The following is a 71,193-nucleotide window of genomic DNA, read 5'->3' on the forward strand; positions in this document are numbered from 1 at the left end:
TAAATTGTATCTCCATGGCCTTTTCATGTTTCCGCACCGTGATGCTTTGGTATGTCTTGCGTGGTTGCGTATGCTGCTTCCACTGCTTCATTTTTAGTACGGCTCCAAATGTGATCCTTTGCGTGCACTGTAAATGAAAACCCACCGGTTACGCCGACGGCAACGCAGCTCAAGCCAAGAACGGACGCATAAGAGCTGCGTTCCAAAAGTAAGCAAAACCTAACAATGGCCTAACAAGTGGCCGTAAAATAAAGCGCTGTCACAAGTTCTTTTTTTTTTTTTCAGCAGCCGTTTTAATCCCTACCCGCCGTCTTTGGCCGTGACTCCGTTAAGGCCACGCGGAGAGTCAGACGCCCGCAGTGGAGAGGGTTGCAAGAATTGATTCCTTTTGCGACTCCTTTCGTACAGAAAAGAGTCGCAAAGTGGCAGAAAGGAGTCAAATTGCTGTGACTCCCCACACTCGACTCTCTTTTTTTTAAGAGTGCGCGGAAAGGACTTCGCTCGCTGTTTTGGCGCGTGTTTTAGTTGTTGCTGCTCAGTATGCCCGCGTGGTTCTGCTAGTTCTGCGTGCATGTCATCGGTGCCTGTGTCAACAGCGTCCTAAACGCATGCATCACTATGCCACGCAACTGCTGTGTGCCGCTATGCACCACGAACTCAAGGAAAGATCCGAAGATCGGTTACCACGAGTTCCCGTGCAATTTACAACGTCGAGCAGCATGGCTGAAAAACATATCTCGGGAGGGCTCGGCCGGAAAAGGAAGCCAGTGGGAGCCGATCGTGACAGGTCACTGGTATGCTCACTGCACTTCACAGACGACGACTACAGGAAGAACACAAAACTGAAGATCCTGCTTCCATCAGCCGTCCCCTCCGTATTCGCGAACTACCCACATTACATGCAACCAGCAAGTTCGCAAAGAACAAAGAGACCTCGAGTTGACCGGTCTGCTGATGGCACAGTTCGGAGAACTCCAGCTGAGCGTGACGGTTCCAGAGAGGATCCAAATGTGAGTGGGTCTCGTCTTTCTGATTGCTACCACGATGTTGCTCCTGAAGTAAGCACGCAAGTGAGCATCAAAAATAACGTGTTGGTGGATGATGCATGCCAGTCTGCGTTGGAAATCTGTAGCAAAAATGCTTTGCTGATTGATGAGGCTTGTCAGACTGCATTCGATCTCGCGAGCGTGTTGCAAAGAAGGCCGAGAACAGGCTGAAATCAAAAATCGCTCGCCAAGCAAAAGCGCTGCAAAAACTGCAAGCCGAGCACGACAAATTGAAAGAGCGCTTGCAAGGTTATGAAGAAAACAAGGCGGTTCAGGACTTCATGAAGTTACTAAAATCAGCCGAAGCAGGTGAAAAAACAGCTCTCTTCATCAGAAATCAAGTGACCAACTGTTGCATGAAAAAAAACTGTGTACAGTGAGCATGTTCTGAGAGAGTGCATACTTTGGAAAGCATGCTCAAGCAAAGGCTACGAGCATGTCCGATCAAGAGGTCTTTTTAAGCTGCCGTGCCGTACCACTCTGCAGAAATATGTTGGTCAGTCAACAGGAGAAGTTGGTGTGACATCTCTCATCAAAGAACGCCTTCGTGTGGAATACGAAAACTTGAGTGTGCCGCAAGAGGCCTACTGTTCATTAATTGTTGATGAGATGTCTATAGCTCAAAAGGTCATATATGACCGGCAAGTCGACAAAGTGTTCGGCCTCGTAGACATCGGCTCTGCAGAGCTCTCAACAACAATCCCTCAGGTGGCAAACCGCCTGTTGTGTTTTGTTTTGAGAGGCTTATCAACATCTTACATCATACCAGTGGGTTATTTTTTCACCCGCTGCCTTAAGAATGATAAGCTTCATTCAATGGCCATGGAAGTCATGCAGTCAGTCGAAGAGGTTGGCTTTCGCATCGCAAGAATTGTTGCGGACAACCATCAAACTAACGTTGCCTTTTTCAAGAGCCTTTCAGAGGAAGGTGCACTTGTACATGCGGTACCTCACCCTTTCAGAAGTGACCCCCTTTTTTTGGCGTTTGGCCCAAACCACTTGATAAAAAATCTCCGCACGAACTTTCTGGAAAGAGAAATGATGGTTGAGGGACAGGCCATTCGAGGTGGATATTACTTGAAGAAGATTTTTGACATACAATCCCAACTTCTAGTTAAACCTGTAAAGTTCCTCACGCGGGCTCATGTTGAGCCAAGCAACCTTGAAAAAATGAAGGTGCGCAGGGCAGTAGATATATTTTCCCCACCTGTGATAGCCACACTTCAGTTCCTCCAGAGCAACCCTCAGTGCGACCCTGAAGCGTGTGAGTTTCAAGATAGTTCCGCCACAATCACGTTTATGCAAATGATATCGAAATGGTATGCCTTGCACAACATTGCATCAGTGAAGGCATGGAAGCACCAAGAGGAGCCATTCTATCTGTCAGATGACGATCGGCTCTCTTGGTTAGAGTTGGACTTTGTTTGCTATATCGAAGACATTCAGGTCCAAGGAGGCACGTCGAAGCAAAGACTAACCAAGGAAACGTACGAAGCAACAATCATGACAACTAGATCAACAGTGGCGCTAATTGAGTACCTGCTTGATCACGTCAAGTAAGTATCTTTACAATAATGTCTTCTGTGCGCCTTACTAGTGCATTGCATCTGACCGAATCTCCTATATTCAGCTTCCGATACGTCCTAACGCAGGCCCTGAACAGCGATCCTGTAGAATCGCTTTTTAGCAGCCTAAGGCAATTCAATGGCGGGAACGACAGAGTTGACGCAAGGGCTGCAGTTTTCACTTCAGAGAAAATACTGAAGGTACCATTAGCGACAAACGAAAATCAACGGAGATGATACAAATTTTGCCATGCTTTGTGCAGGTTGGCATCTTGCAAGCATCAAAGTCCGCAAATGCACCTATTAACTCTGAGGCGAAGGCAGCTATGAAATTTGGCATTAAAGATTACGAAAGTCGTACCTTGCCCGCTGCCATCACCTCTGCTGCGAGAGAGTTTTCTAGAGAGCTTGGATACATTCATGTGTGGTGTGAACCAGCAGCAGACATAGAGTCAGCACCGATCGCATACTTGGCTGGTTACCTTGCACGTGCATGGGAAGAGAAGGTATGAACATTTTTACAAAATTGCATGAAACATTCTTTTTTTTTTTTAATTTGGTTGTTGATTTCAGTGCTTGCCCTGGGGGGGGGGGGGGGGTCTTTATTATTTATATTTAACAAAAGTTTAAAAGTATTCGAGTGCTTACTTTAGAGTGTCATTATTTTTTTATTTGTCCCAATCCTTTGATAACGGTTTGTACTCGTTTTCAGGTGCCTTGTGATTCCTGCAAAACCCTGCTGCAGGTAGCAAAGCCAACTGAAGCAATTTATGGAATTATCAAGAATCTTGACGATGGACACCTAAGGTATCCAAAAATGGAGGTAGTTGCCTTGTGCAAGCTTACATGCACCTTTGTTAGCAAAGTGATGAAGTGCCCAGAGGTCAGAAGAAGCAGCAAGTTATGCAACATGTTGGTTTTATCCCTTCTTCCCTATGTTGTGCAATGTCCGGAGTTGATTTGCGAGAGAGGAGACCTCAGTCACACCAAGGACCTCTGCAAAACGTTTTTAACGAAACTAATGCGACCCCTGCTGACCAACTGGGCAGGAAATATAAACCTGACAGTGGAAAAAATAATACTTGCACATAAACCTCTTTCTAGGAAAGTTCTTCGTTTGTAATAGGCTTGGGTGTCCTCTGTGCGTCATGTGGCTTCAAAATAAAAAAGAAAAAAATTGCCTAACCTTCGGGCGTCTGGTTGAACTGGTTGTCTCGTGTTGTTTCTTTTGTAAGTTTGTGTCAGCTAGTACATTCAGGTGGTGCTTCTCACTTCAATTATTTCCAGCGAAAATGGAGGAACACGCTGAACAATAATGCTGAACGCTACGTCCTGAATTGTGAGTTTCCACAAAGTGCAGGCTGAATAAATGGCCCCAAACTTTGTCATGAGTTCAAGATTGTAATATGTTATATTTTATTACATCGGTTTAAACGCCCGTAACTAAATGGGTGCCCACTCGGCGAGGCGCACTGCTTCTTCGATTCTCGTTGTAAACGGGTCCACGTCTAACTTGGAAAAGCGCTTTCATGGTGACATGCCGCTGTCACCTTATCAATAACAAATTTGCACGTGGCATCACCATAATGTGTGAAACGCAGCTCATAAATCCTAAAATGATCCAGCGCCGCTCGCGCGGACGCCTAAACGAAAGCACAGGCACGGCCGCTGCTCGCAGCTCTCCGCCTGGACTTGCCCCGGAGCGGTGGCGCCGCGGCGGTGGCGATGAGAACTAGGCGCAATACGGCTCTTTCGGGAGACGCGACGGGCCGCACCCAAGTGCGCCTCCATTGAGCGGCCGTGTCACAATAGGTAAATATTGTGTTTCTATTTTATCACAAATTTTCGTAATTAGCGTATACTGCGAAAAAAAAAAAAAAAGCTTCGCAGGAGCACACTAACACTACGCAGACGAGCTAGGCAGGGAAGCAATTAGCATTGCAGTCCAGAAAGCACAGGTGCGCATCTAACATTACTATTGCAGTATTGACGCTTAAAAAACACATTGGTGCTGTCACTATTTTTTACAAGCCTCAAAGCAGCTGAATACTACGCAGCGATCGCCGCAAGGACAAAGCAAAGGTGGCACTTACCAGTTGGTGCAATGCTGTTTTCCTGCAGCACCCGAAGGCAGAGAAAAGTAGAAGCATGAACTTGCACGCAGCAGAACAGTCCACGAAACAGCGAGACAGCGGCAGCGCGTGGCTATCCGGACCGCTTTGCAACACGGCGCACCTGGCACACTCATAGAGAAAGAGATTGGTATCTCTTTCTCTATGGCACACTCACGGCGCACCCGGCACTCGCCTGGCGAAGGTGACCCTACGTCGCTGTCGCCATCTCTCGGCAGCCAGCGGCGTAACTTGTCAACGGAGGAGGAGCGGCGGCGACGGCCGCAGAGCGCGGAGTTGACAGGCACAGAGTGTATAAAGGAGGCTATGGTAGTGCATGTAGGTCTTTTGCAGTATCTGTCTTCCGGTCGATGTTGCGGTCAACCGTTCGTACTGCGCCGTGAGGTGTGCTTCGATCATTTCTTCTAGTGTGTTATGCATCCTCAGTTGCATGAGTTTCTCGGTAGCCGTGCAAATGGGAAGACCGAGTGCTGTTTTGTAGGACTGCCGAATAATGGAATCGATCGCTTCTCTTTCCTTGGCCTGTAGGAATAAGTAGGGCGTGGAATATATAATGCGGCTGAGAACGAATTGAACGGCGGCGCAACACGGAAACGGACACAGACAAGAAGGGGACACCACATGCGCACATGCGCAAGGGGACACCACATGGCTGAGAACGAATGCTTGCACAAGTTTTAGTGTCTCTTTTTCTTTCATCCCTCTTTCTTTGTTTGATATCCTCCGAATAAGGCGAGATGCTTGATTACTTATCGTTCGGAGTTTTTGGATTAAATCCGTGTTTTTGCCATTTGATTGGACTGAATGTACATACCCAGTATGCGTACCATGAAGCAGGTTCTTGAATTTAATTTCCCGCTCGACGGCCGCTCGATGGCGATTTGTTTGCATGGTTGATGCAGTGAAATGCAATAAAAGCAACGACTAACTTTATTAAGAGTAATCTCCATGAAGATTATAGAACATAAGGGCTGCCTACATATTAAGCTAAGGCACTTGCGGATAAATATCGTAGAGACCACCGATACATCGATACCACCGGCTACATAAGAACGATCGCATTGACCGCATAGCCAAATCCATATCCATATGTTCCACGCTGCCCACGCTATGGTGCCCACGCTTCGCACGCGGTATTGTTGTCCTTCGCATTGAGCGTCTGTTTACGTTTTTAGCTCGGGCTTTGTGCAGTTTTTCTGCATATTTTACTCTCCTAGTACGCCGTACCACCAAGGTATAAAATGCTTTTGATGTACTATTTGGACGAGAGTGGCAACCGTGTTTACACTTTGAAGAACGTCTCCCCAGACGGAAAGCCTACAATTTCGGCGCATCCTTCGCGATTCTCGCCTGCTGATACCTACTCAAAGTACAGGATTCTCATCAAGCGGCGCTTCAACCTCCTGCCGACGCAACAGCCAAAGCAAGCCTGCTGAACGTCTAGGACGAAAAGGCGTGTGGTGACCGAGACAGGAGCAGCAAACAGTGCCCTCGAAGAAGTTTGTATTCCGCGTCAGGAGTTTCCCGATGGACGGTCTGGGCAAGCAGGAGGGCCACGAGAAAGAGAAAAGGCTCAAGGAGATGCTGAAAAAAAAAAAAAAAAAAAAAAAGTTGTCCACTCATCAAGGTGCGGGTCCAGCATGTTTGATTTGTGCCATTAAGCCCACGTGGATGAAGCCTTGTCCATTTGTCATGAATAAAGATAAAGCATTATAGGAAAGATCTAAACCTTTGCAGCAAGCACTCCCTGGGTGTCGTCACATTGTTTGCATGACTGCTGTGTGGAAGCGGTCACGTTACGTCGTTGAGTAGTGGGAGCACACTCAACCAGTTTGCAACAACCCGAAGGGCAGGCGTTTTGACATCTGCATGTATATATAATATGGCGATGTTGTGCAGCTGTGAGGCTTATGACTAATTTTATGCAGAGGTAAGTGAAATGAAAAATGTTGTGCCATGTTCTGCGACACAGTGGAAGCAACAATTGTTCTTATTAAGTGAGCCTGCCCAACCTTAAGCCGAGTGTTAATAAAAACTGCCATATGTATGGGAAGCGAAATAATGTGAACTCATTGCTAGTTAATGTGAAGCCAAGAAACTATGTCGCACATTTATCGTCTTTGATGAATTTATAAGGGCACCGAGCAGCACTTGCGGTGTTAGCAGCTGTGGAGTGCTGTCTGCAGTGATTGTTGTAGACAACTGGTTAGTGGCAACAGGGAACATGTACAGTGTGCATCCAAATTTGCTAGGTCTATTTCAGCCATGCAATGAAGCACTTATGACACCTCTGAAAACCTTCAGGAATGGAAGCGTCATTCTCGCCTTCGAGAACTTGGAAGCATAGCAGGCTTAAGTGCCAGAATATACTGCTGAAAAGCAAACCCTGCGGATGTGTTTGCTGTTGTAGAGTAGTAGTCTTTATTTTGGTCTTGTCTCAAGTCAAATGTGGTTTCTCCGGTACCATCGAATTATTAATGATCAAATTTTTCACAGGTAACATTTTGAGCTCTTCGTATCGTAGCTTATCCAGTGTTGGTACTTTACTGCTTCGTGTGGTAGAAATAAAGAATACCAATGCTTATTGGCTGGCCTTTCCAGTTAGTGGGTTCATGTTGCGAACAAAAATAAAGCTGCGCTACCAAGACAAGAACTAAGTAGAGCCAAGGCGCACATGATCCTTGTCTCGGTAGCACGGCTTTTCTTTCTTTCGAACCACGAACCAACTAGCCTGATAAGTCCTATTGTATTATTCATGTTGCTATGTACCAAAAAGAAGGAAGACTTAAGAAGAGGCCACAAGCAGGTGCACTTTGTTTCCTTTTTTGGGCAGGTCATAATGGGAGAACAAAGTTTGTCCACAATAGTAGCTTTCAGTTTCTGCATCAATCAAACATATGCATTCACACAGAATGCATTACTGCACTGAGCAGGGCTCGATATATGATCTCTGTGTGGAATACAGGCATGAAAAAGCCAAGGTGTCGCTCAAATCCTGATTGGTCGACAGGTTCATGGCATTGCAACCAGATGACCTCGCGCAGGAATTTCAAGCGCCCCAGAAGCTCTTATGAAATTTGATGTCATGTGTGATACAAAAGTGGTTGAACATGTGTAATCTGAATTTAAAGTCGCTGCATGTCTTCCATAATTTACCTTATAAAAAAATTATTTTCACCTAGAGGAAAAGGTTAAGGGTTTTTGAGGCGGTATTCCAATCCAAGACATTTGGTTTGCGAGCCAGAGCTTGGCAACAAGTGAGGGTTTATACGCATGTTATGTGGTCTTTCACATGAAGTCGTGTCTTACAACATTATGTTAAGGAAGCACGTGCTTCATTAAAGAAGGCCACAGGCTGCTATCATGTGATGCTCTTACGGCATCATTCTAAATTTTTTTTATGGGCATTGAAATAAAGATGCAGGTTGTGGTAGCCTATGAGGATTGCCCTTGTCTTCTAGGACAGAAGGGCAATCCTCAACCTCAAAACTACTGTTTGTTAATGAGAAAACCTCTTGTGTTTGTAGGTTCAAGTGCTTCGTCCTGCAATCATGTGCATACTAAAAATACAGACCACGTGGAGGAAAAATATCCCATGCAGCTGGTCAGTGATAAAACCCTTCACAAAGAATGTGATGTCCTGGTAAGTAAGCCTAGTATTTATAGTTTAATGTCGATACATTTAGAAGCGCACATTTCAGTTTGATATTTTGCTGTGTGCTTGTCCAGCATGCTGCTTCCACTGAAACTTCTCTGTATTTCTCATTTATGTAGTATAGAGTTCCTTATTACCTTTTATAAAGTTCCAGTAAGAATTGCCTTTGTGACCGTAAATAAGTGCCCCCAGAAGCTGTCTGTAGCTCGGGCACTGCAGTTAGTAAAATGGTCATGCAGTTACTTGAAGTGGAGGTTCATGGCAATATTACGCAACTGGGAAATCGCCATGAAGTGCCAGAATACTATTGAAGGCTGTAAGGGCCATTGAGATGCTCCTTTTGTTGTACACTTCAAAGCATACACCTTATGTATTTCTGCAAAATCTGATGAAATGTTGCTTTGTGGCTTTCTATAGCCTTGATGTTGCATGTGTAATCTGGCCGGTTGTCCGGTCCCATTGTGTATTCGGTGCACTCGCAAAGTGCTTAATCTGGCTTCATCGAAATGGGGCTTCCGGTAATTCGAGAACAAACAGAGAAAAATACAGCAGGGAGAGAAAAAGTGGCTGGAGGTCTCCTTGACACATTGCTTCATACTAAAGGGAGAAGCAATTTATATATATATATTTTTTTTGCCTACTTTACGACACGCAGCTGAAAAAAAAAAGCAATCCCAATGCGCTCCTAGCGTGCTTGACGATACCTGACAGCTCGCAATGAAACGAAATGCCGGCTGTTGCAGCATATATATTATTTTCAAAATGACTATCTTAAACGGCTCTTGATATCGAGGACAAAGGTAGCGTTTATGAATGGACCAGATGAGCTGGTGCAACATAGATTGGCTTTCTATAAGTAAATAAATGTCATTATAACTTTTTGAAAAAATGTACAGTCAGGAGCAAAAGTGGTATACAACACTCAGGCAGTGACAGAGCTCGGAAACACTGCGCCGAAATGCCATCTAGCTACAGCGTAAGGGACAGCGACACCGACACATGGGGCACCGCCACTATTGTCTTGATCTTAGATAGCTGTTGCTAGATAAAGTTGGAATTCAGTTTTCTCGAGCTCTGCCACTGGCTGAGTGTTGTATACCACTTTTCCTCATGACTGTACTTTCAGTACACTTTTTAAAGAAAGCGTGTTTTGAATACACTTTGAAAAATTAATGAAACAAACGGGAAAAATATTAAGCAATACGATTGCTCTGCAAGCAAACTAAATGACAATTAACATACTATTTTCATTATAGCTCTAGTACAGGCACGAGAAAGTGATATCAAATACAGCACGAATAAGACACCCCTACATCTCTTGCTGAATGTGCTAAACACTCACAGAGTGCTGTCACTCTTTGCGACACCTTTTCATTGGGGCGTCCAGGATGTGCTGAAATCTCGGAAGACATATCTACTAGCAGTAAACAGCAGCACTTAGCGATTTTTTACAATGAGTGACAATACAATACACAGTAGGTGTTCAAACCATACGGTGCACAGCGTGGTATGCACTCCTAAAGTGCTATGTTAATGGAAGTGCAAGTTTATGCTTACCTGTTTTGATGAGTTGTAAAGCTTCAGCTAGAGTAACTGCTGAAATTATCTGTTTGTGAATCTTAAATTTAAGCTATCTCAGTTTCTCAGGCCGTCACTTTGATAACTGACATTCTTTCATGCGCATGTGTGTTGCCAGGAAGTATGGTGTCATACCATACCTCTCGGCCTTCCTTTGCCGTCAGCTATGGTAAAGTGAAGTATGTATATTAACTTTGACCCTGAAGGCACATAATGGGTCATTGGCTAGTGGGTGTGTAATAGGTGGCATCTGTTGTCATATTCAACATTCCCCTAAAATGTGCACACGTGAAATGCTTCGTCTTGTTCCTGTCGTTGTCCAAGCTTTTTTACAACCATCATCGAGCGAAATACTGCAGCGTTGTCTGCTTGTGGCATCTGCTAGTGCACGCTGCGTGATGGAGCTGCACCACACTGCACTATCAACCTCCATGGTGCTGTGCACTCGCATTGTGCTTATTTCAGGATAATGCATGGAGCACATGTGGCAGCACATGCATGCGGTCAGTTGAATTCACCTTAAAAAAAAATACTATGAGAACAGCAAGGGCTGGTTTGTGTGACAGGCAACAAGTGCAGCCTCCAAATTGGTTATTTATCAACAATAGGTTCAGCCAGCACCTTAACATGGCGTGTACCAGCAATATCGGCAAGAGTTGGCACGAGCGCAGAGTACACCAGTTCCATCCGTAGTGTGGCCGAATTGTTATTTTTCTCTGTCTTGTACTTTAGTATCTAAACATGTTAATGATTCTTACCAAAACTCCCCCAAAATTTTCGAAACGATGCAGGATGTTTCAACTGCTGCAGAGAAAATAAAAAATGTTACCTGCTTCAGATTTGTGCAGTCTTTACTTTCAGGCATGGGGGTCTCAGTTCCCTTTTTATTACTGGTGGGGTGTCCAGACCTCCCGACACCCTCTGACTTCAAGCCCTGCATTCACAGATCTGTCCCATGCGCAGGTGAAGTGTCAGATCTGGCCAGAACACCAGAGCTACTTCAGAGATAAGGTGGCACCTCTGCTTTCCCAGGAATGCATTAGGGAGAAAGAGGAGGCCCTCTCTGGAGCTTGACATCACCGGCTGCAACTGGGACGACATTTTTGGCACATCACCGAAGCCATACCGCCAAGGGGCCATCCCACAGTGCCTGCTCGTCATGGTGGAGCGCAATGTTGTCCCCGGATTATTTCTGGCATGTGATAGGCAATGACAAGGTAATCAATTAATGAATGAATGAAGCCTTTATTTGATTGAAGGGATGGCTCTCAGCTGCAAAGAAATCATTGTGATTATTAATTCATTGATATATTAAAGAATTAAAAAAAATACAAAAGTGGGGGGTTCAAAGGTATCAAAATGCTCAGAATGAAAATTCAATGCTTGATGGTGCTAATCAAGGAAATTTAGAGTGCATAATTGTTCAATTAATTAATTGAAATTATTGAAATAAAATGAAAAATGCGCTGTGTCAAACTGCTCAGTATGAGAAGCCAATGTTTGCTAATGCTGAGTATCAGTGTATAAAATTAGAAATGAAATAAAAATTAAAAAGTGAAACAAAAAATCGCCCTTGTGTGTGAAATGCTATCGTGTTGTACCTTTAGCGGCAGAGCTTAAGTGTCCCCCTAATTTTGAGTTTGGTTTACTGATTCTTTCACTACTTTTACTGGTCTTTGCTTGACTGGCTTGTCTGCTCTCCTTTTTGTTAGTTTTATGCATGCAATTGTGCTCCCATCCATACTTCACTGAAAACCCCTTCTTTGTTTTGCGTGCGCATGCTTTTTTGTTAGTAGTAGTAGCTGCCTTCAGAGGCACTTTCATAGCTTCCTGTGCTTATGCACAGCTTTGTCTTTAATATCCACTCTGTTTCTCTGTCCAGGTGAGGAGCCTGAGCTCCCGACTGCCTAAGGATGACCAAGAATCTGCCATCACAACCATTGAGCATTTGGGACCACCTTGCCATGCATATCAGGGTTATGTTCAAGAGAATGGTGTTACCATCCTGCTGGCTGTTCACTATACTTTCCAAACTGGTCAGCATTTTTTTCTCTTTGCTTGGTTTGTCAGTGCCTTTATTTTCTGAAGTGGACTGGACATGCTATTTTACATGTGAAAATATCTTTTGTGAATGCAACGTAATGGTTGGTTTGGGACTACATATCTGCTGAGAAAATTGCCTTTAGTCTTGTGATGTCTTTGGAACCCTTAGTTGCTTTCTCACCTTTGTGTGCTGCTTAGGGGCGGTGCCACAACAAAACTTCAAATAGCGTTTGCCAGTCAATTCCCACTGCACTTTCGCTGTTTAGAGTAGTCGGACCTCCTAAGTGTTTAGAATATGCAAATTTCTCATTTGCCTAAGCTAGTGGTGATATTTCAATACAGTGGCATCTAACACTCGCAACGCGCTTTCTTTGTTGAGCCGACCATCAACAAGCACATGGCCTGCGTGCAGTAATGCGCTGATGGCCATTAAAAGCCACTGCATGCTCGCGTATAGAAAAACAAAGTGCAGCACAACGCGGTTCATACCCTGTCGTATCACACTGTCGTCGACAGCTGGCTGTGAACCGACAAGGCAGCAATCCTGTCATTTTAAAGCAACATGACAGGAAACACAGTGCACGCAGAGTGGGACGGAGTGAGAGTGCAGCATGCACGTGGGCACTGCAGTTGCATCGCTGCGATCACTCTCAGTTAAGGCATTTAGAATCTAGATACCACAGTTCTTTGTCCACAGTAGGCGAGAAAAAGCGTGCGACATAAACATTATGCAACTGCAAACACGCTCAGTGCTATGTGTGTACCGGGGAATCTTGTGGAATGGTTTCGTTTTCACACCTTTGGATCATGACAGCATTTAGGCCCATCACGGAGCTTGCAGTCTGATGAAACCAGACTATATGCGAGAGATACGCATTGTCGCAAACCACAGATATTCTTTCACTGTATAATGACTGCGTTTGGGGCAATGTTCCACAGCTGGCACTTTGTCTTAGGGTGTCGCGATAGGGTGTGAAAGGGATAGTCCCGTTCACATTGCAGCTCTTGTCTCTATTTCGCAAGCTGTCTTGTTGTGTTTTGCCAGCTGCTATGCTTTGCGTCTTGACCCTCTAACGATCAGTCGCAGACAACACTTGTGCTGTAACAATATGCCTCATTGCGGTGGCTCAGCATTTAGGCACTCAACTGTTGGTCGATGACGTGGGTTCAATCCTGGCTGTAGCAGTTTCCTTTCAATGAAGGCGACATGTAAGGTGCACGTGCTGCGCGGTGTCAGTGCACCGGTGACTGGTGACCAGCACTAGTGACCCGAATTTCCAGAGGCCTTCACTATGGCGTCCATCATAGCGTGTGTCACTTTGGGATGTTACACTCTTTAAACCAAGCTAAACCATTGCCTAGGTATCTGCATGGGCACCTTGCAATGCTTCATGACAGCGTTTTGTAAGCTCGGTATTCCTGTGAGCTTGTCAGACTGTGATAGCAGACCTTTTTCCCTGAGTGCAAGTGTTAAAGGGACAGTCTTCTGCCAAAGGAGAGTATAAAAATATTTGCATATTCTGGTAGATCTGACCACTCGTCAGTACGAGGAAAGAACTCGCGGTTTAACCCAAGAATTTGTATTTTAAATTGATCAGGAAAGTCAGATTTTAGTAGATGGTGGTGCCATACTGAGTCCTTTTACTGCTACTAGCATTTCATCTGTTTTTAGAGTACAAAGTGAATATACTAACATTTTATGACTATGCCTCAGCATCATGCAGGCAGGTATTTTTGTTCATATCACTTTAAGGCAGCCTACTTTTTTCTCTTTCAATAAAGTACAGTTACTTTTATTCTTTATACTTCTTTGATTTGCTAAAAAATGTGTTCAAAACTGAAAACCACACAACCAAAGATGCCGCTATACTTCTAGCAGTGCTGCTGTAAGCAAAAATGGTTGTTATTATCTGCGCTAGATGTCACCAGGCTTATTTAGTTTATTTACTCATTTCATTCTGTTTCAAGCTATTTTGGTAGTCTAATTTATAGCTTTAACAAAATCTATGCATTGTAGTTAATTACACATTCTGCAAGTGACTTAAGCGACGCAGCAGTCGTGTTCATAGAGCTGCATAGTGTTACTATACTAACTGTATGTCATGTCTACAGCGTCAGTGTTTGCAGACAGCTACCGCTGAGAAAGTGATACTGCCATATGCAAAACTTAAGTCTTAAGTGGTTCTGCTATGTTTTTTAGCTCCACAGCCAGGTATTTGTTAAATTGGCTATGGAGCTTTTCAATGAAGCAAGAAAAAATTTGTTGAAAATGTCAGTAGACTGTTCCTTTAAGCATTGCAATGAAAATATTATTCTACAAAATAAAGTTTACTGCTACTAGTACTACTACATGATTCCCCTTTTTTTACTTCTCCGTCATAGTGGTTCAGTTGTTGTGGTGCTCGACTGCTGTGTCCTAAGGTGGCGGATCGAACACCCACCACGGCAGCCGCTTTTCGATGGAGGCGAAAAGCAAGGCGCTTGTGTAATGTGCGATGTCAGTGCATGTTAAAGAACCCCAAAGGATCGAAATTTACGGAGTCCTCCACTACGGTGTCTCTCATTGCCTGAGTCGCTTTGGGACGCTAAACCCCATGAACCAACCAACCTTCTTTTACTATTCTGATGATGGGTAAAAACAAAATTTGCTTGCTGTATCTTTGTTTATTTTAATACTTGTGCTTTAAGAAAAATTGTTTTTGAGTTTGAACTGTGTGCACTAATATTTGAAATCATTTAGAGGTGTTTGTAACTGTTTGAAAATATTCAATTTACACCCAGCTTTTATTGTTGTTATTTACATTTCACCAAAAAATTTGTATTTTTTTGCACCTCTAGGGCTGCTACATAAAGCTTCCATTGCTCACACAGGTGAGCCTTGCTAGCTCTTGGCTCATATTGCTTCGTTACATGGCTACGGCTGCAACACTGCTGACAAGGAGCACCTATAAAAGTATAAAGAACATATGAAGAATGACAATGAGGGATTTAGTTCCCAATGAGTTCCATATGCCAATTAGAACACACACCACAAGACTCTGCACGAATGGCCGAATAGTCTATGGTGACTTGCGTCAGTGTCGTGTTTAATCCGCCTGGGGCACTGTGATGGAAAAGTTTTTTCTCCAGCATACCACGTGGACAGAAAATTTGTCAAGTTAACATTCTCTAGGGTTTTCTAAACATGAGAGCTAAGAACATTTCGTTCTACACACAAAAAAAGATGCAGTGCAAAAGCCTTGACACAGATGACACTGTCTCACGGCATGGTAATGTTGCTTTTGTTGTAGCTGTTGACTTCTTACAAAATGCTACACTCAGCAGCAGCGTTTGTTAGCAGTGAAAAAAGTGAAGAGAAGGCTGTGGAAGCAGGACATCCATAACTGTGCCTGGCTGCCTGGCACGTTGCTCTCCCTGCTATAATCTCATTCTGTTGCTAAAGCAGCTGGTGCTATCTAATGAAGTTTCTTGTTACTAGATATGCCTGGCAAATTAATTTGTTGTCATCAAGAAAACTGTTTTTTCTTGACTTTGAATATTGGTAATATATGTTATGGTTTAAGACGTAACTAACAACTGCAAGTCCATCATGAAGCTTGCAGTAAACAGCTGCAATATCAGTCCTTTGCGGGAGGATGTGACGCCATTATGCAGAAGTGGCGAGAAACACATTGGACGGCAGTGTAGCAGACGACACGAAAGCGCACCATGCGAAATGGCCATGCCAACACAGATAGAGAAAGCTCCCCACTGTTTTGCCTTCAGGGTGGAGAGTAGTCACACTGACTGCAGTATGGCGTTGACGCAGTATGGGGGAATGGTTCAGCGTTTTCACAATCCACTTGTAATGCACGCTGCAGCCGGTTTCTGCCCCCGGAACGGATGTGGTCGCAGTGGTGAAAAGTTCTCAATGCACAGAGAAGGGTCAGTCTGTTGTGAAAAGATCCACAACCTTTCTGCCTCTGCAGCGATTTCTGTGGAATCAACGACCTGGTGACACATGCGCATCTCCTACATATCGGATGCGCATGTCGGTCAGGAACCAACATCCAGAGCGCTCCATCCCGCTTGTGAACGAGCATCAGCCCTCCACGAGACTCATTTTTGCTGGGCGGTTTCCTTGCCATTGCAGACGGTTGGACGAAAATTATGACTTTCAAGCTCCCTAACAAAGTGCAGCTGATTGCGTACACTGAAGAAACAAACTCCGAAAGCTTTGTCAAGAACGAAGGCAAGCTTGTAAGGTAAAAAAAAAAAAGCACTGAGCATCCTGCAAGAGTGTCAAGTGCGTCATATGCTCCGAGCAAACACAGATACCACAGGTATGTATGCGTCTAAAGAAAATGTGCATGATGAAATGTACCTACTGGAGTTTGCACCAAGTTTTTAACCCACCAATGATAACCACAATGAGTATTTGTTCGATGCGGTTTGCTTCATGTGCGACGGGGCCTGATCGCAATGTATTTTGTCATTTGCTGTCTTTATGTGCAAAGAGGCTGGGTAGCGCAGATATCACAGGCGGTTATGTGCGCTAGATCGTAATATTTAGCATGTTTTATCGTGACTGCCGCCTGACTAACAAGAAAAAATAATGCGCGAGCCTCATGACCAGCTCAACCGCTCGGCTCGCGCACAGCACTGTATCAAAACAAACGGCGTATTATTATTTTTTTTCTTGTTAGTCAGGCGGCAGTAAGAATCAAACATGCTAAATATAACGGTCTATTGCACATAGCCACCTGTGATATCTGCGCTACCCGGCTCCTTCGCACATAAAGAAAACAAACGGAAATATATCACGATCTGGCTCCTTTGCACATAAAGTAAACATGCACCGAACAAATCCTCATTGCGGCTATCACTGCTGGTTTACAGGCTTGGTGCAAACTCCAATAGGTACTTTTCATCATGAACATTTCCTTTAGATGCATACATACCTGTAACGAAGTGTTTTTCGCATAATTGAGAGTACGCAGTCGGTTGCCAAGGTTGCTCATTCACATGTTGACGCTTGGTAGCCCTAATTCAAGCTTCACGTCGTTGTTGGTTGCAACTCGTCGAAGGGAACCTGAAAAACCGCGTCTTGCATCCCAGCTCGCCTTGAGAGTGGCAACCGTACACGGTACATGTGGTTGGCATCGTTTTGTCAAGCCTGTTACGGTCACCGTGCTGCCAGCCCCCATGCACTGGCGGCGACGAGAAACACCGTCCAGTGTGTTTCCATCAGTCGCCGCTAGGACTTCGTGCATGCGCAGAAAACTCGCTCAAAAGGCAGATTCCACTGCGTGGGGAAAGGAATGATGTTTGAACTGGGTAGCGTCTGCTTCAGTGCCAAAAATAGTTGTCACAGAATATAGGAGCATGTTGTTGCTGAAAATAGAGCTGTGGACGTTGATATGCTGCATGCCTCCATTGCCCTCTTATGCAGCTAATGCTTTAAGGGTTGAAAATTAATTGGAGCAAATGTGCCATGTGCAGCAAAACCAGTGCTGTTAACTCCTTTAGGCTTCAAGGTATTCAGATTTTTATGTCTTGAAAATAGTGTGCACTTTGTAAGTTTGTAGGTTCTTTTAAAATTTAGCTAGTTTATTATTGCGACAGTGAAAAGGCTTTTTTGGTCTTTGTTATTTTTAGTTGGAAAAGCATTTCATGGTATCAGCTTGCATTCATTTGAATTGAATGGAAGCCTTTACTTTTTCCACCATGCCTGATGTAGATAGGAAACCATGCTGATAAGCAACAGTTCAATTTTCGTGACCTCGAAGGGATTCTTTGAAGTGCACTCAAAGGCAGTAGCTAATCAGCCTCCCAAAGCAGATACTTGGCAGATTTTTTTTCAGGTTCACACTGCTATTAGGGGTTTCTGTTTAGAAGCGCTGAATTTCAAAATATGAATTTAGTATTGCTTTATGGACTTCCTTCGCTTCCAGCTGATGGTGTCTCAGCTTAGCTATTACGAACTAAAGCTGAAATTTAAGCAGACATGAAATGCATGGCAGTTGCATCAGCGCAACGGTTTGATGATACAGTTTTTAAATCAAAGCTCTGCTTTTTATGTGTTAATGTATCTGTGGCGTAATTCGCTCTTGCCTGCCGGATAGAAATAGGAGTAGAAAATGACAGACTGAAAATGAGTTAGGAACTGCTTTATCAGTGCAGAACACATTTAAGTAGAGCTAGTCTGACTTCAAGCATTTTTTTTTATACCTTTCTTGAACGTTCAGGCACGTGCAGTAGAGCAGCAGAGGTAGGCAGAATATGTTGAAGGTAAAGTGTGTGTACTTGTGGCTGTTCATGGCTTTGATGTACCAGCTACATTACCTGGAGCGGAAGTATATGTTGACGTCCCCCTGACCTTCTTTTCCCGTGTACAGCTTCCTCAACTACCTGGCTTCTTTTGTTATTGTTTAAGTCATGTACTTTAAGGATTTTTCCCATCTTTATCCCACTCTTCATCATTGGCTGAAACGATTGCACGCCTGTGGCATTGCTAGGCTTGAGCCAATAACAAAAGAAGGCAGGAAATGTTGTCGCTTCAGCCAGTGTTTAGAGTTAAATACAAGAATGAAATACATAGAATCATTCTATTATGCAGGCCTCGGTAGAGGCAGGGGAGCTGAGAGGTGGCTTGGGGACAAACTGTTCAAATACTTGTTCATTCTGACTACAACAGTTTGCACTTGCAGTGTGTAGGCACAAAAAGAAGACGTGGCTTGATGCAGCTGATTAAAATACTCCAGTTTCATCTTGCCTGGCTGTACAGTCTGGAAAAGAGATCTTCGCTAAGGAAGCTGCCTCCAGTACCCAGGAAAGGAAATTTTTTTGTTTTTATTAACTACAGGCTCAACATTTAGTCGAAAAATTGGGCATGCATAGGTCAGTAAATGCGCAGATTTTTTTTTTTTTCATTTTTTTTTTTTCAGACTGAGTCAAATCCAAAAGCTAAAAATAAGTCAAATTATAGTGTAATGGCAAGCACATGCATCTGCTTTTCTTTTGTTTCAGTTGAAATTATGCTTATAAGTGAAAGTTATCCTGCACTGTTTAGAAAATCTGTGTGAAAATTTTATGTCAAATCAGAAATGAGCCAGATCCACTCGTAAGAGCCTTCGTTGTCAACTTTGGCCTCATAGCTTGCACTGAGGTGTCAGTTGTGCCTTCTGCAGCTATAATTTATAATTAACTGCTTAGGATGCATATAACAGGCAGAAGATCAGAACCCATAAAATGACAATAATGAAGAGATTAGCCAGGGACTGGGAAATTTGTTCTTCTTATCTGGAGTTTGCCTTAAAGGAAATGCCCCTAAAATCAAAATGATATGTGTGCACGCTGCAATGTGTCTAAATATATGCTACACAAAAACAATCAATAAAATAGAGAGAGGATAATCGCAGATAAAGTATTTATTGCACTGCGCATGAAGTGAGCTGAAGACTGAGGCCATGAAACCAGCTCATGGTATTTTACTTGAAAATGGGGTTGGTCTAGTTTTCTTCTTTTCATCGTCTCTCATCTTTCTCAATGTATCCCAAATTGGCTGCTTTTTTGTGTGCATGTTTGTTTGTTTTTTCGGATTTTTGCTGTCCGCCCTGTTCTGAGCACTTCAAAGGTGTAAAGTGTAGCCCTTTCTCTCTCTCTTATCACACTTCATCTGCAGCCAACTGCAGACGTCATCTGCAGCACTTTGTCTATGGCCACGTGTCTTTCTTACCACACTTCATCTGCAGCTGTTAGCCGCTCCACGAGTAGGCACCCCATGCGCCTTTCCATATGCTGCCAGCAATACACATAGCGCTAATATCTGGCCATCTGCACCACAGTAATGCACCTGTCGCAACACCGTGTCAGTTGAAAATGTGGTCCTGGAGCTTTTATGCCACAGGTCAATGACAGGCTGCACTTTGCGCATATTTGCCTTTTAGTCTGTGGGAAGCAGCACGTGGCACGGGACACGCATGCGATGGCGCAGTCCGACCGTGTCGGCACATATGCGATGGTACCCTGCCTTTTCCAAACTGGCAAAAGAGCTTCCCCTCAAGGAAGTGTGCTTCTGCAAGACAGCTTTACAGTGTGCAATAGCCGTCTTATAGGCGTACGCTTTCTTACACAAAAGCATATTGCATTATATTTCTTTCCTTGACAGTGCCGCATGCAGACATCCCATGAGTGTCATTAGGCAAGGTGCACCTTGTTTCACTGTCACTACAACTGGAGGATGCATGAAACAGGTCATCTTAAAAGGCTTGTAGTCTGGTATGTTTGTGTGCAAAGGCTAAGTGGGCTACGTGTCATTGTAAACGCTGCGTTTTGGGCAGCATTTCTTGACACTTTGTTAGCGGGTGTTGTGAGGGTGTGTGGAAAGGACGGTCCTCCCCATGGGCGTGTGCAGTGCAGGGGCTGGTGGGGGCAGCCACCCCCCCTAATCCTCTTTAAGAGTGCAGGGTTATGGCCATGGAGGTTACTTTACTACACTGGCAGCCAAGAGCTCATGCTGTTACGTTCAAAGCTACCTTTACCTCCGGAAAGCCGTTGTGAGAAGCGCTTCGTTGAGTAATTTTCAATTCTGTATCGACGGCGAAGCTTGTTTTGTTTATTAAGCACATATTATTTTGTATGTGTTGCTATTCCACCACATCAAAATCAAAATAAATGTTTTATATAACCATTCCTCATCTTTGCGCTGTGTTTTGGCTGTAGGGGCCTTGAAGGGGGGGGGGGGGCTAAAGTGAAACTTTGCTCCCTCTAATGCAGAACCCTGTGCATGCCTATGGTCCTGCTAGCAATGCTGCTCAGGTTGCTGCTGTTCTGTTCAGTTCACAAGTTGTCTTGCTTCGTTTTTCCAGTTTCCTGCCTTGCCGTTAATCACCTGCTGATGTCGCTGCTCCAACAAGGACATATCCACCTCATCATGCTTCATGACATCATTTCCTTTTTCACGTGAGCAGTAAGTCAAGCAGTGATATTAGACTTTTTTTTTCTTACCAGTAGCAATCACTTATCACATAATTGCAAACAAGGTATTTTGTAGTTGAGAATGTGGTGTGGCTATGGGGGGAGAGGAGGGGGTACAGTTCGGCGAAATAAGAATTGCCGACCAGTGAAGAAAGCATTTTTTTTTACTAATAGACGACTCTTATTTCATCTAAGGTATTATGTACTACATGATTCTATTTTTTTATTTATGGTGGCTCATTTGATAAGGCACACGACTGCCAAAAGTGGGTTGAATCTCAGTCACGGCAGTCGTGTTTCAGTGAAGGCAAGACACAAGGTACCCGTGTACGATGGTATGCCAGTGGTGCACATTAAGGTACACCAGATGATCTAAATTATTCCAAAGCCCTCCTTGATGCCACCCTTCATAGCCTGTGTTGCTTTTGGATAGCAGATCCCACTGAGGCTTCAAATGTGTGATTATAATTGAGGTTGTAACCTTAGTTATTACTACAGATTTGAACCCTCAGTTTGCACTAGCAGTATCATTTTACTCCTTAGTGCTGGAACATATATGTTATATAGTATATTTTGTGATGAAAACTTCTATTTTCTGGTGGTTTGTGCTCAGACCACTGCTAAACTGTTTGCTAGTACAGGACAGTGTAAAGCCAAATTTGAAGCTGTTGAGCTTCACGTGGATATGAAGATGAAGCAGAATAGCATATTAAAGCCAAGCAAACCAAGTACTTTTAGCTTATCTCATTGCTTTGCAAGTTGTGTTGAAGAGATAGGATTTGCAGTAGAAAGTATAGACAGATGGCTTGGACTCTGCTTGAGTTTTTATCCAAAACAAAGAGCGCATAAAAATGCATTGCACCAAATGTTCTATACCACATCCTTACAGGAAAATTTCTTCATGCCAATATTCTCTCTGCTTTTTGTGTATTTCTTAGCCCAGGGTGCCAGTAATGCTGCGAGGCACGCACTGTGCTTGCTGTGGCATGTGTATGCCAAGCTGCTTGCTTCCGGGTTGCAGGGCCCCATGAATACTCCTGAAACCTCTTGTTCAGGTGAGCAGTGATCCTCTGCAGTTAGGGTCTCGGAAGTCATGAAAATATATAAAGTATGAACTGCTGGGTGCGGGAAGTATAGAATGCTCATTAAAGATGACACATCATTTTGTAACCCATAGTTACAAATCTCATTCAGTTGCACTACACTTGTATTGTATTGGGTTTTATGGTACATAAGCAGCTAAGGCTATCATACACACAGTTACGCTTGCATAGTAGAGCTAGTCTCTAATAGGCTTTAACGATAAGCTGCTTTGCACTTTTTTGTTTATTAAAGTTCGTAGTGATTGGACTGCTTGTAGTACAGTCTCAGTCAAATGTTTAGAGCCCAGCAGGTTTGCTTGTAAGCTGTGTAGTGAGGCTCCTCTAGCATTCGTGAGAGTGCTACCCACTGGAGAGGGTAGGACCATAAATCTTGCATTCAGAAATTTTTAAGCAATGAAAATTCATTGCAAGCCACATCATGTGGGCCAGAAGCAAACCTCCTGGGCTCTAAACGTTTGACAAGGACTGTACATACATTGAAGTCTCCATTTCTATGAACAATTGATATGGGGACATAAAAAGTGAACTCTGTCTTGTTGGTTGAACAGGGCAGGAGCATTCAGACGGTTTCGCGTAGGCACACTTACCTTAAGAACTCACATATAATACAAGGTTTTTTCCTGATTTTACCATATAAGATTTTTGCCTCGTATTATATATGGATTTGAACAAATTTTAGCCTAAATTTGCAGTTCCGGCCTTGTTGTTAATCAGTGTTATTAGCATTGGGCTTCCAGCTAGAGGAGGCGCTATCTAGTGGTGGCGTCGGCCAACTGTTTTGATGGTTTCGGTTTCACCACGCTGACTCCACGATCCTTGTGACCACAATGCCCGTGACGCTCAGGCAACCTGAAGGCGGTCATTCGCACTCGCATGATGTAGTGGTAGTGAAAGGATCACTCGGCACGTTGCATGGGTCTCTCACAGACCTCTCCAGCCATGATGGCCACTTCTTACAGCCGAATGACAGACGCTTGACCAGCATTTCCCAGGAGTGCCTGCGAGGTGTGGGATACCGAACGTGTTTGGAGGTACTGAAGAGAAAAAAATGTCTTTAGCAAGGAGTTCTCAGCAAATTGGTACAGTGAACAGCGACGATCGCGGAAACTCCGAGTTCGAGAACACTTCCTGGGCACATGTACCATGCGCCTGCGTTGCGGTGCTAGAGGCGAAGAGGTACAAGCGCGACGCATGCTTGTGGAATCTGGGGACCATGTGGCTTCTGCATTTCCTGGGCAAACATGGGCTGCTCTTCTTATGATGCGTGAAATTCTTCGATCAATTGTATCGGCGCGAGAATGGGAGCAAACTAGCACTGGCATATGACGGTTTGTGGCACTATTCAGCGCCTGGTGCGGGGTGACATTGGACACGAAAGCACGGAGCGCAACCACAAAATGTAGTGCAAATAAATACTTTTACTGATCTTTCCCCGCTCGCATTATACGTGAATGAAAACTTTTTTTCCTGTTTTTGCTATCCCAAAATTACACCTCATATTATACGCAGGTTCGTAGTATATGTGGGTTTTTATAGCAATTGAAATACCATCTTTGTTTCATAGCCCTTATTTTGTACCATTCTCCACATAGAGGCTTCATTTTCAGTGCAATCTTGTTGAAAAGTGAAGCCTTGCTGGGGTCCTCATCATTTTGCGTGATATAGCATACTGTTTTTCATTTACCACACTGTCCATTTTGAAAGAGGCTGGAGGGTTTGCTGGCCAAAACTTCTACAGCAGTGCCCCTTTTTGGTACGTTTGAGCCTTTCTTGGGGGTACTTCTCTCTAACATCTAACAGAGGGTACCTCCTTTGTCATAAGGTGATGCAAAGATTCGTTCATGTCTGTTTTCTCCTAGTCCTGCAAATTTTCAGACAAAGGAATGTTGTGGTGCATTCAGCTAAACTTAACGGCTTTTCATTGGCCAGTTTTTCTCCTCATGAGCTCTTCTTGTAGCCTGTTTACACTGCACAACGATGCTGAGCAGACAAACCCACCACTGCGTTCCTCATGCATTGCTAGTTTGGCTAAATCTGAACCCTTACTATTGGTTGGTATGTGCACTAATCCAAGCTTTTACAATGCTGTCATGTTGCAGACAGCCTACTGCAGTGATGGTTAATCTACTGCACAACGGTATCCCTTCAGTAGGGCCATCCAGTGACTTGGGTGAATTCTTAATGTAGTTCAGCTATAGATACAGAAAGGGCTGCAGGAATAACCACACACAAGCAGGAGCTATTTTGTAAAGTTAATTCAACATACAGTAGCTTGAAGTGACAAAAATATTTGTCTTAAAAAAAAAGATATACCACATATGAGCATACTTTTGGAGGGAAGCTGAGCACCAGGGCCGGCCTTACCTCATTCGGCGCCCTGTGCCATCTTCTGCCAAGAAGCCCTCTTCTCCTTGGCTTTGGCTGTCAAACTCATATTTTCTTTATATTTACCTTTTCACGATTCATCTTTTTTTTGGAGGGGGGACACCTGATATTAAAACAAAATTGTTTTGACAGTTTATTAACGTGATTTGTGTATTTCAATGGCTGAAGCCTGAAGAAAGACCGAAGGCCACGAATTAATAGCGCCAGCCAGAAGTCGTCGTCATAATTTCGCCCTAGGTTATACCTAGGTCCTAGTGGTCGACAGGCCGCTAAAATTACAAGCGGCTGATACGGTTTTAAAAAATGCGCACAAAGAGGCTTATCAGTGAAAAATAAGTTTATTTGCATTTCCAGACAACTTCAGTTATTCTTCAAGAAGGTTACGTACACAAACAAAGCACAAATATTGGCTGGCTGATTGTTTTAAATCTTTATGAGAAACCAATCTTTAAATGCAGATTTTTCTTTTTTTTTTCTCCTTTAAAACTCACTCCACACCTGTACATTTAGCATTTTGGCCATCCTTTTGTTTGACAAATCGTCTTGGTGCTTAAGAGGAAATATATGCAGCCATGGGTTGTCATAAGAAATATTAGTGCAGGACGATGTGTGAGCACATATATAATAGAGATGGGTCTTATTCATAAACTGTTCGCAAACTCTTACCGTAAATATGCCACCAGTCATCTACAGTGTTGTGAATTTATCCAGGAAGATGAATTGAAACTCACCTAAGGCAGTGTTTCTACAGAAACTGCGGTATTGTGTTCTATGTGCTGGCTTAAAAAGTTCAGAAAACTATGTTTATTCCTCCAAACGTAGTCAATAGTATGGTAAGCTAGATCTTTTCGAAATGGTTGCACTTGTATGAAGTGACTTCTTTGCAAGATTAAATTTTTAATGCACTCAGATAATCATTAATAGATATTTTAATTTTATACAAAGTGTCCACATTTAAAAGACGGTATATTTGCATTTGGTGCATACGTTCTACTTTTGAAACAGGAGGAAGCACTTTTGCATCTGTCACACTCATTTTCAGTTTGCAGAATAAATTTACGTCTTATGAGATAGCATATGCAGCTCATTCTGTTGCCCCTGTAGGTGGCGATTGGAAAAAATAGGGGGGGAAATAGGGAAATAAGCCGTGCTATTGCATATGCCCATAATGTGAAGCTTAAGAGTCCTTTTAGTTTTTTTACAGAAACATTACACATTTACACAACAAGGAAATATAACTTTAAATATTTCACAGGAGTTCAGCTTTTAAATGGAGCGAGTATTCGTATTACATGTCTGGCTTTTCATTAAACTTTTAAGCAATTAGTGAAGAAAGGTAATTACATTCCTTTAAGCTTTATTCATCCTTTTACCGAGAAAGTTTCTTATCCAGAAACTTTTTAGTAAAAGGCTGAATAATGCCTTTTACTGGGAAGTTTCTGGATAAGACCTTCATCCTGTGAATCGTCTCCCGAGAATCTCCATCTCCTCTCTCAGTGGCCATAAATTGCTGATGCGGCTGTCAGATATGAGCAGCCATAATCCCTAATATAATTTATTGTTTATATTATTACAGCTTTAACTGCTTATGCTCAAATTAAGAAAAAGCAGAACTCACCTCAACAGCAGTAATGAAAGAGGTCAATTAGTTTGTTAGGTGGTATGAGCTGACTCCCAACTCAATTCCAGCTAGAATCTGGTGATTCCATTTGACCACCAATTAACATGGTCCAGGTGGTAGGCACCTGGTACCAGCTGATGCCATTTAAGTACCAGTGGGGACCAAAAGAAACCAACTGAAAGGAGTTGAGAACCAGCTGAAACTGTCTACCTGTTTTTTCATTTATGATCTCTGTGGGTGTGTATACAAAGTATTACAATTTGACTGGCGAATTCGTAAGCTGGCTTTGGGATTAAGCATACGATTTTATAGACGAAGGAAGACAAAACACCGGGCCCCCTCTGAGTGCTTTTAATTTCCAGCTGTCCCCACACTATCGATGTGCCAACATGGCGCTCAATCTGTACCGTGCACCCTTCTTTCAACACTTCTTCTTCCTCCTTCTTCTGATTGTAGATTCCCGCGCGAATCTGGAACATGCTCCGTGCCCTGAGTTGAGACGTAGATCGAAGATCACCAACAGTGCGGAACAAGATGGATCCGTAGGGGCGTGGCAGCACAGATTCGAATCACATACTGTAGCCCACCTTCTGTCAAATTCTTTTGAGCATTCTTCTGTTATACGCTCTGCAACAGACTGCAATGATTCGTCCACAGAGTGACCACAGTACACAACCCAACATCAATCCCTTGGTTCGTGTAGGACTCAAGTATGTTACTATGCCATTACTTGGTAGTTTTCCTGCAGTCTGTGGCATCCCTTATGATGACAACCTGCGACTGACCAATGGCATCAAAGATGCCGTTATAGAGTTGTACATCAGAAGTTGCTGGCACTCGTCGAGCATCTACTTCAGTTTCGTGTCATGGTCCGCATGGTGTTTGCAACTGTTCAAGATATTATCGCTTATCTGCTTGAGCGTGATCATAGCCATGGGTCCTCATCAATGTTGCATGATGTACACGGGGTCTGGTTCTTTTGGGCGAGGACCGGAGCTCCACCTCTCCAGTTATCAGCTGTGACACCACTTGCTCTGCTTTCAGGTGACTTGGTATGCTGACGGGAAAGGGTTCGCTCAGCTGCTTGGATGACATCACTCGTTCGAGCCCTGCTCCCCGGCACGAAAGTCCTCTTGTGGCTTCGTCCCACTTCACTGTAAACATAATCGCAGTTGATCTTGGTCATCTGCATAAACTGGTGAGTTCAACGCTGAAAGGTCACAGTTCCATCTCGAAGTTCTAAATGCATAGCCTTGACGTCACCACTCTGATACAACTCACACACAGTACAACCACACACTCCACCTCAAAGTTATTAGCACAATGCCACTCATGTGTTCAAAAGAAAAACACAACGCGGAGTCATTCTTGCTGTCTAAAACCAGTTCATATCCCTCAAGAGCACTTTCGCACGAGCGTTTCAAAACCCATTGAAGGATAACCAATGAGATGACCTATTGCTACACAACTCCCTCAGTTCTGTGTAAGAGTCTCTAAACTTGAACACTATTACTATTAGTTCATGCTCTGTACCGATTCGCACCTTGTCCATCCGTGCGTACTGAGCCTAAATTCCGGCACATGTTAAACACTCTTCTTCAGAAATATAAAAATCTCTTCTAAGGACTCTCTAGCGTTGACTGTCTCTACATAATAAGGCCGTCAAGGAAAGTGCACAGTCAACGTGGCCAACAAATCGGTGCGTCCACCAGGATCAAATACTTGCACCTCCCACGTGAGAAATTCATCACCTGCGGCACAAGCCATTTGTGCGGAAGAAGCGTCCCGATCACACCGTGCACTCTCTGATTGCAAGCCCTTGCAAGTTGTTAGTGCAGTCCGAGAGCACAATGCCGCAGGTAGCACAAACTTCACATCGACGAGTATCCTCCTGCGTGGCGCAGTCAACTTGAACAGCTTAGTTGTTGCTACCCATTGGTCGGGCCTATTCTCATGCACATACGTGCTGGGATCACGGAATGTTTCCTCGTGCGCCTTCAACTGTGCCGGTATTTTTTGGTTCTCTTTGGGGCGATAGACAAAACCCCTGTCCACGCCATCATTAATGCAAACCTGCCCCACTGTTTCCGTGCCAGTGGGCTTTGAGTATTCGTACTGGGCTTTCACAACTATCAAATCACCCGTTTCTTCATGCGCACGAGATTCATCACGAGCAACTTCCATGCCATCTTGCGCAGCGTCAACCTCAATCGCCCTGACGTCCTGAATATCAACTCCTACGCTAGCGGGGCTCACCTGCATACTGGGACCTAGATATTACTCTTTGCTTTCTGCCACAGCTGTGTACACGTCAGGCTCCTCACCGCTAGAAATCTCTGCAGTGTTCGCTGGGACCTGCACTTCTTTTGTAACGCTCTGAATATCATCCGGATTCACGCCGTCCGACTTTAGCTGCACCTCTGACTCGCTGCATAGTGCTTCGCTGGCATCTTTTCCTTCGGGAGGAAGCGAGTGACAATGTTCCTGCTCTGGCACTATTCCTGTCATTTCTTGTTCAGCTGCTGTCTTCATAAAACGATGGCTGTCGACAGCAGGAGTAGACGCCTGAAGGCTCTCGAGGTGGTGGCAGAGGAGCGTCATCATTCGTGTGGCAGTTTCTTCATACTCTTGTACAGCTGTTATGTCTTCTGCACAGATGTGACTGACTGTAAAATCCTGGATCTTCTCATTTAATACACGTTAGTCATTGTAAGTTTTTAGTCTGGTGTGAATAAGCTTTAGCGCAAGAATATCTCCTGTTCGCTTGCCTCATAGAAGAGCCAGGTCAGAAAAGCTCGTTGAATGATGCGCTTCCTTTGGATGTGGTCCATGGTGTATCCATGAAGCCCTCTTCTCACTCTCTGGTGGGGTTCATTGGTGGAGCTCCTGGTATCTTCCTAGAGGGTCGTTGGACTCCCTGGTGGAACCTCCAGGAAAGATTGATGAGCTCACATTACGCTCCCAGGTTTCGGCAGCAAAATTATATAGACGAAAGAGGACAGAACACCAGGCTGCCTCTGAGTTCTTTTAATCCTCAGCTGACCCTACACTATCGATGTGCCAACATGGCGCTCAACCTGTACCGTGCGCCCTTCGTCCAACACCTCTTTTTTCTCTTTCTTCTGATTGCAGATTCTTGCGCGAGTCTGCAACAGATTTGACGAACAGCCTTTGAATCTTATTAGACATTGCAAAGCACAAGCTCAAATTTTAATCATGGGAATTCAGGAAGAAGATGATTTGACTAGGTATTTTTCCGACCAAACATCCACTTCCTTTCTTTTCCACCTCCTTGGAGGGGGAAGGGGGTTGGCTGAGAACGGAGGCCCAGTTTATTTGCATCCTTTGAACCCTGGATAATCTGGCCCTGGTGGTGGCTTCTAGCAGGTTCCTTGGCGTGCGGAGCACCTTTCTACTTTGTTCTTTACGCCTGCAGTCATCCTCGGCCAGTGTACTGTTTTCCTGGCTCTCTTGAGGCTACTGTTTATGCCGACATGTTCTGCACGTACTTGCCTAAGGATCTTGTTCTTCCACAGTTTCGGAATCTCGAACTGATCACCTCTGAACAGCATTCCTTTATACACGGATAGTTCATTTCTAAATGAAGAGTACAGCTTTACTACTTCTGCTGAGGCCTTGACATTGTTTTTCCACCCTTATATGACCCTTCTGATTACTTCTTTTAATTCGTTATCCATTTCAGTGTCTTTCTTTGATGCTTTCCAGGTCTTGGGAGCCATTGGGACAATCGTCATGACCTGAAGATCTTTCGTGCATTCTTCAGCTGTCTCTTTGATGCTACAGTCTTGGCCTAAAAATTCCTCTATAATTAATTCTCGACCTCTCTTATATAAACGATTGTAGCTGCATACTGCTGCACATTTAGCAGTAGCCTTTTCAGTCTTGGACGTTTCTTACTTCGTGGTTTTTTGGTGATGATCTTAATCAGTTTGTGGTCAATGTCTAAAGTCACTGGTCTGCCATATATATATACTAGTACCGGTGAAATTTCTGCATCCATATTCGATTGCCAATACTTCTTTTCCAATTTGCAGATGCTTCCCCTGTGTATCATTCATTACGGCTGAGCCATAAGCAATTGGTTTTTCTTCTTGCAGTTGAAACTGGCATCAACTGAAAGTGTCACAACCCCATTGACGTTGTAGTATGCCAGTGTTAGTGCACAGTGTTAGTGCTCTTTCTTGGGGCCTTATTGATTTCACTCAGTGCCTTTGCCTGCTCATGTGTCCAAAGCTATTCAGCATCCTTGGTTAGGAGTTTTCTTAGGGGGCGCTGTCTTCTCTGATAAGTTTGGCACAAATGTCTACAGACACTAGATAATGCCTAGCAGCATCTGCGGCTCATTTTTGTTGCTGGGCTTCCCAAGCTATTCGATTGCAGCTACTTTCTCTTGGTCAACCTTGATTCTTCAGCAGTTATTTTATGCCCTAGAAACATGATCTCTGGTTTGTCGAAAATACATTTGTCTTTGGGCTTAAAACCTGCTTCGTGCAATGTGTCTGTGACCTCTTCAGTGTATTGCAGAAGTTGTTCACTGGTTTCTGCATACCCGAGAATGTCATGCATTGAGTTGACAATATTTGGTATGCCTTCGAGGATTCTTGTGATTACTTTTTTGAACAGCTCAGGTGCTGTGGCAATTCCAAATGATGCTCTTTTGGAGCAGTACCTGCCCCATGTTGTACTAAAGGCTAGATACTTTTTTGTGCGCTCTGTTACTTTGAGCTGCCAGAATCCTTTAAGTCCAGCAGGATTAACCACTTGCCTTCTTAGGCTTGTGCAACGATTTCTTCCAAAGTCTTTATGAGGATAGTTTCTTTTTAGTAGCACTTTGTTCGGATCAACTGGATCAATGCAAATCTGCAGCTTTCTTTGCTGTTTTATCACAACCATTTCTCTGCACTGTAGATTGACTCTGTAATCCTTTCGATGATTCCTTTCTGTTCCATGGTTGTCAGCTTTTTCTTGGCTTCTTCGATGAGGGCTTATGGAGCCCTTCTTGGGGGTTTGTTTTTTTTATCTATTGCTGGCTTCTTCTCTGCTGTCCACATCATACTCCAAATCTCTGATGCATTTTATGCCTTAGAAGATATCTTCTTTTGAACATTCTTGGACTGCAGGAGCTCTCTCCACCATGTTGAGTAACTTGCAGGTGGCATTACAGTCGAGCCCGCTTATAACGAACCTGAGCGTCACGCGGCGTCCGTTCGTTATATCCCGAAGTTCGTAGTAACTGGACCACAAACTAAAAAAGAGAAAAAAAAAAAAGTTGGCGGTCAAAACACGAAATTTATTTCTTAGCAAAAAAGTCTGTGATGCTCGTCTGTTTCTGCAGTGCAAATGCGATGAGGGCGGTCTCCAGTTTATTTAAAGCACTAGCGTGCTCTTCGCCGAGTCCCTTGGAATAGACAAGTTGTCTGAGGCCCTCTGTATAGCCCATTGCTACAGATGTGCTTACGGGTGCTGGCTCAGACGTTTCATCTTCATCTGATTCTTCCGCGTCGCTCTCGGCCCGCACTTCAGAAACGATGCCTTCGTCCGTGCACGGTTCCGCAATATCCGCGTCTTCATCCGCAGAAATAAAATCCTGCCAACCAATGCCAGGGCCTCCCATGTCGGAGTCGACGACGCACTGCCACAAATCGCCGCCGGAATCATCATCATCGGAGGCATCAGGCCCGAAGTCCGGTACTGTGTCGACGAAGCCGGCCTTACGGAAACAGTTTCGCACGCAAGCGGTCGTCACCTCCGCCCAGGCCGCCTTCACCATCTCAAGGGCTGAATACAATGAAACTCGGAGCGGGAAGTTAGCGGCCGGACGGTCAACGGCGATGAGCAAGCGCTGCACAATGCGGCGCCTATACAATGCCTTAAAGGAGCGTATTATGCCCAAATCAAGAGGCTGCACTTTAGAAGTGGTATTGGGCGGCAGGAAAAGTACAGTCACTGCTGTCAGAGACGTTTGCACGTGGTGCGCTGAGCAATTGTCGAGCAACAGCAGCATGTGCCTGCTTTGCCTCTGCATGTCGCGGTAAAACTCGCCCAGCCACTCTGCGAATAAAGCCCGTGTCATCCAGGACTTAGTATTGTGCCTGTAGCGCACGGGTACATGGTTCCGAAAGCAACGTGGCTTCTTGGATTTTCCGATTACAAACGGCATGCGCTGGTCGCTGCCATTCATATTAGTGCACAGAAGAACTGTAACGCGCACTTTACTGTGTTTACCGCCAGCGCATGACTCCCCTTTCATGGAGTGCGTCTTGTCTGGAAGCATCTGATAAAATAATGCAGTTTCATCTGCGTTATACACATCCTGCTCCGCGTAGCTTGCAATAATGGCTCGGTTTGTTGCAAGCCAATTGGCAACGTCCTGGTCACTTACCGAACGCGCCTCACCGACAATCGATTTAAAAACAATCCCATGCCGCACTTTGAACCGATGTAGCCAGCCATTGCCTGGGCAGAAGTCGGGAAAATCTAGTAGGAATGGAAGTCTTTGGCTTTGCCCAGCATCATTGGTCCACTTATCGGAATGTTGCGAGCCCATGCGTCGACAAACCACTTCAGCAGCGCATCCTCTACGTCCGCATAGGTGGCCTTCTGCAGGCGCTTTCTGTCCGCTGTGTTGGCGTCAAAGCTGGCGATCTTTTCCTTATTCTTCAGAATTGTCGAGATGGTTGATTTCGACACGTTGTACTTCTTCACCAGCTCGTAATTTTTAGCACCTTGAGACAGTTCCGTCACAATTGCTCGCTTCATTGCCATGTCCAGCGCTTTTCGTTTCATGACCGCTGGAGGCAGGCAATTCCCGTCCGCCATCCCGAATTATACGACTCAGGCCCGACAGACGAAGCGCTCGCACCACACACACGAAAATGACAACAAAGCGCCGCAACTGACGGAGCACGTGCGCACGTGCGACAATCACGCGAGGCAAGTGAGGAAGTGCCTAAGGAATGGGACTAGGGTCTCTAGAAATATTGCTAGTCTGTCGTCCGCCGGCCGCGGCGGGGGCTGCCGCTGAATGATCGCCGCGGTGCCGCTGCGGTGAACCGGAGTGCGCCACTGCTGACGGAGCAGACGACACGCGCGCCCGTGCGCTTCGAAATGCATTTGCTGCATGCTCATTGTCAGGTGCCTTGTACATGCGATGCCGCTCTTTAGTCTTTGATTTCAGGTTAGTCGTAATATTGAATTCGCAGCCGAGTTGTTGGCATAACCACGGATGCGACTTTTTTTTTTAGTGAGCGAAGTTTTGCGCGCATGCCCCTGAGCCGACGTAGAAACGAAGCTGCTTTTTATACCCTGTTATCCTGCTGAAGCTACCGCCGTGCTGTGTTGTAATGAAGACTTCTGAGGATTTTGTGCAAACAATTGCGCTTGCATGGAGAACTATATTAGACGCACATTCTAGGCTCCAAGGACCATGTGTGCGAGCAACAGAGCGCTGTCGCCGGCGTATTCATTCATGCTATAGTTTCATCTTAACTTCTTCGGACATTTAGCTAAGTTATAACACGTATGTAGAACTAGAAACTTTCGGATGCATGCACAATTAAAGCACGAAAGATGGGAACCCGAGCCCTTCAAATCGCACCGCGCTTCAGGCAAACTGCTGATAGGCATTCTTTGGTACTTAGGAAGCCTAGTAGCCACTCATCAGAATATGCCATCACTTTTGTTGACTTCCGTTTTGCAACCTCTAAAACATATTTTAACAGCCAGCTGTTAGTTGAGAGGAAGGGCACTAACACTTCTTTCAAATTCTGTCCTTGAAGGTGTTCATTTTCATTTTTCATTTCACTGAGAGTGTTTACCAGCTTTGCCACCTTGTCCTTCGTACGACAAACTGCTCGAGACATAGAAGTCTGTTTCTTAATTTTTTCTTCTTTTTGACAGGGTGTTCTGAGTTAACTCTCGCAAGTATTTGCAGGCTATATGCATGTTGCATCAGAAATAATGGTACAGTTCGTCGCAAATTAAGCAACGCCCATTGTAGGTGGGAAAGGTCGTGGTAATAGGCTTCAATCCGCTGCCAGGACACAAGCTGAGTTTCACAATGTCCTGAATAAGATTAATTATCCCTTCTGTCGACTTTACAGCTATCTTCTTGACTGTTTCCTCGAATGCACACAGCAGCATTCATGGCAGCTTCACCACTGCGATGGAACAGAACTCGCCGATGGCAATTGCCTCCGGAGATTCATCCTCGCTTGAGTGGCACTATGCGAATGTTCATTGTTCAACATCAGAAAGATCGACATTTGTCCCCAGTGGCGGTGGCATGCAGCTTTCTGCATTCCTGGAACAGGCTCACGTCACACGATCCACCACCGCTGTATTCTTCAACTGGCTCCACTGATGCTTCAGGATCAGTGCACTTTTTTTCGTTCTCTGCAGGTCTCCCTGCTGGCTGTTTTTGCTCGTACAAGTTGCGCTCCTTTCTCTTGAGAGGCAGGGGTTTCAACAAGTATTTTGGAGTGTCAGGAAACAGCGTTGAGATGGCATCCTTCGTGAGTTGCGTAACATCCCGTGGAATCTCAATTACCTTTACCTGTCTTAAAACTTCGCTCAATAAAGCAGGGTTTGAAGTGTCGCTCACAAACGTCGACACTAGCTTATTCGTGTTACAGTAATGTGAGGGCAACCCCGATCCGGATCATCCGATATTTATATATACCGATATTTATATCAACGTCCAGGATTTCCTGTCTGCAACTCACAAAATAATGAGGAAGATATTCACCACTTGTGGGTTTGCCCGCCACTGAAGCCGACAATATCGGCACCTGACGGCAGTGGGCCTTTCACCGAGCAACCCATCTTCGTACATTGCTTGCAAGCAATAAGGGCCTTATCATCGTTCTCTCTTGAATTTTAGTAGAACACTGCCAGTCTATTTTCTTTCATTTATTACGCCTTTTAATTTTCGTTTTGCATATTCCTTTATGCCCTAGCTGAGACAATAAACAATGTTATTGCCTTTGCCGCCGCGCTTGATGTTGCGCTCCCACTCTTGCCTCTTCCCTGCGTCTTTCGGTGTCCTGAAGAGAGAACATTTCACCTTGCACGAGCGCTACCCGGTCTTGCATCCGGGCAAGAAACACGTGCTATCACGCTTACCCCGTTTTCTGGACATGACGCGATCACATATCCATAAAAAAGGCACACTTGCACACATGCTAGCTAATTTGCGCGCATTCCGGCTCGCGAGCGAAAAAAAGTGCACGGGGTGCACGAGCCTTGTCACGGCACCAACGGATCAGTGCGGCGGAGATTCGCAGTACGGCACAACCGCCACAGCACCACGTACACAATGCGACCACGCTCCGAATGCGTACAGCGCCCCCTGCGCTTTCATCCGGGAAGCGGCCAACCGGTTCCATAGGGAACCCCGCTCGGACGGCAGACTAGCAAATACTTCTAGGGACTCTAATGGAACGGAACGGAACAGACACACAGCGGGGCATGGTATGCAGCGGGGAGACCAATGAGAGGCATCCCTGAGCGTCAGTGCTGCCACCTGTTGGCTCCTACCGTAGTTGCTTTCAACCGCCCATGGCCTCCGAGATTACCTCCGCAAATCTCGGAGGCCATGAACCGTCACCGCCGTACTGCTGCGCATTCAGTCCGCCCGTGCAAACAGTACAACCGCTAGCGTATGGAGAGGCCTGCCTCCTGGCGCCCCGCGCCCCTGGCACGGCCGCTCAATGTAACAGCCAGGAAACGAAACGACGAAACTTCGAAGACTATGCCGGCGGCCGGCGCCGTGGAGACAGGCGAAGACGAGGGAATGGCGAGAGGAGAGGGGAGCGGAGTTGCGAGGAGGGGCGGCAGCGTGGCCTTGGAGGCCACACCACGCGCCGACACTCGTAGGCAGCGCGCTTCGGCGAGCAAAGGGTAGCTCACTTGCGAGGAGGATTGCGAAAACAGACCAAAAGGGATGGGAGCCCATCGTTATCTCGTATCGGGGCGCCGGGTTTACGCCGTCCGTTTGCTGTAACTGATCGGCAGCACTCATGGACGTTCGTTATACGTGCGATCTTGTGCCATTGAAGTAATGTATATTTTGGCGGTCGCTCCGGTCTCGTTCGTTATAAGCGAAAGTTTGTCTTAAGTGGGGCCGTTATAAGTGGGCTCGACTGTACTAATAATTTCAGCTTTGCAGGTTGACATCTTACTGCATAGGTTTCTCTGACTTCACCTTCTTCTGAGAGATGAATATATTTGCAGTCCCATTTTTCGCACTTTCTTCAGGAGTAATATGCTGCGCTGTGCACCTGTGGCCAGCTTCATGGTGACCATGTCACCAATGCTGATCTGAGTTTCTTTTTTTGCCCTACTGTCTTGCTTTCTTTCATCTTCAGTTCTGATACATACAGTTCTGAATCTTCTTGACCCCCAACAGAGTGCACTTCGTGCTGCGCTTTTATCTTTTCATGTTCCTCTTTTGACATTTATGGCACTGCTTGCCATAAACTAGGTCATTCTCTAGGCTTGCGGCAACCGCTGCAGAATTTGCACATGCTCTGTAGTCATTCTTATTTGTCTGTGGCATTTTCAGCTTTGTGACGGTGCTCCTTGTGCTCACAGTTTTGCTTTTGACTGAGTCAAACTGCATCGACCATTGTGATGTCCTTGCCTGCATTTTCTTTCAGCTGCATCAATGCTTGCTCACTTACCTTGCACAAGTTGATGGCTTTCTGAAGATTGATGTTGGAATCACTTAGCAGCCTTATCACTCAGCAGCTTTTCTCACATATTGTTTTTCATTAGTATGCCGATTATGGTGCAGTCTCTTATCAGCTCGTCGGTAAGTCTCCGAACTGCCTGCAGCTTCACTGCCATCAGATCTTGGCAAAGGGCTTGCTTTCCTTTTGCTTCATTTGGCTGAACTTGTAACATTCATAGGCGTGGTTTATTTTTGAAATGAAGTGCTCTTTTCACTTTTTTCTTCACAACGTTGAGGTTTTTCTTGCCACCCTCGCTCAGCAAGACTGTTTGAAGTGCTACTTGTGCATCCGCGGTCCAGTGACAGTCATGAAATTTGCCACTTGTGTTTCTGGTGGCTTCTTTGGGAGTTGCATCGCTGCGGCATACGACTCATAGCTTTGTAGGCAGCCCTCCCACGCACTTGGCAATAGTGATAAAATTTTGAGTGGTTTCAGAGCTTTCAATCCACTGTCTGCCATGGTTCCAAAATTTGTGCTGGCCTACTTCACGCTTTTTGCCTTTCCTGTTCCTTCTTTGCTTATTTCTTGTTATTTCGCCCTTCATTCTTTCTTCAGTTTGTAAGATTGCACTCCTGACACTATCTAACAAAGGTCAATTTATTCTGAGATACTGAGACTACATAATGGAGTACTGGCATAACCAGAGATCGCCATCGTCTCTCGGCTAAGCTTGGCTGGCTTGGCTATGGTCGACTGTGGCTACCTTGACAAAAGTTATTATGCTAAAATTGCTTTTCAGGAAGAGGACAGTTCCAGATAAAAGCATGCGCTGCTTTATGCATGAAGCAAGCTGAAGGCTGAAAGCAAAATAAGCTGCCCCGCCGGGGTGGCACAGTGGTTATGACGCTCGACTACTGTTCCCAAGGATGCAGGATCGAATCCCAGCCTCGGCGGCAGCTTTTCGATAGAGGCAAAAAGGAAGACGCCCGTGTGCTGTGTGATGTCAGTGCAAGTTAAAGAACCCCAGGTGGTCGAAATTTCCGGAGTCCTCCACTACAGCGTTTCTCATAGCCTGAGTTGCTTTCGGACGTTAAACCCCACAAAACCAACAAAACCAACCGCAAAACAAGCTCCTTTCAAGTTATTTTGCTTAAAAATTGCTTGGTCTAGTTTTCTTTTATTTTTAATTGTCTATTTTTCTTGCTGTATTTCACAGCAGCTGCCATTTTGTGCGCATTTTTTTTACTGATTTTACTCATTTTTACATTTATTGTTGGAGCAAACATTCATCATAATGGAAGTACCTGTAGAAAGTCCGTTTCAAGCGGGTCCTTTGGGAAATCAACCCAATGGTCTCACATTTTTCATTTTATTTGAGAATGTGTGAGAATCGAGTTTGTCTTATTGAGCGTAAACTGTAAGGTGAACAAAATATCTTCAGGTCTGTATTTGAAAGGCTTCCCATTTCGCACTGAAATTGATATGAGCATGTGGAGCAGTTTGAAACAGCCTATCTCTGCACACATAGCAAGACTTCTTAAGTGATTTTCTGCTCGCTGCAGCTCGTTTGCGTACAAGTTTGTTTGGTTGTTTCAGTAGTTGCAGAGTATGCATGAGCCATGCTGGGACTGGGACACTTTGCTATCATGATCATAGAATTTGTCATACTTGGTGCATAGTGTCCTTTGAAGTAACGATGCCCTCTCTCTGTGTGATTGGCTGGGGGATATGTCAAGAAATACAAAGAACCCTCATTGCTCGAAGTGTCATAACTGTAAACATCGATCAAGCTGAAAGTTGTTTCATTTCATTTAGTATGCACGATGTATTTCTCACAGCTGACCTTTTGATGCCTGTGTACACAGCGAGTGCTGTGGGCCCAGGTTTTAAAGAACCACTCATTGTTAATGGCTAGCTCAGTGATTTCAGGCAGAAGCACTGTAGCAGCGAACCAATTTCCCCTGTCACACGACATGGTTACATGACATGGTCAAGATGGCTGGGGCTGCCAAGCTGGGCATTGTCTTTGAGATGGAAGGTTGAAAGTGAAATCCAGCCTTCCAGGCCCCTTGGATCCAGAGTACGACAAGGCTGTGTTTTGGTCATGCAGCCACATCCGTACGGCTTGATTAAAGCGGGGATTTATATCTATATCAGGTGGCCTTTTATATAATGTGGTATCCTAAGACTGTATGATAATGAATAGGTGTGGAATAATAGAGGCACTAATGAAAAGATTACTGATTAAGTAAGTAGCAGGTGCAGGTACACAAACGAGGGTCGGCAAGAGGAGCAGATGAATGGGAGCCATTATGCTGTCATCATCATCAGCATTTTCTTGGAGGTGGAGCTTAAGTTACTCCCCTAGTTTATTCAAAGTACGCCATAATTTAATTACTATTGTTTTCTTCTTTTACTTGAAGTACGACAAAGTCGACAATTTCGCAAGAAAGACAGACGATTATGCATCATTAGTATGTAAACAGGCTCTGAAATGCTGCATACATGTTTTTGGGATCTGAAATGCTGCATGCCATTTACATGTTTTTGGGATCTTTCCAAAGGAGGGTGCTAGCACATAGGATGGTTATGCACTCCTTGCATGAGGTTATCTGTGCTATATTAAAACCCAATTTATCTGACACATATTTAATTTGTCTTTAAAGGAGTGCCAATTTCACATCGCTAGCAATGAGGTTTTTACAGAAACTGCATAATTAAGAATCTGGGAAAATGAAAATTTTTTCTGTGCAGCCATGGCATGCTCCTCAGCAGAGCCTAAAGATTTAAACTTTTCTTTGGACAATATGTTGTGCCTGAAGAGATTAGCTTTCTGTCACTGCAGTTTTCATGCTGCAGGTGTTTTTTCTTTCCTTTTTCACGCCATTCATCTGTCAACCCTTTACATCGCTTGCATGGTTACATTAAATTATTGAAAAAGCAGCGCATCACTATCAGTGCTGTAATGGTCCAGCTGTAAAGGAGGCCTTTCCTCCCGCTCTGTGTAGGTCAGGCTTGACTGCAAAAAAATGTTGCTGCAGAGTCTCATGTCCATCTCAGTGGACGACCACAGCCTGCGTTGTCACCAAATCAATTGACTAATGTGAGCGGTTTCTGGTAATTCTTAGGAGGTTGTTCGTTTATTTGCACCTTGATATAGTTAGGATACTTTTGCTGGCCCTTCAAAGTTCGAATTTACGAGGTGCTACTCTAATTGCCTGTTAAGGCACTTATGAAGCTAACTTTCCCTGTAACCTTGCTTGCCCTGAAATTGTGCTGTGACATTTAACAGTTTTTGTCTAAGGGTTAAATAAATATTCATGCTTGACTATGTGCTAACTGTTAAAAAGAATGAAATGTGCCATTCTGGCGTACAATATTTGGTGCTTTATTCAGTATAGTAGTTTGTAATGTATTTTTGCCATTACAGGCACATGAGCGTTAAAACCAGCAGTCTGCAAGGCAAGGTGAAAGACTCAATCCACCAGCTGCTCCTCCAGACGCCCTCTGTTGGATGTACCCCTGCAGACAAAAGTAAATGGAGCACGCTTTTTCTTTCTATTATTTTTCACACATTGCATAATTGAAAGTGGCAGTCGTAGTATGAGCGATGCGGTACTGGACGCCAGTGCCTTTTCACTACGACAGATATTGTTTTCTTATCCCCAGTGTAGAAGGTGTGATTTTAATCTGAATAGAAAAGTGTGCTCCGTTTACTTATGTCCGCACCTGTACCAGTGCCGGCACCTGTGTGATTATGACCGCATCACAGACAACTACGCTGCTTGTTGAGTGAATAGAATTTTTCGATTGGTACTTTCTGGTGTTTCTCGCTTTTTGTAGCTTCCATAATGTAACCAAATTTTGTTGAATCACAAAATTTTAGAATACGGTGGGCTTGATGTGCACATGGTTGTTTAATGCCTGTCTAAAGAATAGGATGTCTGAATGCACTGAGAACTTCTTTTACGTAGGGATTACCGATGTTTTATTACAATCTGGCTCTGTGATTACAAGAAATACAATTGGATGGGTCTGCTGCGTAGCAGCTCAAGTCCTCGTAGTGGTGTGTTTCAGAAGTCCAGTCCAGGAATGCCAGTTGCAGTTCTGACTTGCTTTCTTTTGCCTTTTTCAGTAGTATTTGTCATTTTTACAGCTCATCCGGGCATTCCATTCAAATGTGGATAACCAGGACTAGATGTTTTGTGCTTGAAGTCCCATCTTTTTGCAAACTTCTTCAATTCTTAGCTCGCAAATCGAGGCCCGTTGTCACTCACTAGCATTCTTGGGATCCCGTTCTAGCAAAGTGAGCTTTCAGCCTGAGGATCACTTGGTTTGACATTGTCACCTTCATTTGATCCACTTCCTAAAATGTGCTGAAGTAATCAACTGCAACAAGAAAGTTCTCTCCTTTATGCTCGAAGATGTCGCACCCAACTCACTTCCACGGATAACTCTGTTCTGGATGAGGGATGAGTCTCTCGCTGCTGGGAATGCACATGCTTTTGACACTCTTCACATCTTGCAATGTAATCCTCCAGTTTTGCATTCACCCTCAGCCAGAAAACACACTCGCAAGCGTGCCGAAGACAGCTCTCTATTTCGATGTTCGATGAGAGAAGTTTGTGTGTAATTTCATGATGCCGAGACATTGGGACAAGCAGCCACAATCCCTTGTAAATGAGCTCCTTGTCCACTGTGAGTTCATCTTAGAATGTAGAGTACACATGCATGTCTTGCAACATTTGATGCTTTTCTCACGGCCATCCTAACAAGATGACTGATTTTATCTTTTGCAGGAAGTCATTTTTCTTTTCTGCTTCACAAATTTTTTCCAAGGTTCCCTTGTGCACTGGCACGTAGTTGACGATGTTGATGCTTTCTAGTTCACTTTCACAGTCTTTGTTAAGAAGGAACGCCCTTGATATCAAGTCAGCTAGAAGTCGTTCTTTCTCTGGTAGGTGCTCAACGGTGATGTTGTGCCTTTGCTTTTGGAGTATCATAACTTGCAGCCATCTTGACACTTGATCTAGTCAAAAATCATGATGGACTGAAGAGGTTTGTGGTCACATGATCGTTGTTGCTGTTCCGAAAGTTTACCAACGAAATTTTCTGCAATGCAGAAACGATCGCTAGCATTTCCTTTTCATTTGGGCATAGCGGCCTGTCGGCGTTAGTGCTTTGCTGATGAAAGATATAGGTTTGTTTTTTTGAATGAGAGACACTCCAAGCCTGAGGTCACTAGCATCACATTCTATTTCAGCCGGCTCTCGGGTGTAGAATTATGCTAGATTAGGAGCTCTTTTGAATCTTTTGCCTTATGGAACGCCTGTTCTTGCTCTTCTCTCCAAATGCACAGTGTGCCTTTCACTATAAGCTTTCTCAGTTGTTCCAACACTAGTGAAATTGTGGGCAGGAATCCGGAGAGGTAGTTAATTATTCCACAAAAACGCTGCACGCCTTGGACATCAGTTGATTGAAGTATTTCTTTTTGAATTGCCTTTGTCTTATCTGGATCCACTTTCAGTCCTTTTGCCAGTACGTGTCCCAGGAAAACTGTTACGGTTGTACGAAGTCATGCCTTGTTCTTGTTGAAACATAGACCCATCTGTCTGCATTGCTGAAGAAGCGCCCTTTTCAATGTCACCTACTCCAGAGACAAGTATGTCGTCTACTATGCACAAAATTCCATTGAGGCCTTCAAGTGCCATTTGCAGTTTTTTCTGGAAGGTTTCACTACTGACTGCTAGTCTAAATAGCATGCGAAGCCATTGATGTCGACCGTTCGGCATTTGAAATGTGGTCTTGAGGAGGTTTGATTCTGTCGAACCTCGCTATAACGAACACAGATATAGCCAATTATTAGATAAAACAAACTAAAATCAAAGTTTGGTTGGTCTATGGGTTTATTTCTATGGGAGTTCTTTCTGTACAACGAAAGAAAATTTTCAAAATTTGGCTCTAGATCAGTTATAAAGAAGCAGTTTTTTTTTGCATTAAAACGGCGAAAAATGCGTAATGGAGCCGGAAAAACATCAAGAAATGCAATTTTTTAATAAATCCAATCGCCCGCCGCAGAAGTGTTTTAAATCGCCCGCATGTTCGCATGCCGTGTCATCTAGCGACAGCGGCAAAAACTAGCGCCAACGGCCCATGGCCTCCGAGATCACACCTCTGCGCGCGGTGACCTTGGAGGTGATGAACACGGCCGGGCTCTAGCGTTGCCGCCACCGCCGCTGCTCGAGTCCGGCAATGCAACGTCTGACAGGCATGTGGCTGGCATGTCATCACCATTGCCTCGTCATGGCTGCTGTGCCTCTGCCACTGCGACCGACCCGTGCTCGTCCGCTACACTCCCAGAGTTCGTTGGCTCCGTTGCGCAAAATGTGCGCGGAGTTAACGTCCCTTCTTAGTATTCATTTTTGCCCTCCAGCGTGGAACGAAAAGCGAGATTTCATGCTTTTACCAAGCTTTTAATTTTTCAAAAATGTGCATTTTCGCACCTTTGTGTTGTCTATATAAGTGCACATTTTTTTTTCATTTCATTAGTAAACTTATTTACAGAAATTTGGGCGCTCACTTTTGTAACAAATATCAGATATAACGAACAAATTTTCGTGCCCTGTACTACTTCGTTTCAACAAGGTTCAACTGTACCGCCTGTATGCCTCTTGTAGGTCCAATTTTGAAAACCTCTTTACTTTCACAAGCTCTGGCAAGGCGTCATTGAGAATGGGCAGTGTGTGGCATTCTCATACCAATGCTTCATTTAGCGTTTGTGGATTAACACACTCTCGTCACCATTTTTCTTTTTTACCATTACCATATTTTACCATTTTATCACCGTTACCATTCAGCTCACCCACTCTGTTGGCTCAGTAGTCATTTTTATTAATCCTCTTGTCTTCTTGCTTTACACAGTTTCTTCCAATTGTGGTTTTGGACTGACAGGCACCCTGTAACTTGTTACAGCTATTGGGGTTGTGTCTTGTTTAATTACCTGATGCACTTTTTCCCCCTATGTCCCTTAGTGTCCCTAGTGCTTCCCCAAAGATGTCTGGATATTTTTCCACTTATATGCCTTCTGAAGTCTTGTGGAGCGTCAACTGTAGCTACCACGTCATAGTCTATTGTTGCAAGACTTAGCACCTTCTGCTGTTTTCCTTCCAATTAGAGATGTGAGCTCATCACTAACAACTACAAATTCCAGGACATGTTCCTCACCATTTCTAGCAGTGACCTCAAGTTTGGCTTTGCCTTTCGAGCAAACTTTGCTTCCGTTCCGTGTCCGCAGCGTTGTTGAGCTCGCTCACAGCGACTGTGGTTGGGTGTGTTTGGCTGTAATCACATCAACTGCTTCTCCACTGTCTGCTTGAAACTTCTTTTTCTTCCCTTTTTGTTACTGTTTGCTTCTGGGAGCATGTAGGTTGAGTTGGGCTTTTCACTGTTTAATGCTTAAGGTACTCTTTATCAGTGGCATCGATAGCACCACCCACACCCAGTGTGGAGGCGCGGTACCTCCCCACCCCCTCTTCCCGCATTTTAAGCACCGAATCACAGCCTCCTTTCTACCTCCTCTGTCTTCGTGGTTTACTTTGAAGTCAAGTTTGCTCTGCACCCAACTACGCAGTGCAAGTGAAGTGGTATTTTTTTTTTTCCTTTTTAGTACTATGACTCAGAGATTGTGCCCAACGACTGAAAAATCACCAAAATATCACATCAAAGCACATATTTCCGTAAAAAGCAGTGAGCATCTCTAGGCTCATTTTTTTTTTAACCCTTTCTAATTTCCAATTTTAACAATGACTGCTTTTTTCAGAAAAAAAAAAGAAGTAAAAACCGCATAATGCACTGCTTGAGCACCCTCGGGTACATTCACTCACAATTACCGTTTTAAAGCACCTGGCCTTGCTAAAGGTGCCACCCTTCTCATTATTTTTTTTCCTAGTCTGCATGTTGTGATCAGACTTGCCATTCCACTGAGCAACAGGCATTCCGTGCCTTTCGGCATTTTGAAAGTGTGAGGTGGATGTGTGATTGGGCTGAAGAGTGAGAAAGACAGGAGATAAATAAACAAGACAAAAGTCTGCCGGAGAGATGCTGCCAGCTATCCTCGCTTGGGAAATGAGAGTGAACTGCACATACACAAAAAGGCGATGCGGTGGCGCGGCCGCCGCCGGGTGTCGTCTAGCACGTTCCCGCGCAGGGGTTTGCGATGGGTATCGGGTTAATGCTAGTGTTTCCAGGGTACACGTATGTACACAGGCCTGGTCCAACGTAAAATGGCATAGACTCTCTGGCCTAAACTAAGGCATGTGTTTTCAAGCACTCACAACAGAATAATTCGTTCTACGACAAGATCACATTTGTCAGTCAGTGTCTCAGTGGCACCAATGCGCGCCTTTTTGCATCTTTACACAGTAATTCGTTCCGCCCCCCGCTCCTTCCTCCCTCTCACTGCCAAGCTGCACCACCCTGAGCAGTCTGCACCCGGTGCAGACAGCTTCCCCTGCACCCCCCTCGCGACACCACTGCTCTTCATCACTATCAACCTCCAGACTAGCTATTACCCTTGCTACCTTTGCATTTGCTGCGAAGTGGTTCTGCTATTTGCACTTCTTGTACTCTTGCTTCCAAGCTAAGCAGACTATTACTTTTTTTTTGCATTCATGTTTCCTTTCGTACTACTTTCACTTTGGAAGGCTCATCACCGATGCAGATTTGCCTTCTTCTTTCAGGCTTTTACTGTCATTGTTGTGACGGTTATGCTTCTTTACAGCATGGACTTCGATGTTGCTTGCAGCTAGCTAAGCCTCCTGAGCAAGACACACTTTGATAACTTTCTCAAGGTCTGGGTCATTGAGCTTTAGGATGTTCGCTTGTGCTGTCCTGTCATTAATTCCACAAATGGTCTGGTCGTGGATCAGTTTTGTCTTGTTCATTCTCGGACCAGCAGTCGTGCGCTTTCAGTTTCAGGCTACTGAGAAAATTATTGGATTGCTCTTCCCGGTGCTGCATTTGTGAGTGGAAGACATATCGCGAGTGCATTTCATTTTGCTTCAATAGAATGTGCGCATCGAGAAGGCGTATAACGTGTGTAGTCAAATCTTGGGTGGGGTGATGCTTCTATTGCTACTTGCCAGTCGGGTGCTGCTTTCAGATACAGCGTGGAGCTCTGCTTGAAGGCTTACCGTTATCCCACTGCATTGCCAGTAGAGTCGAATTTCGCAGGTTGTGGAATCTTCTCTATATTCGTGGCACTGATGGTAGTTTTACACTTCTGACACCATGTTTTGTGCCTGTCTAATTTAGGGTGGCTGAATAAACTGGGGATTTCTTTTATGTGGGGATTACAGCAGTTTTATTCGTGTCTAGGCTACATGGGGTGTGGTTGCAATTAAGGAATACCAGGATGGGTCTGCTGTATAGCATCTCAAGAGGCAGCACCATGCAAAACAAGTCATCTGCTCTGTGTTCATGAGGTTGAAGAGGAAGAATGTGGCCGGTGGGCCGGTGCGTTCAGTGCACTGTTTGCAGGGCTCGCAACTGGCTGCTTTGACTGCAGAAAGATGTGTCACTGTATAGTTCCATATAGGCTTTGCCAGATTTCCGCGTTTTGTTTTTGCCACCAAGCAACCATGTACCACTGTGAAGCCAACCTGACAGGCACTTCGGCTGTATTGCACCATCCCTCGTGAGGACGCCGTGCCACGATGCGTACGAGCTGTAGCGATGGTGGCAATAGGACAGCCAAAGTAATCACATCTCGTCTGCTTTCCAGTCTTGCTGCTCGACTCCTACAAAGACGACGTGTGGCTTTGCTGCACAACTTGCCTTCTTCGTGGCACCTTCGCACAACTCTGGCAATGTCTATATAATTACTCAATGTTGCTGGTGCATCTGGCGCCATCTATGGGAGCTTCTTGTAGCAATAGGTACCATGTAGAGCTTAATTGAATTCATTTAACCTTGAAACATAATTTCTTTTTGAGCACTTTGTGATTCTGTATAGAATACTTTGTTTTCCTACATTTTTCGTACCCAAGTACTAGGAGCCCTGGATGCAGAAAATAACATTAATGAGTTGAACAGGTGGCAGAGTGGTATCATTTCTCTTCTGGTTTAAACAGTATAGGCTTGGTCGAATGCAAGAAGATACATTCAAGCCCTCTTACTTCATTATATCTTAGTGCTTGTAGTGGGCAGACCTCCTGTATTATAGTATCCCGTTTTTTGAGAGACATCATGTATGGGTGACATTGGTAACTTAGGATAAAATATCTTTGAACTTTGATCAAGAAACCCACTTATAAAAGACATTATATGTTAACTTGTGGGTCTCCTTGTGCATTCCTTGCACCGTGCCACAATGCGCAACCCTTGCCGCCCCTCTGCAGTTGCTATTGTTTTGGCACTGTACTTATAGCTGACACATATCACCTCCATGGCTTCGATGCTCAGAAAATTTACAGTGAAGACCTTGGAGAATGTACAGCTGAACCTGAGACGAGTTTATTTCTCCCAAAGGCAGCGATGAACAATGGGCATATCTAGCATATATATATAATATGCTAATTCAAGAAGAGAACATGCGTAAAGAAGCTCACCTCCAGTCCACTCCTCAGGCACTCTAAGTAGGTGCGCTCTTCATTGGTGGTGTGAGGTGCACTGTTTGCTGCTATATGGGGCTCATTTTGTTTTGATTAGGTGTCCAATTTTTATGACGAGTTTACTTAACAGAGTGACACAGGACAGAAGGCTTAAAGTTTTGTGATTGACAATCCGTAAATAACAAGATTTAGGTACCTTGCTTATCTCGCAGGTGATTTTTCTCAAAATATTTTGCTTGTTCTTATGACTTCAAGTTACCAAGGTCAGAGTGCAGAAAAAACTTGCCAACATATGCAGCTGCATTGCAAAAGAAACCATATGGCATTTTGATGTTATGTAAAGCTTATATAAACTGCTACTTTTGCCGCTAATAAGCTTTGACAGCAAGCTATAGACTTCTTTTCTGAAACTTGTAATCACTGATTGAGTACATAAACACAGCAAGAGATTGGTAAGTAGTGGAAACATGAAATCATGCTTAAAAGACACTCCTTCTTATAGACAAAAACTCATCTTAAGTACTTGTCTGTTACAAAAAAATTCTACAGCCTCCTGCCACATTTTTTAAAGTGTTGGAAAGAGACTCATCAGCAAGGGCTGTGCAACTGCAATGTTAGCGATAACAGTTCAAATGCGATCATTAGCGATGCCTCACAACTTTTCCCACTTTATTGTTTTGTAATCCTTGAACTTCATCCATGGTGCCTTTATTGACCCATACTTCTGCAGTGTGTGCCATCATTTGCACAGGCAGTCATTTCTTGAAATGCCACAAGTTGGAAGAAAATCGGCATTCTTTGAGCATTGTTTCACCGTTATCACCACTGGATTAATATACGTCGCTAATGAATCCTCTTCATCTTCGAAACAGCGTTCATCCAGGACTCAAAATCCTCTTTTTTTTTTTTATAGATTTGTGGGCTTGCTGATACACTATTTTTATGACAGATCAGGTGTCCTGCAAGGTCGCTTATACGGCTGCTCTTACTATGAACTACTGTCTTTCTTTTTTTTTTTATACCAGTTGATGGTAACGTACCTTGTGTGCTCACCACAAGTCAGAACTTCAAGTGCATTTGAAAGGTAGGCAATCTGGTGCACAGTTGGTCAAACAGCGGTACATTTGGCTAGTTAAGCTAGCAAAGTGTTGAGGTCAAGTACTTTTGAAGGCTCTTAAATTGTTGCAAAGGCCACAGTTGGTATCACAGGCTTGGGACAGCTGCACCAATTGCACCATTTTGATAAAAATACTGTCTCCTGCACTATGCTGTGCCAAGAGCATTAAATTGACCGAATTTGCACTAGCTAGCACGAAAAAGGCCAGGCAAGTACAACACAACTTTTTCCCTTTATATTGCGGCTTCCAGAGGAGTGAACATTCAAAATGGTTTGTGATACTATTGCTATTCTATTTGCACCGCATTTTAGTTTTTGATCAATGTGAATATTAGTGAAATTAGAGAATTTTTCATGTCTGAAATTGAAGCCAGTCGTCATGGGTACCAAACGACGCTCACTGGTTGCAGTACAACTTAATTAACTGGCTTATCTTTCATGGAATCGACGTGTGTGGTAACGGTAGATAGCAAGAAAGTGATGTTTTGACGGCATTGAGAGCCAGTGTGGCAGCACATCATAGTGTTATGGCATGGTGCAATCAATGAGTGGCGATGAATGGCAAAGAAGGCGAACAGGTGCCAGTGCTGCTTTCATTTTCGATCACTGCACAACGATTGCACGGCACCTGTGGAATGCATCTTGAGAGCATCGTTGAACTGACAAGGCAAAATTCTTGTTAATTCAACCCTCGTTAATTTGGACTGGGGCATGCACAGGCACGGCGATGATTGGAGCCCTCCACTTCCAAAGTGCTGCGCAGCGGCATACTTCCAGTTTCTTTTACTTCACGCCATCCTGCGGCTGCAATCTGGTGCATGTGTCGGCCAGTTGTGCCATTTCTAACGCTGCTTGTCGCATCAGTAATCTTTTAGTTTTATTTGTGGATGGTATAACGCGTTCTAGCTCACACCTATGCATATTCCCCTTGCTTCCATCCATGTGCTTCTTCCAGTTCGCTTGTGCTTGGTGCATGATAGCCTGAGCTGCTTATGCACCACTAAAACTAACACAATACTCTTCCAGTACGCTTAAACCACGCCAATTATGCGCTCTTTATGTTCCGTGTTGTGAAGTATCCTCAAAACATGACGATGCCATTTGTAAGCAGGCACTACTTCTACGACTTGCATTGCGAAGAGGGTAGCGATTTTACGATTTTAGTGACGGTTTGACCAGATGCTATAAAATGCCACAAGTTGCTACAAAATTATTACATTTCTGTTCCATAGCTGCTCCAGAACGCTCATTTTCTGTTGCATAGCTGCTCCAAAACGCATATTTTTTTGCTCCAAGGACTCCAAAACCTGTTTTCTTTGTCCCATACCTGGTGTCATCATCTGTGTATTTCGTGAAGCGCAGTTTGCAGCCTTCTCATGAATTGTCTAGCTGACATGTGTTGTTTGTTAACAAGCACAAAAATATGGCAATGAAGAAGGTTTTCTCTCTTATTGCGTCTTTGCCTCCTTGTGGCAATATACTGTTTTTTTTTCTTTTTGCTGCAAAAAAAAAACCTTCATTAGAGAGTGCACACTTGTGTTGTTGTCACTTTCTTCCTCGTCATTCTTTCTGTGCTCGTTAGTGATAAAGTTTTCTGCCTGGTGTATGACTACGGATATTTAACCGCATAAAAGTTCCGCTTTTTTCGGTACCAGAAGATGTCTAACAGCTTCAACTATGGCAGCCTGCATAGCAAGAAAGGAATGAGCTATACAGTCAACAGACTATGTTTGTGAGGGATATTTTGAACCCAGGTTTATGTCCAGTACATGGACGGCAAAGTAAAATGGGCGTGTGCTGTAAAGCGTGCCGCGTTGCTAGCAACGAAAGAGGTCCGCATGATATCCTCTGTCTGCCTTGCCTACCTCTCAAAGACTTCGAAATGTAGATAGCCACCCGCCCTAAAGCAGCCCCTGGAACTGAAAAAACAAAAGATCATCAATCCTTATGCATCGTGGCAGCAGTGGTGTAACGTGACTGTTTGTGAAATTGATCTTTACAGGCCATGCAGGCCATCTTATAGAGCATGCGACGAGAGCCAATGCATGTGGCAAAGAGTTCAGCGTGGTGAGATGGACATCACAATGAGAGAAGCAAGCTACGCAGAGCAGTGGGCTTTCCAAGGTCAGAAGTTATATACCAACTTATGACTGGTTTCTGACGCGAGAGGTGGGCACAGGCATTTGACGCATCAGATTGATTTGCATGATGATGGCATCTAGTGTGTATAACGGGGCTGAGATGGCACTGTTCTGGTTGAAATATGTTTAAACAACTGTAACATAAGGTCAAATATGCCACAAATACTGACGGCAGAGATGTGCAGTCATGCACAAAAGTGGAGAGACCAGACCAGCTCCCGTGCTCACGCACTGATTGTACAAGTGCAGTATTAACTGAAACGAATAAATTGTGCTTCCCCTCATTGGAGTCCAATCTGCATGTTAGCACGCATGCACAAAGTATACCTAAGCTTTGCGCTTGAAAAACACGTGCCAACTGCGGAATCAGCGCCAGGTGAAGTAACATGCAGCAACGGAGTGTGAAAGGCTATCAGGTCAAGCGAGCAGAAGCACAAAGCTTTCCCATGGGTACCCAATCAATACAGACAGGTTGAGAAGTCCTGTGTCATCACTGCTCTATACTCTGCTGACTCCATGTCACAGTTGTTTGATGACATCATGTCACTGTCGATGGGCTTTCAAAACAGATTATTTGCCTGGCTTCTACATATTTAATGCTTTGACTGTTGAATATTCCGTAAAAAATTCACCACCAGTGTAAATTTATATATATATATATATATATATATATATAGGGGAAATCAGGGTGCTCGCTATAATACATGAAGGAAAGAAGCCAACAGTCGGCGAGGTCAAGGAAAGCATTGGGGATTATGTTTTGTCCTTTTTTTTTAATTTTTACTTGGATAATCACAGAAAATGAGTAATGTAATCTGCTTAGGGGAAATATAGTTAAACACAAAGTAGAAGAAAAAACAACGTGCCGGTGGTGGGGACCGAACCCACGACCTCCGAATATCTGCGTCCAGTGCTCTTCCAACTGAGCTACATCGGCCGTTGTCCCCCCTGCTACTTTCTCGGGTATTAATGTTGCACGGCCGCTCAATGGAGGCGCACTTGGTGCAGCCCGTCGCGTCGCGCCTCAATGGCTGGGGAAGCGCGTATTGGGAGAAGTTACAGTTTCCGCCGTCATTCTCCGCGGCGGCGCCACCACTCCAGGACAAGGCGCCGCCGGCACGGACGAGCAGACGACGCGGAAGGAGCGCGCTGGCTGGGTTGGCCTGTGTTATCGTTTTGACTACTCAGCATAACCGCGTGGTTCTGATAGTTCTGCATGCGTGTCATCGGTGCCTGTGTCAACAGCGTCCTAAGCGTATGCAGCACCATGCCAGGCAACTGCTGTGTGCCGCTGTGCACCACGAAAAGATCGGTTACCATGAGTTCCCGTGCGATTCACAACGTCGAGCAGCATGGCTGAAAAACATATCTCGGTAGGACTAGGATGGAAAAGGAAGCCGGTGGGAGTCGAGTGACAAGTCACTGGTATACTCACTGCACTTCGCAGATGACGATTACAGGAAGAACATAAAACTGAAGATCCTGCTTCATTCAGCTGTCCCCTCCGTGTTCCCGAACTGCCCACATTACAAGTTAAGTTACTCACGCGGGCTCATGTTGAGCCAAACAACCTTGAAAAAAATTAATGTGCGCAGGTCAATAGCTTTATTTTCCCCACTTGTTATAGCTACACTTCATTTCCTCCTGGACAACCCCCCGTGTCATCCTGAAGCATGTGTGTTTCAAGATAGCTGCGCCACGATCACTTTTATGACGATATCAAAATGGTATGCCTTGCCCAACATCGCATAAGTGAAGCCATGGAGACACCAAGAGGAGCCGCTCTATTTGTTAGATGACGAGGGACTCTCTTGGTTAGAGTTGGACTTTACCATATCGAAGACATTCAGGTTCAAGGAGGCACGTCGAAGCAAAGGCTAACCAAACAAACGTACAAAGCAACAATCATGACAACCAGATCCACAGTGGCGCAAATTAAGTACCTTCTTGATCACATCAAGTATCTTACAACAATGCCTTCTGTGTGCCTTACTAGTGCATTGCATTTAACCGAATCTTATTTTCAGCTTCCGATACGCCCTAAAGCAGGCTCCGAAAGCGGGTCTATATTATCACTTTTTAGCAGGCTAAGGCAATTCAAAGGCGGGAACGACAAAGTTGACGCAAGGGCTGCCGTTTTCACCTCGGAGAAAATACTGAAGGTACCACTAGCGAAAAAAAAAATATCGACTGAGATTATACACATTTTGCCATGCTTTGTGCAGGTTAGCAACTTGCAAGCATCATGTGTGCAAATGCACCTATCAAATATAGGCAGCTATAAAACTTGGCATTCGTGATTATGAAAGTCGTACCTTGCCAACTGCCATATATCACGTCTGCTGCGAGAGAGTTTTCGAGTCAGCTTGGATTCATTCATGCGTGGTGTGAACCAGCAGCTGAGATAGAGTTAGCACCGATTGCATTCTTGGCTGGTTACCTTGCACGTCCATTTGAAGAGAAAGTATGAATATTTTTACAGAATCTCATGAAACATTTTTATTTATTCTGTTTTCAGTGCCTGCTCGTGTTTTCATTATTTATATAGTACCAAAGTTTAAATAACTTCTAGTGCTTACTTTAGAGTGTCAATAATTTTATTTTATTAGTCCCCATCCATTTATTAACTTTGTGCCTTGTGATTCCTGCAAAACCCTGGACTTACCAAACTTCTTGATGATGGACGCCTAAGGTATCAGAAAATCATGCACATTTGTTAGCAAGGTGATGAAGTGCCCGCAGGTCATAATTGAAGCAGCAAGCTATGCAACATGTTAATTTCATCCCGTCTTCCCTATTTTGTGCAATTTCCGGAGTTGATTTGCGAGAGAGAAGACCGCAGTCACAGTAAGGACCTAACCAAACTAATGCGACCACTGCTGACCAACTGGACAGGCAACATCAATCAGACAGTGAAAAAAATCACGCTTGCACATAAACCTTTTTCGAGAAAAGTTCTTCGCATGTAAAATAAGCTTGCGTGTCTTTTGTGCATCACGCGGCTTCATAATCAAACGAGAAAAAAATTGCCTGAGCGTGCGGGCGTGTCGTTGAACTGGCTGTATTGTGTTGCTTCTTTTGCAACAGTTTGTGTTAGCTGGTATGTTTTGGTGGTGGTACCCACTTGAATATTATTTCCAGTGAAAATAGAGGAACAGGCTGAACAATAATGTTGAACGCTACATCCTGAATTGTAAGTTTCCAGAAAAGTGCACGCAGAATAATGACCCCAAACCATGTCCCGATTTCAAGATTGCAAAATCTACTACGTTCTTACAGTGGTTGAAACGCAACTAATGGGTGCGCACTCAGCGAAGCACACGACTGTCTCGTTCTCGTTGTAAACGGAAGACCACGAATGACTTGGAAAAGCCTAGGGATGATGACTTGCCGCTATCACCTTATCAATAGCAAACTTGCACATAGCATCACATACTGTGTGAAACGCCGCTCATAATCCTAAATTGAGCAAGCGCCGACCACGCGGACGCCGAAACGAAAGCACACCCATGGCCGCTGCGCGCAGCTCTCCGCCCGGACTCGTCCCGGAGCGGTGGCGCCGCAGCGGTGGCGATGAGAACTAGGCGCAATACGGCTCTTCTGGGCGACGCGACGGGCCGTACCCAAGTGCGCCTCCATCGAGCGGCCGTGAATGTTGTCTGTATACGAACCTTGAGAGTGTTCACCAGCGCCACCCTCAACCAGTGCAGCGGACGTGAAACGTCCTGTGTTACCGCCAACGTCACGTAGAACGTGATCAAGAGCGAGGGCGAAAGCTGTGCTAGAACCCTCTTACGCTACCTATGGCTTCAAGACTGCCAGAACCGAGACCCCGTAAGCTACAAGCAGATCAATGAAGGGGAAATGAGGGTGCTCGTTATAATACATGAAGGAAAGAAGCCAACAGTTGGCGAGGCCAAGGAAAGCATTGGGGATTATGTTTTATGTCTTTTTTTTTAATTCTTACTTGGATAATCACAGAAAATGAGTAATGTAATCTGCTTAGGGGAAATATAATTAAACACAAAGTAGAAGAAAAAACAACGGGCTGATGGTGGGGACCGAACCCACGACCTCTGAATAGTGCGTCCGGTGCTCTTCTAACTGAGCTACATCGGCCGTTGTCCACCCTGCTACTTTCTCAGGTATTAATGTCTGTATACAAACCTCGAGAGTATTCACCAGCGCCACCCTCAACCATAGTGGCGGACGTGAAACGTCCTGTGTTACTGCCAACGTCACGTAGAACGTGATCAAGAGCGAGGGCGAAAGCTGTGCTAGAACCCTCTTACGCTACCTATGGTTTCAAGACTGCCAGAACCGAGACCCCCGTAAGCTACAAGCAGATAAATGAAGCGGAAATGAGGGTGCTCGTTATAATACATGCAGGAAAGAAGCCAACAGTTGGCGAGGCAAAGGAAAGCATTGGGGATTATGTTTTATGTCTTTTCTTTTTTAATTTTTTCTTGGATAATCACAGAAAATGAGTAATGTAATCTGCTTAGGGGAAATATAATTAAACACAAAGTAGAAGAAAAAACAACGTACCGATGGTGAGGACTGAACCCACGACCTCCGAATATCGCGTCCGGTGCTCTTCCAACTGAGCTACATCGGCCATTGCCCCCCCTGCTACTTTCTCGGGTAATAATGTTGTCTGTATACGAACATCGAGAGTATTCGCCAGCGCCACTCTCAACCATTGCGGCGGACGTGAAACGTCCTGTGTTACCGCCCACGTCACGTAGAACGTGATCAAGAGCGAGGGCGAAAGCTGTGCTAGAACCCTCTTACGCTACCTATGGCTTCAAGACTGCCAGAACCGAGACCCCTATAAGCTACAAGCAGATAAATGAAGGGGAAATGAGGGTGCTCATTATAATACATGAAGGAAAGAAACCAATAGTCGGCGAGGCCAAGGAAAGCATTGGGGATTATGTTCTGCCCTTTTTTTTTTAATTTTTACTTGGATAATCACAGAAAATGAGTAATGTAATCTGCTTAGGGGAAATATAATTAAACACAAAGTAGAAGAAAAAACAACGTACCGATGGTGAGGACTGAACCCACGACCTCCGAATATCGCGTCCGGTGCTCTTCCAACTGAGTTACATCAGCCGTTGTCCACCCTGCTACTTTCTCGGGTATTAATGTTGTCTGTATACAAACCTCGAGAGTATTCACCAGCGCCACCCTCAACCATAGCGGCGGACGTGAAACGTCCTGTGTTACCGCCCACGTCTCGTAGAACGTGATCAAGAGCGAGGGCAAAAGCTGTGCTAGAACCCTCTTACGCTACCTATGGTTTCAAGACTGCCAGAACCGAGACCCCCGTAAGCTGCAAGCAGATAAATGAAGGGGAAATGAGGGTGGTCGTTATAATACATGAAGGAAAGAAGCCAACAGTCGGCGAGGCAAAGGAAAGCATTGGGGATTATGTTTTGTGTCTTTTCTTTTTTAATTTTTTCTTGAATAATTACAGAAAATGAGTAATGTAATCTGCTTAGGGGAAATATAATTAAATACAAAGTAGAAGAAAAAACGAGTCGATGGTGGGGACCGAACCCACGACCTCCGAATATCGCGTCCGGTGCTCAGTTGGAAGAGCACCGGACGCGTTCTAGCACAGCTTTCGCCCTCGCTCTTGATCACGTTCAACGTGACGTTGGCGGTAACACAGGACGTTTCACGTCCGTCGCTATGGTTGAGGGTGGCGCTGGTGAACACTCTCGAGGTTTGTATATAGACAACAATAATACCCGACAATGTAGCATGGGGGACAACGGCCGATGTAGCTCAGTTGGAAGAGCACCAGACGCGATATTCGGAGGTCGTGGGTTCGGTCCCCACCATTGGCATGTTGTTTTTTCTTCTACGTTGTGTTTAATTATATTTCCCCTAAGCAGATTACATTACTCATTTTCTGTGATTATCCAAGTAAAACTTAAAAAAAGACATAAAACATAATCCCCAATGCTTTCCTTGGCCTCGCCGGCTGTTGGCTTCTTTCCTTCATGTATTATAACGAGCAACCTTATTTCCCCTTCATTTATCGGCTTGTAGCTTACGGGGGTCTCGGTTCTGGCAGTCTTGAAGCCATAGGTAGCGTAAGAGGGTTCTAGCACAGCTTTCGCCCTCGCTCTTAATCACATTCTACGTGACGTTGGCGGTAACACAGGACGTTTCACGTCCGCCGCTATGGTTGAGGGTGGTGGGTGAACACTCTCCAGGTTCGTATACAGACAACATTAATACCCGAGAAAGTAGCAGGGGGGACAGCGGCCGATGTAGCTCAGTTGGAAGAGCACCGGACGCGATATTCGGAGGTCGTGGGCTCGGTCCCCACCATCGGCACGTTGTTTTTTCTTCTACTTTGTGTTTAATTATATTTCGCCTAAGCAGATTACATTACTCATTTTCTGTGATTATCCAAGTAAAAAGAAAAAAAAAGACATAAAACTTAATCCCCAATGCTTTCCTTGGCCTTGCCGACTGTTGGCTTCTTTCCTTCATATATATATATATATATATATATATTGTTATTGTTATTGAACTGGGATAGACATGCATGAACCTTGGGATTTTAAGTTTGGTACAAGTATGATATTGTAGTTCAAAGGCAAAATGGTGTAAATAGCTGCAGCCTTATCCCATTATAAATGTGTTAGCATGAATCTGATTTGTTAGTTTCCTCTGCATTATTTCTCTGTAGTTGATGTGTAGAGGTGCAGGCAAACTTATAACACTTGGAGTCATAGACTTCTCACTAATAAACAGCAGCATTTCCTAATGTTCTGCTTTTATTCCTGTGTTGATTTTCATTTGTAAACTCTTTGCTTGATGTCTTTCTGAAGATGGTGAGCTCTTTTGTCTGATCCTGCTGAAAAACATCAAAGGGCTCCCAAACCTTTCATAAAACTGGGTGATATCTTTAATGCTAACTGAGGCTTGATATCCTTGATTTCTGGAAAAACGTGTAATACTGTTTGTTTAGGTAGCTTTAGATATACCTTTTCTTCAAATGAGGCCCAGCAGACTTATTCTTGTATTTGTAATCTCTAGGCCCTGTCTTAAAGCAGTACGCCACCATCAATACTATTTTTATTGCTGTGGCTATGGCATAGCACTGATATATTTTATTCTCTTCTTATTAATCTCTTACTCGAGTGGCAACTTGAACACAGAGGCCAAATTTATGAGTCGTCCTTGGACAGAGTTCGTTCAGGTGGCCTGTGCTCCCCCTTAAATCTGCCCCTGCTTGTACAGTCTTGTGAAACCTAGCAGCATCCATATATAGACCATCAATTTGTTTTCATTTGTCATTCTGGGGCATTGTTATGAAATCCATATCATGCAGGCATGCCAAAATGTGCAACAATATTTCAGTAACTATCTGGCATTCATACTGATACTCTAGGTAATGTATCAGGAACTTAGGTTGTCAGCTTTTGTTTCTGTTTTGTGTGACTATAATCCTTGTCATTATAATGTCACCTATAGCACTGGGGGTAAACAAATAACTTTGCTTTTATCTCTTGTACAGCATGAAAACTGTGCAGTGACTGCAATGGGCCACGCTGCCACGTTGGACTTCCACATGTTAAATTTCTATCTTTATTCTGGTGTTGTGGCTTGCATATATTATCAATTGCACTAACGTAAGTTACTTCCTTACAGCTGCTCTAAGTAGACAATTTCCTACTAGCCTACATGTTGATGTCGATATACCCCTGACACGCCCCGAGAGTGTCCTTGGGAAGGGTATGTGGAAACCAGTAAAATGTTGTGCAGTTTACAGAATAAAAAGGTGACTATTTTAAACGACGTTATTATTGATCACTTCTTTTCAGAGCTGGAACAATGACTTTAGAAATTTGCCTGTTAATTTAAGCCACTTGAAATGCAGGTTTCTGCCACAAATGCGTGTGTGTAATACTGCAATACTGTGGCTATGCTTTATGCTAATATACAACATCCTTTATGCTTAGTTCCTCTGCATGTGCACTATTTGTCTTGACCATTGCTGAGGGCTCATGGCAGCACAAACATTTATAAAATGCTATGTTTGATCAGAGTGGCATGTTAAAAAAGACAACATAAAAGCATTAAAATACTGAATGCCAGGTTGTGGTCAAAATGCATATGCATCTTTTGGTATTCTGCATGCGTTTTGCTGCAGTATGACCTTTCTATATAGTATATGACCTTTCTGAATGGAGATTCATATGTGCAGTGCCATCTGGAAAAAGCAACTGAGGGAAACTGGCAGTTGCCCTTGGATCTAATCAAAGTTGAGCACAGATAACTTGAATTTCATTTTCCTTTCTTTTGCAGCAGGAGCCCAGCCTGCTTTGTCCAGCTTAGGCCTGCAAGACCAGCAATGGCTGATCGAACGAGTGTGCAGGATAGTAGCTGCTCCCGGCATCCCGACCTGAGGAGGCTGCACGCAGAGGACTCGCAGAGGACTCGATCATCTCCTCACCAGTTCCGAAATATTAGGTTTCAATAAATACCTTTTTCTCCTCCACCTCGCCAAGGAAAGAGCTGTCACGGCCAATGATATTGTTACGTGGTGACAAGCAAAGAGGACAGCACAACATGGCGATAGGGTGAAGGATGATTTTATGGCTGGCCTATTGTGAAGGCTCCTCTCGCGCCACTGCCGATCTTCTTCGTAACACTTCCTGGGGCCACCGAGCGATCGTCCCGATCGGTTCGCTTGAAGTTGATGGTGACGTGACGGTGGAGATGTTCAAAGGAAAGACAGGAGTGAATGACTTGCTTGCCACCACGATGTCGATGCGTGGGTGATCCGCCTCCCCTGGAGCTCTTCAACTGTCCACCACCAAAGCGTCCATGGGACCGATGCCTCGAGGTCACGTCGGGCAGCTTGGGCGGGGGTTGCGTGTTCGTGTCCATTGGTTCCTTCGGACCATGCGGGTCTTTCAGGTCCTTCGTCTCAGTTCTGGTTGGTCTGTCTGTTCTCCTTGTCTTCAGATCTGGGCTGGGGGCTGGGTGGGGGTTGTTGGTCGGGTCTGGGCTGGAAAGGCTGGGGCAAAGCTGCTTGGCGATGTGCCTGCCTGGCCTGCTTTTTACCATGTCATTGTGTCTATTTTTGCATGCAGTTTGAACATGGATATGTTTTTAGTGTAGACCGTTTATGCACTGTTTACAACAAAGCCTAAAAATAATTGAAAATGCTGTTTTTAAGCCATGCATATTGGTATGCTTATCCACTTGGCGTGTTTTCAGAAACGGCCGTGCATTTCGCTCAGCTAGCATATATGCCTCTTGGATGGAAGTTTTTAATTGCACGCTGCTGTTCACTGCTTTGTTGTGTTAATGAAAGTAAAGCAGACAACAGGCAACTTAATCACCTGTTGCATAGCTATTGTCTACTTTGCTCCGACAACAAAGGCATTGAGCACTATTGTGTGACTGAAATTACCGTGGCACATGCTTGCTGAGCTTTTTACGAATGTTACTAGGAAGTTTTTACACCAATGGGCCCTACGAGCAATTTCCTGGAAACGTTCCAATGTCTGCCGCCGGGTGTCCGTGGGACGCGATCCAATCCCACAAACGATACTCCGACGGATATCCGCGGTGCGTATGTCGAACATGGATTTCTGTCGGACGTCCGCACCTCGAAAAAAGGCCGTCCGTCGTACATGAATGGCCGTCTGGGTCAGGCAACAATAGCTCGCCCATATATATATATCGACCACACGTACGATCCTCAACAATATTGATGTCTGAGTAAATGGATTTAGCATGCCTATAAAAGGAAATTGTAGATTTGCAGAACGGCGATGGCTGAATTCTCACTGCGGTTCTGTGTTAAGGATCGCTACGTCCAATTCTCGTGCCGATCGGGACCCAAAAATACCAGGGTTCGCGAAGGCGACACGCCCAATAGCGATGAGACGACAGGAACGTTAGGAAATCCAAACATCCTCCGCGCTCGCGTGGCTCAAGCAGCGGTCGAGTTCTATTCTTCCACACACCACAGACTGCACTCTTCTCATAACGGGGAGCGGCGGATTTTCAATGTGGCACGTATTTACCAGAATTAAAGTGCGCAGTATCACTGAATAACGTCGTCCACACACAGTGCAGAAGATCGGCCGCAACTAGGGCTCTACGGAAGTGTCCGCTCTTCGTATGTTTACATGATTATGCCGGTACCGTACAGCGATATCGAATATCTAAGCAAGGCAAAACACGCATTGACCCATTCATGGAAATTAAGTTGCGTAATCTATAGCGTGCAAAGCACGAAGGCGATAACTCGACCTGTCCAGGATTGCACATACGAAACTGCTCCGTCTGACAGTTCCACAATGCGTCCGCGCTCAGCTTCACGTCATTCTCAAAATAACTGTGGCAGTAAGACAAGCACATATTACGTGGATGCAGCGGATCCCACTGAGGATGGCATCTGCACCATTGCTGTTGTGCACGAAGGAAGGCAAGTGAACGGGCTCTCAGTAAAAACTAACGACGCGCTAACATTGACCTTGGCGCTGTTGCAGGAAGTGGCGATTGCACTGGCTGCCACCCACTGCGACGCATCCTACAGGCCTGCAGAAATTACTGCGGGGTAGGATAGATCATACTCCTAGATCATAGATCATCATACTCCTTCCTAGATCATACTCGCCCGCAGAATATTATTGGCACATACGAAAAATTCAGATTCGGCTACTAGTAAAAGGGTTATATGGGTGCCCGGTCACCAGGGAGTGGAGGGGAACGGGACCGCTCACGCGGCTGCCCGAGCGTTCCTCCCCCGGGGTTCCGCTCAATCCGCCGGTTCTACCGAGGCAATCATACCAATCCCGCTCATAACCTATGCGTACATTACAAATTATTTACGCCTCTGCAGGAGGGCACTCCCAGGACCCGCCAAAGGTAACAGATCTGAGGAGTGCGACTCCAAACCGAGTGTTTTCTAAATCCCGCCTTACTAAAACACATGGACCTCACATGCACGGGTAGATCAAATTTTGCGGGCAGTATTGATGGTGTGCGCCTGCCAGCTAAATAGGAAGGCGGCCCTATCTATCCCACACCTGGAAGCCCAGCGGCCGTCCACAGAGCTCGGGCAGCGCCGGCGGCCAACGGCGCCCGCATTAGTCTGACAACGTGGCTTCATAATCATACGCAGCCCCTTCCTAGATCATTTCATTTGTACCGTTGTCAGATGGGAGGCTTTGTTGCCTTCTTCACACTCCTTACATCATGGAGGTATGCATGTAAACATGGAAAAGAGTGCTGCTTAAAGTCACTTGTCTATGTCCAGCTCAGACTTCCTATTCAGGGGACCCTTCTAAGAGCATTGATTACACGCGAAAAAAGAATAAGTTATTTGAAATGCATCATTTAGAGGGGAAAATGTGCTTCAAGTATTATAAATGTGCACTTATTCCCAGCCGAATGGTTAATCGAACTTTTTAAAACCGCTAACGCAAACACAATAATCTTTTTTTCAAGCTGGCCATAATACTGTTTTTGTTGCGTCTGACGTCGCTGCCCCTTGGTTACCCTGGAAGACACAAGGCCTAGCTGCCCCCCACCTTTTTTTTTTCTCTCTTTCTCATGTAAATATTATCTAATAAATGTTTTTCACCACCACCTTCCAAAATTTGGCGGACATTACGTCACGGTGAGGCTCTGTCACGTGACCTTTGCCTTCTGGGCATGAAGGAAGGAAAGAACTTAGGAGAGGCCCTGACGTCATTTTTTGAAGCCGCGGTAGTGTGTCGACCGCGCCGCGAAATGCATGGGAGCGGGGGGCCGCTTTTGCGATGACGGAGGCGCCGCAGCGCAGAGGGCGCCACCAGCAACTGGTGTGTCAGCCGTCTGGGCGCCCGCGTATGCGCGCTGTTCAGCAGGGTGGATACCGCGCGCACTGTACGTTCTTGTTTGCTTGTGCGTCGTCTCGAGCTGTTCGCGACAAGATTTTATAAATATGCCGGTTAATGGGGCTCAGTACTGTCAGCAATCACCTAATTTATTTTCCCTTTTGGCCGTCGGCAACACCTCGCGGAAGCAACATGACAGGAGCTGGGCTCCGAAGAAAACAGCTTGGAGAGGGCGTACCAATTCAGACTCGCACACCACGCTTCACTCGCCGTACAGCTTGTTTTAGCATTCCTGAAGCACCTAATTGACGTCCAGAAATGCACTCGTTTTGAAAAGAGGGCAGTGTGGAGACAGGATGTATGAAGAAGTCAACATGCAACATGTGCGTTCGAGCGCTGACTAAAGCTGGCCACAGTAACCCCATTATCAAAACAGTCAAAAATGGTATATTCCGTTGTTTCACGTGCAGACTATGCCGACTACAGTAAGTGACCTGAAGCCACAAGAAAAGTCGGCATTCAGTTCGAATGAATTAAATATGAACTACCCCGCATAGAGGTACAGTTGAATCCCGCTATAACGAAATTCATGGTGCACGAAAAAAAATTCGTTCTCGCGGAACTTCGTTATCGCAAAAATTTGACGTGAAACGCAGAAAGAATTGCCCAAGCAGCAGCAAAGGCGTTTAATGCCAAAAATCTGTAAGCTTGGTTTGCTTACGCTTCACGGCGAGCAACGCCGTCACGCGATTTTCGCACTCGGTCAGCAAACCCATTGCAACATCGTCGTCTCGGACAGCAACGAAATTCCTGATGACATCAAAAGCGTCCATCACCTGTGCGGCGGTTGCCGCAGCCGGCGCTTCCTGTACGTCGTCGTCTTCTTCATCGGAAGAGTCCTTATCATTCCGGGCAGCTTTTATGATCTGCTCATCACTCACATCTTCGTGAACAACAACACAAGCGTCAGCGCCGATGTATTCGTCGAGCTCGAGATTAGGCGGCACGGTTCCTATTTCTCCCAGCGTTTTCCAGGCGGCCGCGATCCCCGGAGCCGGTGACGCCTCTTCGTCGTCGTCTGTAACGCCTGGTGTTAGGCCAGCAGAGTGTACGGGTCGACCTTCGGCAAATCCGGCGTGCCTGAAACAGTTCACAATTACTGAGCGCCCCAGTGTGCTCCAGGCAGCAGACATAATCTGCAGTGCCACGTACAAGTCCACCTTCGTGTCTCGGCCGGTTTCAGTGTTAAAAAGCAGCCGCTGAATTAACCTCCCGCGGTAAGCGCGCTTCAGGCTAAGAATCACGCCCTGATCGAGAGGCTGTAAGACAGACGTGCAATTGGGAGGGAAAAACCTCAGCTCCGTGTTAGTGAGCTTGACTTCGTCGGAGTGATGCGCTGAACAATTGTCCAAAAGCAAGCAAACTTTACGGCCCTGCCGCTTCATGTCGCGGTCGAATGCCATCATCCACTCGGTGAAAATAGCGCGGGTCATCCATGACTTGTTGTTCGCCTTGTACTGCACAGGTAGGCTACGAGTTCCCTTAAAACAGCGCGGCTTGGCACTTTTGCCGATGACTAACGGCGGACGCTTGTCCGAGCCATCCATGTTTGTGCAAAGCAGCACTGTGATGCGTTTTTTGCTGTGTTTGCCGCCGTGACAGCGCTGCCCCTTGAAGTCGAGCGTCCTAGCCGGCAACATCTCGTAGAATAGCCCGGTCTCGTCGGCGTTGTAAATGTCAGCAGGCGCGAAGTTGCTTAAAATTCCGGCCATGTTACTCGCCTTCCAAGCAGCTGCTCCGTCCACGTCTGCTGACATTGACTCGCCGCACAACACTTTTCCAACGATGTTATGGCGGGCCTTGAAACGGTTTAGCCAGCCAATGCTGGCTTTAAAATCATCAATGCCAAGTAGGCATGCATAGTTCAAGGCTTTCTGCTGGACGATGCTTCCGGACAGGGGGACGTTGCTGGCTCGTGCTTCCACAAACCACGCATGCACTGCTTTGTCCAACTCTTCATGGAGGGGCCGCGTCACCTTTTTGTGCTTCGAGGATGTGCCTGAAGCAAGTGCCATTCTCACGCTGTCCTTATTGCCTAGAATCGTTGACAGTGAACTTGCAGGAATTCCGAAGTCTTCAGCAATTGCCGCTTTCTTCCTTCCGCTTTCTGCTTGGGCGATTATTTGAGCTTTTTGCTCAAGGGAAAGAGTTTTGCGTTTTTTCACTTGCGTTGCCATCGTGTCCTGCGGATGAAAACTCGTCGTTGTCGAAGAGAAAGGCAGCGAGGGAACAACGCGACCGCGACACAAAGCCAAAATGGCGGAACTGCAATCACGTGATTTCATGCTTAATGTGGCTTTGGATTTGACTTGGACTTCTCGCCAATAAAACTAGTTTCGGTTTCGATTTTGAACGCGAAAATTTCGTTGAAGCGGAAACGCTCTGCAAAAATGGTTCGTTGTGCAGAGAAATTTAGGCCATTAATTCTTATAGGATACTCGCGGGGAATAAAAAATTATTCGTTGTCGCGGAAATTTCGTTGTGGCGGTATTCGTTGTGGCGGGATTCAACTGTAGAGACATGAAAAACGAACGACACTACACCAGGTAAACGGCTACTGAATAACTAAACACAGTGGGTCAGGAAAGGTGGAAGAAGTGGGAAGTAAAGGATGCACAGAAAAAAAGAAAAGAAACGTGTCGCCTACAAGGGAGGGAGAAAGGAGGTACGCAGCGCCCTGAAAAGAGCGACCGCGAGTGTGAACAAAGGTTTGGAATTGTCGTGCGGCGCAGCAAACGCACGACGAAGAAAGCAGGCAGCTAAAGACGAAGAAAAATGGAGAAATATGACAGGCAATAAGAAAAAGGGAAACAATCGAGCTTAAGAACCAAATGGAGGCCTGGGAATTAAGAAGAAAGCAGTGCACGAAAAGGCTGCAATCGAACGCGTAGATATAAGCGTCTAAATTTAAGTCAACTTGGTAAAACTGTACACTAATATACGAACAAACTATTTTATTTTCTTTCCATAAGTTGGAACATTGTTGTAACGGGTAGCTTTAAGTACCCAGAGATGCGCGCTATAATTAAGACATTTAATCTCAATGCATTATAGTTTGACAATGACTTAATTGTTCCAGAAAATGTTTTCATTCTAGGTAGTTTTTATTCTGCGTGCTCAAGCAACCGGTAATATGTAAGTCATTGACCCCAGAAGATCGCTCTAGTCCTGTTTTGGTGCACATATAAAATGAAAAAAAAAAGAGAAAAAGAATAGCTTTGAAAAAAAAAAAAAAAAAAGAACGATGGAAGATAGAGGACGCAGAGGTTATAGTGTACGCCTAATTCGCTTCCGCTACATAATTCTTCAGCGAAAGAGAGGTTGTGAGGTCGGCACGGTTTTTCGCCACGAACAAAAACTGTGCCATAGGCTCCAAGCTATAGTCGCAATTTACCCAAAAATTTCGCTCAGGTGTACGATTCTTTTGGACGCCTTTGCACTTCAGATTTTGCAACCTGCATCTAAAATGTGGAGGTTCAAAAATTTTACCTACTTGAATGAAATTTCATGTTTTTGCGGCTTCTGCGAAGTAAGCGAACCACGACAAGAGTTTTCAAAGGAAAAATAATTGAATTCCCTTGGAAGTATTCCACGTGTAATATCAACCTTGTTAACATATATAGCCTGATTACTAGCCTGATTAGTTCAGCAAAGAGTACCCGCGGCAAGTAGCCCGATTATAGTCCGGCAAGCAGTAGTTGGCGAGTGTATCCAGTCGATTACTCACATTTCATACCATACACTCGAAGAATAAACACGAATTAGTGTCCGCATATCAATTCGGCCTTATATTATTAATTCATGTGCATTTGGTGCCCGTCACCGTTTTCGCATTTTTCGTTTTCTTGCGGTGCGCGCCAAGAACTGCATCATATCTGCCAATACGACGCGCAATTATAAGTGTTTTTTTCTTTTGCTCTGTACCAATTGATGCCAGTAAAGCGTCCGCTCTCAAGTGCCCACTATAAACGTATTCCCTCGTATACGTACGTGACAGGTTTAATTTTTGATATTTTATCTGAAGTATTGTCCTGGCTGTACTGACATTTTTTATATCTAAACCCTAAATCTAAGATCTAAATCTGGTTCACCCTTTGGTCAGCGGCACGTAAACAAATGTCCGCGATATATGTACTTGTTAATCACGAACAGAGAATAAATGCTTGACTCGCGTATATTTTCCTTTTTTTTCTTTTTGCCGCTAAATACCGCAGTGCTTTATATTAGAACGGTAATAAATAAATGTGTTTTCCTCGCACACTGTATTTGTAATTTCTATAAGCGGTGATTAGGGCACATAAAGGACACCTGTTAAAGGGATATATTACAAATTACTGACGATTTCAGATAAACGTTGTTATGTATTAATAAGCACAAGCAGCAAAATGTAAGCAGATGTTCGTAAATAAGGTTCATAAAAAATAAGCTGTTCCTAAGAGACCTTACGAAGCATAAGCTTTGATTCGCATACTGTTTTTCTCCGCGTGTTAATAGCGCTCCTCGGCAGTAGCCTTTATTCCCTTACTGGAAGAACGAATGCAAAACACCACGCTTCGTCGAAAACATTAAGTACAAGCTCATCTGGACGATTTATGGCTGTCCGCAGGAAGAAATGTTGAAAGAGTTTGAAATAGCGATTCAAACATCGCGCGCTGCTCCGTAGGACTGCCCAAGCGAGCACGGCGTCTCCAGATTAACGTAATGGAATGACAGGGATGAGTTTAAGCACTTGTAATAAGTATCCCCTTCATTAAATATCGCACCATTTGCGTAGTGTGTCAAAATAACTCCAAAGAGAACCGCGCCCCTCCTCTGTACCCCCGCTATCCCCGCGACCGCTACGCGCCGAGCGGCGAACGTGGCACCCCTGTTGCACGTCGCGCCCTCTCGCGGTAGTCGGTTCCTGTCATCGCAAAAGTGGCCCGCTCTCCGGCGCCGGTCGCACCACACTGCCCGATATTCTAGAGCTATAGGGGAGAAAACCTGGGCCAGGGGGCGCTGCGCCGCTCTGTGCGTTAGGGTGCCTGGATGCTCTCTCTCACCCCCAACGGAGCGGGGGCGAGAGAGAGCATCCAGGCACCCTACTGTGCGTTAAAACCCCTCTATCTTGGAAAGTAGCGAAATTGTAAGATCTTTGCCGCCGTTTTCCTCTCCCGACGCTTTCCTCCTCGCTCTTCTACGCTTCCCGGCTCCCCTCTCCAAAGAGTGAGTGAGGGCTGTTTTTCTGGTTTGTCTTTGGCTGCCGGGCCCTCTCACGTTGGCAACACGTCACCATACGTCATCAGCGCACGCAAAATCTTGTTTTGCTTGTTTTTTATTTTCTCATTGCCGCCATTAAACTGCCTCGTCGTGCCGTTCCTGTGGCTTGCGCGCGTGCAGTTTCGTGTGCGCGATGCCGTGCTGCGGCGCGTTTCAGTGTTCAAATAGAACAGAACGTAGAACAGTAGAACAGAACGACTGCCGCGCTTCACTGATTACCAACACGGCACCGGCAAGGTTAATTGAGTTGAACTTTTCACAGTCTCACATGTAACTGACGAACTCATCACCAGCCGTCATCGAAACTGTAAAAATTGCTGAGAACTTTTTCCGCAGTAACAGAGAGGCTCTCCTCAAAAATTCAATCAGCACAGCACAACTGCAGGCCCGGATAAAATATAGCATTTCATTGGTATCTTGCTTCCCAGCCTTCCACGATGTTGTAAAAGAGATTGTGAGAGGTTTCGCGACAGTACGGATCCAGATCCTTGTCCGAGATGAAGCCTCCAAAATATCTCCAGTGACTAGCAGTAAAAGCGGTAGCAAAAGCGTAGGCATGCGGGTCGCTGCAGCTCAGATTCGGTGACAGTATGCATTCGTTATTTCATGTTTCATTAATTTGAAACATTTGTGAAAGTTGTGGTTTGAAAATCTGTATACAATTATTATTTTGCCTGTCGCCTAAATGAATCTGTAAATACTTCAAAATTTCTGGTAACTGCTTGCATCTTTTGAAGATATTCTCGTGCATATCTGAAGCTTATTATCATCAAAATAAAATTGGATTGCAGCGTGTGTGAAAAATGTTTGTACGAAAATTATTTGCTTGCGCTTTGTTTTCATATCTTTTAATTTTGTTAAGGGTTTTCAGCATTTTACAATTGTCGAGCAGTGTTTTTCTGTGCATTTATTTTTATTTGGAAATGTGTGCTTTGAATTAATGTGCCTGCGCCATGCCTTAGGACCCTTTTCAAAGCGACCAGTGCTGTGTCAGTAAAATGCTACTTGGTTCCAATGTGCAACAGTGTTTATCGCCACATTTCTTCTGTATTTGGAACTGTGTATTTTGTATGCGCCACATCTTTAGACCTTTAAAGCAAACCAGTATTGCGCCAATAAAATAAGACGCTATTTTGCCTGAGTCACTTTGCTGATCAGTTATTTTGCGAAGAAATAAAAGCCACTTTTTGCACCTACACTGCCTCTGATTAGCAGCCGTAGGAACATTGCTTCATCGGTTTCCTACAGATGCGATTTGAAAATGAAAGCATACAACAATCGACGCTTTTGCTCATAGGTTAGCCACAAGCGATCGATGTCAGAATTCACCGGTTTGCTGCTTACGCGCAAAGATGCAGAATATTTCTGAAGGGGACATTGGCCCTCTTTCAGGGTCATCTATCTGTCACCCAACACAAATGACACCATAACTGCCTGCTCAGTTTATTTCCAGTTCTTGATCCTTCAGAGTACCCGAGCGCGATGCTGAGTGCAAACATTTCTTGCCGTTTTGAGCGTGTCTTCTCCTTCCTTCTTTGTTGTTGCGAGCAATATGTGCCGCTAAAACCAAACATAACATTTTCAAATCGATTATATATTTACCTGTGCAAAGCAGATTTAAAAGAACGCTTTAAAAGGCAGCACAACAAGCCCCCGCCATTCACTATCATTGACCCTTCCGCGGCGCCCCTCGAGCGCAGGCAGGTTCAGCGTGCCGTGCGCAGCACTCCCGCCGATGGGAGAGTGAAATCAGAGGAGATTGAGGAGGAAAGCAGCCGAAAGGAGGAGAGTTTCGCTACTTTCCAGATAGAGGGGTTTTACTGTGCGTCAGCGCCCTCCATGGAGACACCATCAAAACCTCCGTGCAGTGCGGCCGCGTTATGGTGGCTAGCCGCGTCGTCTGCTCCCCGCCGCATAGAAAAGCATGCTGTCGTCTGCTCCGCCCTGCTTTCCAGCACGTGTTTGTGCGCGCGCGCTCGGTTGTTTCTCTCCTCCTCCGGTCGCATTCTGGCCGCCGTCCCGCTCCAACAAAGGGGGCAAGAAAAAAAAAACTGGAATGAAAAAGTGACGGCGCGCTTTTTCGCAAAACTCGTGAAAGTGTTTTTCTCTCTTTCGTGTTGAAACGATGGTTGTCGGTTTTTTTTTTTTTCGTACCGCTCGTATCTCGTCCCTCTGTAACTGGCGGTGCCGCAATAGCCATCGCGGAACCAAGTCGGCCTCAAGAAACAGATATATGTCATTAATGCCATCACTCGGCGCTTATAAAGGGAAAACACATACGTTAATCGTTCTATCCTCATACGCGATCCTGCTTCGGGAGCTCAAAACTGCGCATTCGCTAGAGGAGATAACTGAACTAGGGATTGCACAGCGTAGCTGTGGAATTAAGAAGACAAAGGTTTACTTGGAGAGATGTCCCCGCCTGCATGAAAAGTCGTCAGGCATTTCCTCGCTCTTCGTCTCGCGGAGAGAGGAAACTGCCGAAAAAGTGGCATGTTTCGGCTTCTCGTCAGTGATCCAGGTCGTTAACAAACCTCTCATCGTTAAAGGTAGATAAGACATTGATTTCGGATGGCAACGCCACCGCAGCGAACTCCCCTTGACCGCTGTCAGCAGGAACCAAAGGGTAAGGCGGCATGCTTTGTGCCTTTGTAGGGAACGCATCCTAAACGCGCCGAAGCAGGCACCACGGCGCCGGCAGCATCGCCTAAAACGTCTGTTCCCAAAGAGTTGAATAGGCCCCTTTCAAGTGAGCAGTCACAAATGGAAAAGAAGCTCCCCAACCAGCGCCCGGAGCACTCGTCGCTGTGCGAGAAGGCTGGACCCTTCATTTTCTGAACAACATGAAAGAGACATGTGCCGCCTCAAGTCCATCAAAATACCTGTCGCTTGCCTCTGCCTTCAAGTACCGAATTCGCGTTCGTTTTTTTTTTGTTTTTTTTTTTTTTTTTTGTCTGAGCCTGCCAACAAGCGCTCTTTGAAAACAATGACCGCGGCGATCAATTAATCATAATTTCTCACTTTCGAAAGCACCCATGAAGAGCGTGCTTCCAGCCAGTCTCTATGTCAGCCGGGGCACAGAAAAAAGCAAACATAAGAAACACCACTGGCAAAGAGCGCCGGCTTTGCGCGCACAGACGAACGACCATCCCCCCTCGTCCTCACTCTCCTTCTCCCGCTCCGCGTGCACGTGCGGCTGCTTGTAGCACGCGCTCCCGAGCGAGCGGGCTGCGCAGACTCCGCAGACAGCCGCGCGCAGCGCGGGCGCGGATGCGCGTAGGTTTTGTAGTTCCTCTCCGCTCCGCTGGAAACCGAGCGCTGGCGTCGCGGAGCAAACTCCAGCTTTGGTTCCCTGTGGC

At 45.1% G+C, this 71,193-nt stretch overlaps 3 protein-coding genes, 1 non-coding gene and 1 pseudogene across 4 annotated transcripts; 3 read left to right on the plus strand and 2 right to left on the minus strand.

Annotated features, from left to right (window-relative positions):
• The first annotated feature begins 1,523 nt into the window (after positions 1-1,523).
• Positions 1,524-3,758, plus strand: LOC146202169 (uncharacterized). The gene is made up of 4 exons (XM_084584184.1): positions 1,524-2,602; positions 2,677-2,812; positions 2,875-3,117; positions 3,324-3,758. The coding sequence occupies exons 1-4, from the start codon at positions 1,656-1,658 to the stop codon at positions 3,732-3,734; spliced, it is 1,737 nt and encodes a 578-aa protein (XP_084440310.1). The 5' UTR covers positions 1,524-1,655; the 3' UTR covers positions 3,735-3,758.
• A 2,066-nt stretch (positions 3,759-5,824) lies between these two features.
• LOC146202170 (putative H/ACA ribonucleoprotein complex subunit 3) lies at positions 5,825-6,471 on the plus strand. Its single transcript, XM_084587985.1, has one exon. The coding sequence runs from the start codon at positions 5,985-5,987 to the stop codon at positions 6,177-6,179; it is 195 nt and encodes a 64-aa protein (XP_084444111.1). The 5' UTR covers positions 5,825-5,984; the 3' UTR covers positions 6,180-6,471.
• Positions 6,472-6,553: 82 nt separating this feature from the next.
• LOC146202171 (negative elongation factor B-like) lies at positions 6,554-59,167 on the plus strand. Its single transcript, XM_084587984.1, has 11 exons — positions 6,554-6,673; positions 8,271-8,386; positions 10,940-11,193; positions 11,859-12,012; positions 18,709-20,278; positions 20,869-20,969; positions 21,916-22,032; positions 27,131-27,284; positions 40,211-40,314; positions 50,510-50,631; positions 58,983-59,167. Exons 3-5 carry the CDS (start codon positions 11,149-11,151, stop codon positions 18,750-18,752), a joined length of 243 nt encoding a protein of 80 aa, XP_084444110.1. The 5' UTR covers positions 6,554-6,673; positions 8,271-8,386; positions 10,940-11,148; the 3' UTR covers positions 18,753-20,278; positions 20,869-20,969; positions 21,916-22,032; positions 27,131-27,284; positions 40,211-40,314; positions 50,510-50,631; positions 58,983-59,167.
• Positions 36,718-37,299, minus strand: LOC146202172 (uncharacterized; annotated as a pseudogene).
• TRNAL-CAG (transfer RNA leucine (anticodon CAG)) lies at positions 51,512-51,585 on the minus strand. Its single transcript has one exon. It is a non-coding gene; the product is annotated as a tRNA-Leu (tRNA).
• Positions 59,168-71,193: the final 12,026 nt, after the last annotated feature.

The sequence above is a fragment of the Amblyomma maculatum genome, chromosome 1, assembly GCF_055883805.1.
Source record: "Amblyomma maculatum isolate TAMU_Amacu chromosome 1, ASM5588380v1, whole genome shotgun sequence".
In the NCBI taxonomy this organism is placed as follows: Eukaryota; Metazoa; Arthropoda; class Arachnida; order Ixodida; family Ixodidae; genus Amblyomma; species Amblyomma maculatum.

Excerpts from the sequence above, each read along its gene's own strand:
- LOC146202170 (XM_084587985.1), top strand. The coding sequence starts at position 5,985 with ATGCTTTTGATGTACTATTTGGACGAGAGTGGCAACCGTGTTTACACT.
- LOC146202169 (XM_084584184.1), top strand. The coding sequence starts at position 1,656 with ATGTCTATAGCTCAAAAGGTCATATATGACCGGCAAGTCGACAAAGTG. Across the intron at positions 2,603-2,676 it reads TACCTGCTTGATCACGTCAA|CTTCCGATACGTCCTAACGC; the intron begins GTAAGTATCTTT and ends TCCTATATTCAG. Across the intron at positions 3,118-3,323 it reads CACGTGCATGGGAAGAGAAG|GTGCCTTGTGATTCCTGCAA; the intron begins GTATGAACATTT and ends ACTCGTTTTCAG.
- LOC146202171 (XM_084587984.1), top strand. The coding sequence starts at position 11,149 with ATGTTGTCCCCGGATTATTTCTGGCATGTGATAGGCAATGACAAG. Across the intron at positions 11,194-11,858 it reads ATGTGATAGGCAATGACAAG|GTGAGGAGCCTGAGCTCCCG; the intron begins GTAATCAATTAA and ends TTCTCTGTCCAG. Across the intron at positions 12,013-18,708 it reads TCACTATACTTTCCAAACTG|TGTGTAGGCACAAAAAGAAG; the intron begins GTCAGCATTTTT and ends TTGCACTTGCAG.